The 72,089-nt window shown below is 35.5% G+C and overlaps 1 protein-coding gene across 4 annotated transcripts; it reads right to left on the bottom strand.

Moving 5' to 3' along the window:
• Nucleotides 1-13,794: 13,794 nt before the first annotated feature.
• On the bottom strand, nucleotides 13,795-37,923 carry LOC110668542 (zinc finger CCCH domain-containing protein 37). 4 transcript variants are annotated; one of them, XM_021829855.2, is made up of 12 exons: nucleotides 37,522-37,921; nucleotides 34,584-34,831; nucleotides 31,536-31,595; nucleotides 31,362-31,436; nucleotides 31,207-31,269; nucleotides 30,902-31,120; nucleotides 22,737-22,774; nucleotides 22,601-22,647; nucleotides 22,297-22,424; nucleotides 16,608-16,661; nucleotides 16,187-16,324; nucleotides 13,795-14,338 (listed from the first exon to the last, which is right to left on the bottom strand). In XM_021829855.2, exons 1-12 carry the CDS (start codon nucleotides 37,862-37,864, stop codon nucleotides 14,171-14,173), a joined length of 1,581 nt encoding a protein of 526 aa, XP_021685547.2. In that variant the 5' UTR covers nucleotides 37,865-37,921; the 3' UTR covers nucleotides 13,795-14,170. The 4 variants fall into 4 exon arrangements, with proteins under 4 accessions (XP_021685547.2, XP_021685552.2, XP_021685541.2 ...); XM_021829860.2 differs by having other exon boundaries at nucleotides 22,297-22,397; nucleotides 31,207-31,275; XM_021829849.2 differs by having other exon boundaries at nucleotides 13,850-14,338; nucleotides 31,207-31,275; nucleotides 37,522-37,923.
• Nucleotides 37,924-72,089: the final 34,166 nt, after the last annotated feature.

The raw sequence follows: 72,089 nt of genomic DNA on the forward strand, positions 1-72,089 counted from the left end.
GTGTGAAGCCTATCTGGCACATGTGGTTGACACTAGGCAGGATAAACTTAACTTGTCTGACATATCCACAGTAAGGGATTTCTCTGAGGTATTTCCTAAGGAATTGCCTAGTTTGCCACCAAAAAGGGAAGTTGAATTTGCAATTGAGATTATGCCAGGTACAGCTCCAATTTCAATTGCTCCGTATAGGATGGCACCTGCTGAATTGAAAGAGTTAAAAATCCAATTGTAAGAATTACTAGACAGGGGGTTCATATGCCCCAGTGTATCACTATGGGGAGCTCCGGTACTGTTTGTTAAGAAGAAAGATGGGACACTAAGGTTATGTGTTGACTACCGGTAGTTAAACAGAGTAACAGTGAAGAACAAGCATCTGTTACCTAGAATTGACGATCTGTTTGATCAGTTGAAGGGAGCCAGTGTATTTTCTAAGATTGATCTCAGATTAGAGTATCATCAGCTAAGGGTTAAGGATGCAGATGTGCTTAAAACTGCATTTAGAACCCGGTATGGGCATTATGAATTCCTGGTGATGCCATTTGGGTTAACAAACGCTCCAGCAGCATTCGCGGACCTTATGAACCGTATCTTCCATCCATACTTAGATCGGTTCGTAGTGGTCTTCATTGATGACATCCTGGTGTATTCCAAGGATAAAGCAAAACATGATGAACATTTGAGAATTGTTCTGCAGGCTCTGAAAGAGAAGAAACTGTACGCCAAATTATCCAAGTGTGAGTTTTGGTTGAATGAGATTACATTCCTTGGACATGTAGTATCAGCTGAAGGGATTAGAGTGGATCCCAAGAAGATTGAAGCAGTGATAGAATGGAAGCCTCCTAGAAATACAACTGAGATCAGAAGTTTCTTGGGGTTAGCTGGATATTATAGAAGATTTGTAAAGGGATTTTCCCTGATAGCTGCTCCAATGACCAAATTACTACACAAGAATATGAAATTTGACTGGAATGACAAGTGTCAAGCCAGTTTTGAGAGGCTGAAGGCTATGTTGATAGAGGCACCAATGTTAACACAGCCAATATCTGGAAAAGACTTTGTAGTCTATAATGATGCCTCACACAATGGGTTAGGGTGTGTACTCATGCAAGAAGGGAAAGTGGTCGCATATGCTTCCAGGCAGTTAAGGCCACATGAAAAGAATTACTCTACTCATGATTTAGAGTTAGCAGCAATTATCTTCGCATTGAAGATATGGAGGCATTAATTGTATGGAGAAAAATGCTACATATACACAGACCATAAGAGTCTGAAGTATTTGCCAATCCAGAAGGAACTTAATTTGAGACAGAGGTGATGGATTGAATTCCTGAAAGATTATGATTGTGTGATTAACTACCACCCTGAGAAGGAAAATGTAGTCGTTGATGCTTTAAGTAGAAAATCTATTGTAGCATTAAGATCTCGGAATGCCCAACTGTCCTTAACTCATGGTGGAGTTATTTTGGTTGAGTTGCAAGTGAAGCCGAATCTGTTACAACAGATACAGGATGGGCAGAAGATAGATGAGAAATTAATGGTTGTTATGGGCAATATCACTGAAGGGAAGGAAACTGAATATGAAGTTAAAGGAAATGGGTGCCTGTACTATAAAGAAAGAGTATGTGTACCAGATCATAAAGAGTTGAAAACCAGTATTCTAAGAGAAGCACAGAACAGTGTGTATGCTATGCACCCAGGAAGCACAAAAATGTACCATGACCTGAAACTCTGATACTGGTGGCCAAGTATGAAGAAGGACATAGTTGACTATATAACTAGATGCTTGACATGTCAGCAAGTCAAAGCAGAACATCAAGTTCCATCAGGTTTGTTACAGCCATAAACATACCTGAATGGAAATGGGACCGAGTCACTATGGACTTTGTCAATGGTCTACGTCTCACTCAGAAGAAGCATGTTGCAATATGGGTGATTGTGGATAGGTTGACCAAATTAGCATATTTTCTGCCAGTCAAAACTGACTACTCACTGAAAAAGCTAGCAGAATTGTACATCAGTGAGATAGTTAGACTACATGAAATTCCACTTTCCATTATATCTGATAGAGACCCAAGGTTTACATCTAGATTTTGGAAGAAATTACAAGAATCTTTGGGCACACAACTCCATTTTAGTATGGCTTTTCATCCTCAGACGGATGGACAATCAGAAAGAATAATCCAGGTAAATTTTGAAATTCATTAAGTTATTGCAAACAATAAATTTAACTGATAATGATAATAATAACCGAACATATGTGATAGGTCTTCGAGGACATGCTGAGGAGTTGTGTTATTGAGTTTGAAGGAAGCTGGGACAGATACCTTCCACTGGCAGAATTTACATATAATAATAGCTATCAAGCTAGCATACAGATGGCACCCTATGAAGCATTGTATGGGAGAAAATACAGAACACTTGTATGTTGGATTGAATTGGGTGAAGATAAGCTAGTGGAGCCAGACCTGATAAAACAGACAGAGGAAAAGGTGAAACTGATAAAGGCCAATTTGAAAGTTGCCTCAGACCGACAAAAATCTTATGCTGACTTGAGGAGAAAGGACATTGAGTATGAAGTTGGCAAGAAGGTATTTCTCAAAGTATCACCGTGGAAGAAAGTGTTGAGATTTGGGAAAAAAGGAAAATTAAGCCCTAGGTTCATTGGCCCATATGAAGTTATGAAACGTATGGGACCAGTAGCCTACAAATTAGCCTTACCACCTGAGCTGGACAAGATACATAATGTGTTCCATGTCTCGATACTCAGAAGATACAGATCAGATCCTTCACATGTCATCTCAGCAGAAGAAATTATGGTACAACCTGACCTGACATATGAAGAAGAACCAATTAAAATCTTGGCACGAGAGGTAAAAGAGCTCATAAATAAGACAATTCCACTAGTGAAAATCCTACGGAGACACCACAACACGGAAGAGGCAACATGGGAGAGCGAGGAGACAATGAGGCAACAGTTCCCTCAGCTCTTCACATCAGGTAAATTTCGAGGACGAAATTTTTATTTAGAGGGGAAGAGTTGTAACATCCCCACTGCACGTATTCTATACGTTCTGTTGCTCCAGTGGCTAAATATCAGTCCAGGCAAGTCAGGATGTCTAGAACTACACTTCGATGATAGTGAACAGATGTATAATGATGAAATAAATAAAAAGAAAATACAAGAAAAATCAAAGAAAAGTGAAAGAGAGAAAATGAAGCTAAGTTAAATGAGCCGACACCGCAACGATGGGTAACCGCACTGGGAAGGCCGTTGTCGACCCCAGGACCGTGGGGAACCCTCATAATTAAATTTAGGGACGTAAATAAAGGTTTATTGAAATATAATTGACACTAGAAATATCAAAGAAAAATTAATAAATTAGTACAAAGAAAAAATAAAAAATCGAGAAACAGACAAAAATCGGTGTTACTGAAAAATTAGGAATATAAACCGAAGTGGGGCATTTTGGTCATTTGACACCAAGAGTTTCCTTTTGACTTCAATTTCCATTAAAAATAAATGATATTGCACTTAGAAAATATCATGAAAAATTAAAATGAGATACATTATGTAAATAGTAAAAGAATTGAGCTAAATGTGCAAATAATGGAACTTAGTATAATTAACCATTAAACTATTGTTAAGTGCTCCACTAATTCAGAAACTTGGACACCTACATAAGCCTTGGGACAGCTGAATCATCATCTTCAACCTTGCTCCATAAACCAGCCGAAACTTTCACCATTGAAAGAACTCCATAGCCGGCCATGGAAGGACCTCCATGCACTCCCATTCCAAGCCTCCTTTCCACTTGGTTCCTTCATTAAAGCTTGCCTACTTACCTTGGGGAAGATATTGGCAACAAGAAAAACAAGATTTGGTGAAATTTTGATAAGCTCCAAAAGTGGTAAGTGTCTAAAACCTCTCCCTTGCTTCAGTAAACCTTGTGTTTAGGTTGAGGTGAGTATTTTGGTGAAGAGAAATGAAGAGAATAGTGAGATATGTAATTGTTCATTTTTGGCAGCCATGAATATTTGTTGTATTTGAGTTTTTCTTACCTCTAACGGATGGGAATTAAGGTTGATTAACTCAAATGGAAGATGTAGTAAGTTAAAATCTATGTATGTGCATGTAGTGCTTGAATTAAGGGTGTGAAATGGAACCTTGATGCTTTGGCAAACTGCCATGTTTGACAGCCCATAATATCATGAATTTGTGTGTGTGAATATGAAGTTTATGAGTGAAAAATGATAGCATTAAATTGTGGGCAGCATGTGTAATTGATATTGAGGTATGAGTATATGGAAGTGTATGTGTAATATTGATATTGAGATATGTTGAATTTTGGTGGAAGTGAAAGTTGAACTTGAATGGTGTATTGTGTGCATTAAGCACTTGAGTGTTCTACCCAAAATTGCTTGCTAGAATTGTGTTTAATATTGTAGAAGTGCTATGCATGAATAATGAAGTAATGAGGAGGAGAAGGAATGTCAATTTGGAAGTGTAAGTGTCTTGTGCAGGTTGTGTATTGATGGCAGTACCTAAATTAGGTCATAAGTGCCAAATTATGGACCCAATTGATATGAGGCTACTGGGGAGTGAAACTAGACACCAAATAGGCCAACTTTCATATAGAAATGTTGCCAAAATTCTACCTAGAAACTAACCTTAAAAATGACCAAATCCGGAATGGCAACCTTGCAACCCAGATTTTTGACCATATGAACAGTAGTCATTAGGATGACCATAACTCACTCAAAACAAGTCCAATTGACCTGAAATTTTTACCATGGATACGTAGACATAGAGCTACAATTCATATGAAGACACCAAAGACCAGAAATGACTAGAACCAAATCAAATAGCTTGCACAATTTCGGGTACCAAAACTGCCAGAACTAAAAGTGACCTAAAATTGATTAAATTTTGCACTAAAGGTGCAATCTGTCCAGCTTTAGTAAATTGACCATATCTTGGTCTATATAACTCAGAATGACCTGAAATTTTTCCTCGAGTGCAATAAGACATAGAGCTACAATTTTGCTTCATTGACCAGAAGCTAAAAACCAAGATAAATAGGACTTTAAGCTAGACCAATCTAGCACACCAAAAATTGAGAATTTGGCATTTACATACAATGATGCTTGAAGCAATTTGGAAATGAATGCCAACTTATAAAAATGGTAAATTGCACTATATTGGCAGCATATTGAATTACAATATGTGACATGTTGATGCTAGAAATAACTTATCCACAGTACCTAAAATGGTCAACATATGCATTGACTTATGAATTACATAATAGCTAATAAACTCAAAAAAAAAATTGATGAATTAAGCAATTAATTTATAATGTGCCCTAGTTTGACAAGTTGACTAGTTTGGATAGGTTAGCATGCCAATAGGATTCTGACAGCTGTTCTGTAAATGGCTTCATGCCATACTGTATTTTTACGACTTATTATGCCGCACTGTGACTTTAATAGCCTACGGCTATACGTATTGTGTTATTATACTTGGCTTATCGCCAGATTGACTATATGGCTTTTTAGCCACACTATTTGCATATCGGGAGACACTTTGTGACCGATGGTGTGACGGTCCAAGGTACTAGGTACCCGGCGAGATATCCGTTTATCGATGCCGTCAAGATATAGGCTACACGGGCAGTAATTCAAGTACTATTAAATTCAAATAGCTAAATCCAGTCTTCTGACATACAGCACTACCAAAATTAGCAAATATTGAAATGTTAGCAAATAAAGGTAGAATCAACAATTGTAAATAATATCGATATCATAAATTCATTTACTTTATTTTAGTGTATATTTCTTTATATTTGGCACCACTAAGCAAAATTGCTTAGTGCGTTACTTTTGTAACGCGTAGGTATTGGAGACACAGTTGGGGAGACTAGCAGACCTATGACCGGGTGAGACATCAGATCTGCACAGGAGTCCAGAGTCATCTGCACTGCGTTGCATACATGGTAGGACTTAAGATATCTTGTATTTTGTACTTTTGTTGTATTTTTGAAATTCAGCCCTGTATTTTGTAATGTTATGAAAGCTCTAAAGTTTGTAATATTTTGTACATATTAAATAACATGGAGATTTTCTGGATATATTTAAATTATTATGGGTTGTATTATGGAACTGTTTAATGACTGTAAAAGTTTATTGACTTTACTGAGAAATAGAGACTGTGAAATATTTGAGATTTTGATATTATTATATTAAACTGTTTTCAACAAGTTTGGATGGACAGTTTGTCTGAAATACAGACGGCACCTTGCCAAATTTTTATTACCATTTTTGAAACACTGATTTTATCAAAGTATGAAAATAGTATGAGCATGATATGAATATTACATAAAAGACTTCTTAAAATCAAATTGAGTTCAGGAAATGAAATAATCACAGTCTAAGTGTTCCGGCACGCCGTGTAGCACGCCTTGCTCGGCTATACTATAGACGGGTGAGGGGTGTTACACGCAAGCTTGAAGAACCTTATGGGAACAACAGTACACGGCCCGTGTAATCAGGCCCGTGTAGTTTGCACAGACCCGTGTAACTCTCTTTGCCAAAAAAAGACCACGCGATTCTCCTCCAGTAAGTTACACGGCCTTACTTTGCGGGACCCGTGTAGTGACACACGGGCCTTGTACTATTCTGCAGCCTATTTTCTGACTCGAATTCCCCTCCTGTTTTCTGATCGAACGAGACTCCTAAAGCCTTTCAGACTCAAATGACCTAACCCTAGAGCAACCAATATAAATAGAAAAGAAAACATCAGGAAGAGAGGTCGGTCACTATCATCGGGACTGCTGCTGAAGGTTGCTGTTGTAAGACTCTACATCAGTACCAAAAGAAGTTTTCCAGCTGAAGCTCCACAAGATCAAAGCTCCAAACTCTCTTTGGTTCCTTCGTTTCATCTCCTTAGACAGATTTTATTATTTTATTTCTTTTGCATAACTCTCTTTTTATTGTTTTTATTTTTTATCATGACATTTGCTGAACTCACCATGAGTGAGTAGCTTTCTTATTCTGGATTTGGGAGAGTAGCTCTTGTAATTATTTTTATGGATGAACACTGAGTTTTATTTATTGGATTTGAGATTCATTTCTTGATTTAATTTCTTACGATCTTAATGCACGCTACGCGTTGGTACCCACTTAGTTATGATTGTAGATGTTAATTGAAGGATTGAAAGGTGAAGATTAACATTAGAAAATCAAGATCTTGAACCTAGGAATTCTGATCTAGACATAGGCTGATACCTTTGTGAAACCTAAAAATTGGTCAAAGGTCTTAAAGGATTTTAATTAATTTGATCACCACGAAAGTAGGGTTCAAGTTAATTAGAATACACCCTAGATGCCTTGAGAGAAAATTTAGGAGAACTTAGGACTGATTTCCGTCAAGGAAAACGATCTTCAATTTAGTAAATAAATGAGATAACATCCCTAGTAAGATTCAAGTGTGAAATCTTAATTCTAGAATTGCTTCCAAAAAATCATTTCGTTTTAAGTTTACCATTTTAGTGTTTAAAGTTAACAAACTTCATTCTCTAAGTATTTGATGGCCTTGACAGTCAAGATTTCTATGTAGATTGGTACTTGCTAAACAAAATTCCTCATGGGAATGATACTCTACTTATCACTTTATTACTTGTTAGCGATACGTGCACTTGCGATGATTGCAAAATAGCAAAACAGAAGCTCTTATTTATATCTGTACTGCTACTTTAGGAAGTGTGAAGAGTGCCATCCGAGATTCCCTCTAACTAAATAACCTTCAAATTAATCCTTTCCAGCTATCTGATTCCGGAATCTTCCTTCTTCTTAAAATTCTTCCTGTAGTAGACTCTCAATGGTTTTGGACCTCGGCTCACATTTTCTGGATTAGCATTAAGGCCCATATCAACTGCCCACATTTGATTGACATCTTTATTATTAAATACTAAATTTTGGTAATATCCAGTCACCCTTAGTTTTGAATACCTTATCTTTCTCACTTCACCATAACTTAATTCCTTACACCTATTCTCAGTATCCACATATTTCATTTCCTCATAGTTAACCCAACTACCTTGTAACGATCAGGCTCCAACCACTAGAGGAATTGTTCGCTTTGGCCATAAGCCTTACGATTTTGTCCCATAGGTGGAATGGAGAACTTCCTAGGAGGTCACCCATCCTAGGATTTCTCTCAAGCTAGCACGCTTAACCCTGGAGTTCTTCCAACTCTCCAAGCCATTCCACCAAAATGCACCTCTAGTGATTAGTTCCCCCATTTTATATATCATTACTTTTTGAACCCAAGACCATCTCCGTGCTTTTCTGATGTGGGATTTGCCTAAGGGACCTTTCTCCCCCCCCCCCCCCTTTCGGGACTCAGCGTCCTCGCTGAGGTTTGCCCCACCATTGCCCAAGACGACACGCGAGCGACTTTGATACCAATTGTAATGATCGGGCTCCAACCACTAGAGGAATTGTCCACTTTAGCCATAAGCCTCACAGTTTTATCCCACAGGTGGAATGGAGAACTTCCCAGGAGGTCACTCATCCTAGGATTTCTCTCAAGTGAGCACGCTTAACCCTGGGGTTCTTTTAACTCTCTAGGCCATTCCACCAAAAGGCGCCTCTAGTGATTAGTTCCCCCATTTTATATATCATTACTTTTTGAACCCAAGACCATCTCCATGCTTTGTCGATGTGGGATTTTTTCTCCCTTAGGAAAATCCCACATCGGCAAAGCACGGAGAATGATATATAAAATGGAGGAACTAATCACTAGAGGCACCTTTTGGTGGAATGGCCTAAAGAGTTAGAAGAACTCTAGAGTTAAGCTTGCTCGCTTGAGAGAAATCCTAGGATAGGTGACCTCCTGGGAAGTTCTCCATTCCACCTATGAGACAAAACTATGAGGCTTATGGTCAAAGAGGACAATTCCTCTAGTAGTTAGAGCTCGATCATTACAATTGGTATTAGAGTCGCTCGCGTGTCCTCTTGGGAGATGGTGGGGCAAACCTCAGCGAGGACGCTGAGTCCCGAAAGGGGGGGAGAAAGGTCCCTTAGGCAAATCCCATATCGGCAAAGCACGGAGATGGTCTTACATTCAAAAAGTAATGATATATAAAATGGGGGAACTAATCACTAGAAGCGCTTTTTGGTGAAATGGCCTAGAGAGTTGAAAGAACTCCAGGGTTAAGTGTGCTCACTTGAGAGAAATCCTAGGATGAGTGACCTCCTGGGAAGTTCTCCATTCCACCTATGGGATAAAACCGTGAGGCTTATGGCCAAAGTGGACAATTCCACTAGTGGTTGGAGCTCGACTGTTACATACCTAGTATAAGAGTCCCTCCAAAATACATTATCAATGGCCCGTCAATAAATTTACTACCCATATGAACTTCAATAGCGATGTTATTGTAGTTATTAGTACAAAACAAATTCTTAGAACTCAAAGAAGTCAACCCAAATACATACAAATCACTAAATACAATGCATATTATCAATTAGTCCAAAAGCACAAATACAAACAAAATTATAATCCTTAATATTAATTAATCAATTGCCCATAAATAATATTAATAAAATAAACCCTAATACCAACATTACTTACTATAAACACTATTACAATCACTCATGCATGTAAAATGATGACCATTTCACAACATCAAATAAAATTAGCAATATAATAGTGAATTAACCCAATGTAACAGAGAATACCTCGTTTGCTTTTCCTTCAAATATTCTTTCCACGTCTTCCTCTTGCCTGTCATGATGAAACCTAAGGACTGATGATGATGGAAGACAATAATGCTTTGTCTTACTCCCTTGTCGCTACAGCTACAGATTCTTGAATTCGACGACCCAAGCTTTGTCTCGGAATGCTAAGATTGAGAACATGACTCTTTCTCTCTGGACCACTTTCTCTCGTTACCTTTAATATTGTGGAATGTTTTTTTTTTTTTTTGTTAAACAATGTTTTGGGTTAGGTTTGAACACTAATATGGGTAGGGTAAGCTTGGATTAGGGTTAAATTATTTAAGTAACCATGGTTTACTAGTGTGGATCCATTTATTTTGAAAAATATTAAAATAAGTTCATGTGTCATGACAGATGGCCTTGATCAAACTTGAATTAGAGGTTAGGCTACAATTATGACAACTAGTAAAGATTCAGCTATAAAACACACACACACACACAAAAAAAAATGGTTATAATCATGAAAAGCCTAATTTTTGGATTTTTTTATCCAATAGGCCTAAAGATTATTAAGCACAATAAAGATATATTACTTGAGTTGTTGATATCCTTTGCCTTCTTTGCCATATTGTTTCCCCAGTAATGGACACTTTATATCCTTTAGTACTATGGCCCCTTTCTTTGTAATTCCCACAAACCGCATATCCTCCAGCTTTACTCACCTTATATGGGTTCTTGGGTTCACTAGATGTCCTAATTCTTCTTTTTTTTTATTCTAACAATTGATTTTCTAAGTATATTATTGACTATTTCTGGGATTTAAGTTCTCTCGCACTCATGTTGGCTAGGAATTGGTTTAACTGTATGTTTACAAATAGCATCTTAGGTTTGTTTCAAAAAAAAAAAAATTAACATATTTTTGAGGCTGCTCTTTTTGGGTGCAGATGGCTACTATAGCATGTTTGCAATGAACCCTAACATATCCCATTGTTTGCATGTGCAAGTCTTCCCTCTCAAATCAGTAACATTTATGGTATCATAGTAATCAACCTCAAATCTCAGTTCACTAACTAGGGTACAAAAGCAATCTCTTGCTTACAATTTTCTCTTCTCCATTTCATCTTGAATGCTAGGGCATATATCTACCCTATATTTAAATATTCCACTGTATTTGACATAGAATCTCTTTATTAGCTTTCTTTTGATTCATTCAAGCATGCTTGGAATAGACATTTCTCCAGTAGGCTTTATGTATGTTTTAAAGGACTCAATTATATTATTATGTAGGGCATCTGATTTTCCATGGTATGAAAAGTGTGACAAGGTGCCAGTATTAGGGTTATGATTCATCAACCATTCATAAGCCTCCTTAACCTTGAATTTTGCCATTTGATACTCTCATGTCTTCTTTGTGCCTACCCCAGCTTTTCTCCACAACCATTTCTAATATGATGCTCCTTTGAATAATTGTCCAATTCTCATATAAGTGTTTCACACAATATTTATGTTCAACACTTGGGATCAACTATCAAAAGGCCGTTTGCAATCCCTTAACAATATATAACATATATATAAGTAAATTGAAATTGACAATTTAACACACATACATACAAGCATCTTGGTTTAAAATTGACTTACCTTTTGCTAATTTCACATGAACACTCAACCAGTCTCCATTGGCATGCCAAAGCCTTTTAACAACAAATTTAGAAACCAAATCCTTGTATTCAATATCAACACAAGCAATGGCATTAGAAACATGTTCTCATTGCCATCCCCACTCATTGAACATAGTAGTTGCCCTCCTAGATGTGTCTTCAAGTGACAACCATCCAATCCTATTGTTGGTTTAAGTTTAGAGAAATAACCCAATTTATGTGCAGCCAGTCTCACGTACATATAATGAAACATGGTAACCTTCTTTGGTATGCTCCTGGTAATATCACCTTCATCCCCTCCATCAAGTGTTTCTTTTGTTAAAAGGTTGTCAATTCCATCTCTAGTTTCATCGAACTTCGTGGATTAATAGCAGCTACACGGTCCCACAATCTTCTATATTGCTATTTTAAATCTCCCTTATTTTTTTTCTAGGCTTCCCATTTGGCTCTATAACATTTTTCTAATGAAACTTCAATTCCCAACCCTATTGGTATCTTCATTTGCATTGTAGCTGCATCCCAATTGGGATTGTCTTTGAAATCATCCAAATATTTGTCACTAATATACTTGGTACTGAACAATGAATTATGAAAATTCCTAGGGCATGGATGTTCTGGTTTGAAAGTTTAATCGTCTCTCAATAAAGAAGCATGCACTTGAAAGCCACATATGTCCTTACAAATAACACTCACCCTAGAATAAGTGTTTTTGTTAAGAATATATGCAAATCCCCTTCTAATGGCCCACTCCCTCAAAGCCTTTTTGAACAAGGAAACAGTTATTAACTTCATACCCTTGCACAATTAAGGGTCTTGCATTCCAATGGCATCATTAAAGTCTAAAAAGTGTTCATCTCACACTTCATCTGAACCTTGCATATTGTGCAATTCATCATCTACATGAGATTCATTAAATTCATGCATTTGATTGTCATCTGTCATTAGGTCCATCAGCTACACCAATTGCCCCAGCATTCTACTCATTAACCTTACTTGTTCTGTTATTTTCCCTCATCCTTCCAGCAGTCTGCCCACTGAAAATATTATTATTAGACCCTTCAAAATCTTCATACAACAAGCTAGGTTCACCTTCGTTATTTGTTGAATCATTAGTATCATTCTCATCCTGATTAACATAGTCACTATCATTTGAATCTTCATAAAATCACACCTATGTTCAGTGATAAAATCCTTCTTCAACTGCCTATGGAATTTTAGATACATCTATAAACTCTTTATCATGCTTATTATTTTCAATACCAACACTCCAATCATCATGCACACTCCCTTCAGCTAGTCATCCTCAATAGACAAACTAGATTGGACCTCAACCCTTACCTCAGAACCATCATCTCCCTTAACCTCTATTTGATATTCATCACCAAATAATTGTTCATTAACATAGAAGCATTATTGAGACACTTTAACCATTAAACATCTCTTCGTAGCTCCCACCCCCAATGCAAACTAGCTATCTTAAACCATATCCTACACCTTGATTTATGTTCTAAATCATTCCCATACCCTAACAACTAAAATTGAGAAAGATAATTAATGTCAACATTATCTTTATTCCTCATAATGCCATCATATACACCATTTGAGGTTCTTATCGCCATTGTCCGTTGTAATGGAGAGTCAAATTGACCTATTGATACATTTTCCTGCGAAATACACAATTACTCACTACATATATACATGTAACACATTTACAATGAAATTATCATAGAAGTAAACAAGATGCTCACTTGTGATAGAGCATGCTTAAAACGGAGGATGCATATTTACAACTAAAATGACTAAATGGAAATTTCACATGCGAAGAAACTGGCTAACCAAAATATGCTTTCCCAACACCATTAAGTGCATCCTTGCACTCAAATTTGAAATCTAACAATCAAATTATACAAATCCTAAACCCAATTAGTGATTCAGTACTTGACAACAAAATCTCTCATTCCCACTAGTAAATTTCAAGTACTACGTAATCAAGAGAGTGAACAATAAATCCCGTATTATAAAAAAATAATTAAAAAAAAAAAAAACCCTTTGAATTTGAAAGAAGAGAAAAAGGCGAAGGTAGTTTTTAAAATGCTGACTTCATTTTTCCGACTTTTTTTTCCAGCGTGTCGCCGTTAATCGTAAGATAGTGCTTTATCACGAAAAATCACAAGACTAAAATTGCGAAAGCACAGAACCACAAAATATGAGCTTCACGCTTTCCCTTTAAAAAGGTATCATTGTAAGGCAACGGAGTTGGCTTTACATCATTATCCAAACTTAATTGAACAGCAAGAATTAAAGTGAATGCCTCAAGAAAGCAGAATCTACCTCCCATTAAGTCCTGCTTTTCATTCATTGAAACCCACAGTTCCAGCAAACCAACCATTATTGTGGCTTCATGGCTTAGCTACAGCATTACTTGAAGTTTGAAAGTCGGTAAATACCCCTTAATTAACCGGAGGAAAACACAACCCTTATGGGAGGAATGCAAGATCATATTTAAGCAAAAAGTCTACAACCCAATACAGCAAATGTGGCCTGACATAAAAAGAAGCTAATTACAACAGACGATATTCAACCTGCTTAAAAGAAAATAAGGATACAAACTGCAGAGTTTCTCCAGTGTCCCGTTCAGTGCACATGAATTACATTCATTGCGCTGATTAGACATACCTGACCTGTATTCTGCTAAATCCCATAAGAAAATCAGTTTTTTTTTTTTTTTAATTAAACAAAGGCCAAAAATGACTCGGTACATTCCTTTCATCCATGCTTATGGCCTCACTGCTACTGCATTAGGGAGTTCCAGCTTCAGCCCCACTCACATCTACACCAGTAGAAGTGGATGTTCTGTGTGATGCTGCAATAGTCATGACTTCTCCAGGAGGTGGGTGGTCAAATTTGCACGTTGCACCATATTTGCACGTGCTGGTCTTCATGTAATATGGGCAGTGAACAGCACCCTGTCAAAAGGTATCGCCCGATCTTTATATAATATACTTTCAAAGCTATTGCATATGCACATATAAAAGGAGGCAAAAACCCTTGGGCTGATCAGGGAGAGGGGATGTAACAGGGTCAGATCTGGTCCTGCTTTTCAGGAGTCTTTCATGTCACAGAAACAAAGAGAATAATGACAACGACTGGTCAAATGTTGAATTGTTAAGACCACATAGATACAATCACCATGGCAGTGTGGCTGCACAGATATAGTAAAAATTAAAAAAGCATTTGCAAAATGTTTCTTATATTTTTAAAAAAATGAAGACACCTAATAAACTCATGCAAATTAGTTAAATGGTTCACATGCTAAAATTCTCCAAACAGGAAATTCTCCATGGTAGTGTGTTAAATAGAGACAGTACTGGCTAACAAATGAACAATTTTTCCACAGAAATTCATTTATTCAATCAATTTGAGTCATAAACACATGTAAATAGTTGAATGATTCACATGCTAAATTGATCCAAACAGTACATCCTCAATTTCATATTAGGCAAAGTTTGGAAGAGGGTTAAAAGTCCACCTTAAACTTTTAAATATGTATTATTTTACAATTATTATTGACTATTTATTTTTACTATTTTTATTTAACTTTCACCGCACTCCAACTTCTTACCAAACACACTTAATTGTTAACCTAATTCTTTACTCCCTTAACTAGTACACATTGAAGATAAAATGAAAGAGAATTGTTTAAGATGGTTTGGTCTGGTACAAAGCAGAGAATCAAATGTCCCGATATAGAAGTGTGGTCAGTTAGTAGGGAAATGAGTGAGGAGGAAAAAGAAGAGGCTTAAAATGACGTGGAGAGAAGTTGTACCATAAGATTTCCAAGTTTTGGCTATTGAAGCAGATCTAGTGTCTAACAGAGCTAAACGGCAATCTCAAGGCTTAGTTGTTGTTTTTGTCTTCACCATAGTTATTAAAGAAGCGCACCAGGCTCACCAGGCTTACCAAGCTCGAACCCTAGCGCCTTATCGCCTAGGTGTGTGCCTTTATTCTAGGCACAAGGTTCTAGAAAGGCATGCCTTCTTTATTTCCATCTTTAGCAAGCACTTTCAATGGCAAAAAAGACTACCACTTAAACTCAAACCAACAAATCAAATTCAAGATATATGCCAAAGAAAAAAAAAAAAAAAAAAAAAAAAGCATCACAATATTTAACTTTTATGGATTTTTTAAATTTTTTACTTTTGCGCCTCATCTCGCGCAGGAGCAATGCCTTGCACCTGTGCTTCAGGACTCCTTGGCACCTTAGTAATAAGTATGGCCTTTACTCCCTCAACTATTATTCCCTTAAATATTACTCAAACCTTTCACCTGTGCTTTGTTACTCTCATACCAAACGCATACTTACTAGCAAGGCAAAAAGAGATAGTACAGTAACAGGTTAGCCAATGAACAATTTTTCCACAAAGAACTGCATTTATTCAACTCATTTGGGTCAACTTGCTTTCCTAATAGCCTAGCTTAAATCGTTAACTCCCCACTCACTCTTCAACCTAAAATTGAAAAAAAAACCACAAACTACCAAAATGTAAGTTCTAACTTACAATTAGTAACTTACTGATGTTTATGCGATCTTAAAGTGCATAAATTCTAAACTCACTTGGCTATGATAAAAAATCAAATAAAAAAATAAAAAATAAAAAAAAACCTTAAACAAAAGGGTTTCGATTATTTACATTGCCAGCATCCTCCCACCGAAAGACAGAAAAAAATACATTATTTCTCACACAAATTGATTCCACCTCACTATGAAACAAGGTATGCATATGAATTTTTAAGGGCACAGCACTAATTCATACCTCTCTCCTAGGTAATCCTGCCAGAGTGAGCTTAACTGTTTGCTCTTGAGCTTGCTTTGCTGTTGATGCAGACCTATCAATTGGGTGATGGAACCTGCATCTTTCGCCAAACTTACACTCGCCAGTCTTCATATAGTACTAAAAAAAAAAAGTATAAGTGAAAAAAAAAAAACCATATCATTGAGGATGTCATGAATCAATGAAACAACTTATCCCAACAAACAATGAAATGAATCTGTAATTCTGTATTCAAACAAAGAGGGAAAATTTTTTTGAACTCTCTACAAGAAAGACAAAAACTGCCACCAAACATGAGTCAAAAGAGAGTTTTACACAAAATATTTTGCAAAATACTCATCAATGAAATTCCCAAGTTCCAATAATGAAAATAATATGTTAAAAGTAAAGTATGAAAGCACACATCACATTCTGTCTGTCCAGGTCGTTGAGGGTAGACAGTGGGTCCCACTCCTAGCTGCAATAAGCAAGCAAATGAAAATGCATAGGTACTAAAGCAAAACGATGAATTTTAGTTTGAGTTAGTGCCACAATGCCAAGCGAAAGCTCTTAAGTAACATGTTAGTTGTGTTACTAAAAGCTATAGCTCTAGAAAGTAATAAACAAATGAACACAAGCCATCAGGCAGAAAATTTGTGAAGCCAGACATAAAAATGCTGAGTAAACATGAACCAAATGTTAACAACAAGAATCTTATAAAGTAAAAACAGTTTCATTAACATTTCACAATGATGATAACAGTTTAGAATAACTCTTGTTGAATGAATATCATTAATTAACAAATTCATATATAAACTGAAAACTAGACTTAGTTTGAATGGAATACGTCCATTCATTTTGCAGAAAATATTTTCACGAAAAACACTTTTTGTATTTTTCTAGCTGTTGGAATTGATGAGATTCCAAGCTCCAACTCAAGGGGGAGTGCAATGAAAAGTCAATATTTATATTTAATATATTCCTATTTAGTGTATGATTTATGTTCCTAAATAGGTGGAATTTATATTTCTAATTAAAAATAGGAGATTTGTATACAAATATTTATTCTTCTATTTTATAGATTGGCAAAAGAAGAAAGCTGTAGCCTCTTGAGTTATTTTCCTTCTCTTCTCTTCCTCCTGCTTCTAATTCTTAAATCTTAACACTAGTATTTGCCACACGGGAAAGTTGATTGATGGAAATGTTTCCTGATAAAAGGACAAACTGTATTGTTTTCTTCAAATTGAATTCATGTTTTCAGACCAGGAAAGTGTTTCTTGGAATTCCACAAACATATTGAAGGGAAAAGAACATGTAGTACATGTGAACCATTAAAGGTCATACCTTCTAGTCTTCTAGCTTGATGTAGTCAAATCAAATTAGATTTAAGTATCATTTAATTTCATTCTTCAGTATGAAATTTAAGCTTTTTTTTTTTTAGATTTTCTATTAAAGAAACTTTGGGTTTTGTACTACTTAGGATTTTTTATTGTCATTAGAAAAATGCTTAAAACCAATCCTTTCATTAAAAAAAAATCCTTTAAGCATTTTTTTTTTAAGTTTAACCAATCCTTTTAATTTTACCAAATTTAGCCTTACAATGGTATTAAACTGATGAATCACACAATGAAACTATGAAAAAGACTAATTAAGTGCAAACTTAGCGACACTACTAAGGTATTGGAGAACCAGTTTGACTTTATGCCTGATAAATCAACAACAGAACCTATCTTTTTAGTAAGAAGAATAATGAAAATATATAAATAGAGGAAAAGGGATCTCCACATGGCATTGACCTAGAAAAGGCATATGATAGAGTATCAAGAAATGTTCTTTGGTGGATGCTAGAGTAGGAAGGAGTTAATATCAAGTATATAAATGTGATTAAACACATGTATAGGAGGCGGTCACAAGTGTAAGAACAATGGAAGGGGATATGTACGAGTTTCCATGACAGTGGGTTTACATCAAGGATCGACTTTGAATTCCTACATGTTTACCTTACTTATGAATGAGTTGAGCAATCATATTCAATATGATGTCCTATGGTGCATGTTATTTGCAAATGATATTATCTTAGCAAATGAAACTAGTAAAAGAGTTAATCAAAAGTTTCAAGTTATGAAGGACTCTTGAGAGCAAGGGTTTTAAGCTAAAGTAAAAATAAGTCGAGATATATGTGAGTTTAGCTCTCATAGAAGGAATGAAGATGAGGTTCGTTTGGATGGACTTTTAGTACCTAAAGGCATACAAACAAACAGAACCTTGGATGAGGATGTAACTCGTAGGATTAATACAAGGAGAATGAAATGGAGAAGTACAATGAATGTGATATGCGACCGTAAGATTCATAACAAAGTGAAAGGTAAGTTCTAAAGTCCTATAAGACTATGGTTAGACCAGATATGTTGTATAAGAGTGATTATTGAGTATATAAGATACAATATAACCACAAAATGAGTATAGCAGGTTAAGATGGATGTATGACAGTGTTATTAAAGGCACAGCAAGACGACAAGGCGAGGTGCCAGGCGAGGCAAGGCGACGCGACCCTCTACGCCTGGTCTAGCACTGCCTGGATTGGCATTGAGTAGGCGAGCGCCCCAGCGACACAGGCGAGAGGCTCTAAGGTGACGCCTCTGTGAAGAAATGGCAATTTTTTTTTTCTTTTCCTTTTTAATTGTTTCTAACCCTACATAAAATTGAAACCCTACTAGCCTACCTCACAAGAAACACTCACAGACCTCATGCAAAAGAGAAACACTCACAGCAGCTCCTTTCTCTCAACAATCGGGTCTCTCTCTCTCTCCTCCTCTAATCTATTCTTGTCTCAACACAGAAGTATCATTTTGCACATTTTTTTTCTTTTTACTTTTTTTTTTCTTCTTTTTCTCTCCTCCTCTCTTCTTGAATTATGTTGTATGAGTGTTGTATGAGTGTTGTTAATTTATATGGGTATTATTAATTTGTTGTTAATTTGTTAATTTCTTGTTACTTGTACCTTTTGTTCTTGTTAATTAATTGTTAATTTGTTGATTAATTTATATGGGCATTGTTAATTTGTTAATTTCTTATTACTTTTACTTTTTATTCTTATTAATTAGTTGTGTATTTGTTGTTTAATTTATATGTTGTTAATTTCTAGTTAGTTTTACTTTTTATTCTTGTTAATTAGTTGTGTATTGTTAATTGTTAGTTTGTTGTTAATTTCTTGTTACTTCTACTTTTTATTCTTGTTAATTTGCTGTTAATTTGGTGAGCATATGTAGGTTGTGAAATTTAGCTATAATTAAAAATCATGCTATAGTACTTTAATTATACTATAATTTTAAAACTATATTTTAAATAATTTAATTATACTATATTTTAAATAATTTAATTATACTATAATTTTAAATAATAATTACTAATATATCACATAATAGTAATAAATCAAATTAATTATTTACAACATTATGAAATATAATAGTTAAAATAAATTATCCAAATTTCAATGAATTTACTAAGCTAACAAGCTTGTAAATGAGATACTTCACGAGCTTATTCAATGAGCCTTCCCATAAGCATGTTCTATGATTTTACTCATGAGCCTATAAATGAGTCAGCTTGGGAAGCCAATTGAGTCAAGTATTAATGAGCTCAAACTTGGCTCATTTATTAAACAAGCCTGAAAATTAGGTTAAAGCACGGCTTAAGCGGCTCATAAGCAATTTGGCTCATTTACACCACTATAAACAACTACTCTCTCTCTCTCTTCTTTTTTTCTCTCACTTTTATTGTTGCTACCCTTTCTTCTCTTGCTATAGTACTTGGGATATTGTCAATAGGGGTGTACAACATTCTTGGTTCTCTCAAATAAAAAGAATCAAAATCAAAAAAGAACCATTACTATAGGACTAAACAGAATTTATTTTATTGTTTTCGTACAATTCTAGTTCTTTATTAATAACCAAATCAAAGAACCAAAACAATAATCAATTTTATATACATGTTCTTCAATGATTTTTTAGATAGTTATACAATTTCAATATAATTAATTATAAATATTTATATGCAACTATGCTTATAATGTATGCATGGACTATATACAACCTAATACTATCTTTTCTTAACAGCTTTGTCATAAATGCAATAAATTGCCTCATGATCCCTAAAATTATACCTAAAAAATCATTAAATTAAGGACTAGCTAGAAAGCATATTTAATAATATACATATTGTTAAGGACTACATATGTATATATGCAAATGATTTCGTTATAAGTAATTAATCTAATATAGGAATAAATTATATAAGGTGTTAGGTGTGTGCAGACTATAAAGATTTAAATAAAATAACTAATTTCTTTAAAATTAATAAATTATGTGCCATATATTTAATAAAATAAATAAAATAATTAAATGAAACCAAAAGACTTATTTTGTGAAATTTCAAATAACGCACACAGAGACATGTAGACGTGTGTGTGCACAATTGATTTCATTTAACTAATGAAGTTCCGTAGGAATAAATTGTATAATAAGGTGAAGGTGTTAGATATGCAAGGCTATAAAAAGTAAAAATTAAAAAATTATATGCACCATATATTTAATAAAATAAATTAAAGTTAATTAACTAAAATGAAATTGGAAATCTTTATTGAGAAATTTTAAATTATATATATATATGTAGGAATAAATTGAATAAGGTGAAGGTGTTAGGTGTTGTATAGACTACTATAAAGAGTTAAATACTATCAGTGATTCTTTTAAGATTAACAAATCAGATGTTTCATATATTATTTACTAAAATAAATTAATGGTATTAACTAAAATATAATTAGAAACTTTTTTTAGAAGTTTTAAATTAAACCTAAATGAGTATTTTGTAAAACAATGGTAGGAAACTAAAGACCTGCTCTTTAAATTCAACTATTGTCATTGACCACTGACCTCTTCAAAGTATTTTTAAATATCAATCAAAATAATTAATATATTTCTATCATATAGTAATTTTTTAAATTACATATTTTTATAGGAAAAAATAAAAAAGGCTCAATTAAAGAAAATACATAAGGAAAAAAGAAAAAAAATTGCAATTGATCATCCATAAAATAACAATTTATTTGTCATATATTTAATGAAACAAATTGAAGTCATTAGATAAATTATATAACAAACTAGAAAAAAAAAACACCAAAAAAAAAAAGGAAATTGGGCCAAGACGACATATTTTAAACTAAAATTACACATTTTCTTTCTGAAAAATTTTAAATTGAACGTAGAAAACAAACTTGGCAAAACAGGATGGTAGGGATTGAAAAAAAAAAAAAAAGGGGGGGGGCCTCCAAAAGGAAAAAGAAGAAAAAAAAATCGTGTATAGCCAGGAATCAAACGTGAGCTTCTTGTCCATGGCAGAGAAGCATTCTATGACAATAAACCATCAGTGCTTTCATGATTTCTACCCCTAAGAATCTATTATATAGCACAAGCGCTGGAAGAATTGCACATTGCTCCTGATCCTACAAAGACATGAAAAGAGCTAGGGGCTGGCTTCTCTATAAACCATTTTAAATTATCAAAGAAATGGAAAAATGGACAGAGGGCCAATTTATTAAAAGGAACCAAATCTTAAGAGACATATTGGTAATAATCTATTTTCCAAAATAAATGAACAAAAGTATTAATAATGGCAAAAATTAGAGACAAAATAGTAATTTACCCTTTTGTTAAGCGAATAGAAGCCAAAAAGCTGTCAAGCACACAACAGTTATTATTGCAAGGTAACCGTCATCGTTAACTTTACGCCAAACACCATCCCCTACCACGTTAGCCTCACTTGAGGCTACTTTTCTCGCTAAAATATGAGAATACATGCGAAAGAACACCCTTTTAACTGCAATCATAATTCATGAACTTTAAGCTAAATGCCCTCAACAATAGCCCCTGACCTCCCTCCCCATCCCCAACCACTTGTTATGGTTCTTATTCCTGTTGACTCATATATTCACCAGCACCCACACATGCATAGTGCACACTGTGTATTGCACACACATACATTCACACAAGAAATATGGTTCTTTCAAAGAAACAGAACCAATTGAAAAAGGTATATTCTTATGATGTCTTATTTACCGTTGAATGAGCCAATCTAGGGTCAAGAGTTTGAAAAATTGAGGCAGCTGGAACAACCCCAATGTTCAGATTAGCTGCAGGAGTGGCTACAATGGAATGCCCTATAGCAGCAGCAGGTGGATTGATTGCTGCAAAATATCAGCAATTATACTCGTCTAAAAGGTTGTAAAAATCAAACAATGGATAGAAGGGCAAGGAGGACATAAGCAATAAAATTTGAAGCACAAGTGTTGAAGGATGAGTTCTGAAGACAATAGAATTCAGAATGTCAAGTCTCAAACAAAAAGCATCAGAGTGCGCATACCATTCCTATGAGGATGATTATAACGACAAGTGGCACCATACTTGCAACTGTTGGAAAAATAAATAAATAAATAAACTCCTAGGTTATTTTTATTAGTTTATAAAAAAAAATTCTGCAAAAATAGTCAAATGCACACCTGCCAGTTTTCAAGTAGAATGGACAATCCACTTCACCCTGTAACAATTAAATGACCAGTTATCGAAGATATTAAGGTTGAGACATTGAATCTATTATAATAAATGAAAGAAAAGGAATAAGTCAACCAGTAATACAAAGCAGAAAAGTTCCACCCACCTATCAAACCCCTCCCCACCAAAAGAAAAATCTATTTAAAAAAAAGAAAAAAAATTACAAGGGGAGAATAACCAACCATACATCAAGCAACCAAAAGAATCTCCGGCTCTACAGACAAATAGAAATTAATGTGTAACATCAAATAAATCAAATTTCCAAAACAGATTAAAAAAAAAATTAAAAGAAACAATAAAGAAGCTAGTTTAGAAAGAACTGGGAGCTAAACAATCAGCCTGGTGAAGTAGATGGGAGGATCGTACAAAGGGTTAATAAACCATAAAATGCAAGCTTTGGCCAAAATATCAATCATAGTCTATTCTTTTCTCCATGTCTATTACATAGTACATACAACTGTACAAGGCAAAGCACCACAAGTGTTGATGTAAACAATCTTTTTATTCATAGGACAGGAAAAAGACTAACTGGCTAGTATTTTGAATTATTATAATATTTAACAACTGTTATGGAAAGTCAATCATTATATTATTTCTGTGTATATTCTGTATTTTGTATTCCTATTTAGGATTTCTTATTTAGGATTTCTTCCTAATTAGTATAACACAATTATAGGAATCAATTGTATATAAATACCCATGTACAGATTAATTGAAATATATGAGAATCATCTCTTTCTACATGGTACCAGAGCAGGTCATCTATCTAGGGTGATTATTTGTTCTCACCACCCAGCTCAGGAAAGACCTTGACTGCCGACCGGCCGTTTCGTCTCCGATCAACATTGCCAGTGTCGCCTCAATCCCCTCATTCCACCACTGTGTGCTGTTGCCTGATCCAGTACACCATTAAAGGACTTCTGAGGTTTGGCTCTCAGATCCTATTTCGGTATTTGCTTGATTTGTGATTTTGGATTATTTTGTTGCTGTCAGCATTTTGGATTAGCGTTTCGGTTAGTTTTCTTTGTCTCAACAAATGGCAGACAATAAGAATGTTATTTCTGATGTGATTCCGATGATGACTAAGATCACGGAACACAAACTTAATGGTTCGAATTATCTGGAGTGGAGTAAGACTGTTAGGGTCTATTTGCGTAGCATTGATAAGGATGATCACCTTACTAAAGATCCACCTACTGATGATACACAACAAACTTGGCTAAGGGAGGATGCTCGGTTATTTTTGCAGTTTCGGAACTCGATTCACAGTGAGGTAATTAGTTTAATTAATCACTGTGAATTTGTTAAGGAATTGATGGATTACTTAGATTTTCTGTATTCTGGTAAAGGGAATATCTCCCGTATTTATGATGTTTGTAAGGCATTCTACCGTGCTGAGAAAGAGAATAAGTCTCTCACGGCTTATTTTATGGATTTTAAACGGGTATATGAGGAACTTAATGTATTGTTGCCTTTTAGTTCTGATGTGAAAGTTCAAAGAGCCCAACGAGCAATCGGCTATTATGAGTTTTCTTGTGCCTTCCTTGAGTATGAGATCGCTAAATCTCGATTCTTTCGATTACGAGATTTCCTCTTTGCATGAAACATTCACACGGGTCCTTCTGCAGAGAGTACCCAATCTTCACAAACACAAGAGTGCTCTTATTAGCCGTAATCCAAATGGACAACAGGGTAATAGAAGAGGAAGTAGAGGAGGAGGAATTACAGGCAACAGAAATAATCAGCGTAATGGAGAGGCTAGTTCTAATCAGGACTCAAGAGGAGTCATTTGTTATTATTGTCATGAGCCTGGCCATACAAAATATAATTGTCCGCAACTTCAGAGGAAAAATCAGCAATCACAGATGGCAAATATAGTAGCAGAGGATTCTACAGTATCTTCCTCTGAGAAAACTGTTTTGGTATCCGCAGAGGATTTTGCACGCTTTCCCAAAGTCGTGCATCACTAAAGCCTACGGTTCCCTATCATCGCGATCACGAGTCGAGTAAATCCACTACATGCCTTGTGTCTTCCTCATCCAAATGGGTTATTGATTACGGTGCAGCATCACATGACAGATAATTCTAGTCTTCTATCTACTTTTCACTAATCCCACTTCCTCATTACTTTAGTGATGGTTCTACTTCTTGTGTCATGGGTTCGAATCGCGAATCCGACTTCACAATTTCTTTGTCATCTGCTTTGTGTCTACCAAATTTCTCTTTAATCTACTTTACATTAGTAAACTTACTCGTACCTTAAATTGTTCTATTTCCTTTTTTTTTTTATCAGTGTTTGTTTCAGGATCTTACGACGAAGCAGATTATTGGTAGAGGACGTGAGTCAGGTGGTCTCTACATTCTGGAAAATCATGTACCGCGATCGCTTGTTTGCTCCAGTACCTTAACACCTCTTGAAGCTCATTGTAGATTGGGTCATCCTTCTTTGTCTACCGTGAAGAAGTTGTGTCCTCAGTTTCAGTCTTTATCAGTACTAGAATGTGAGTCGTGTCGGTTGCAAAACATCATCGTTTGCCTTCGTGTCTAGAGTCAATAAACAGCTTCATCCCCTTTTGAGTTAGTTCATTCGATGTTTGGGGTCCTTGTTCATTACTTCTAAAACTGAATTTCGTTATTTTGTTACTTTTGTTGATGATTACTCTCGTGTTACCTGGTTATATTTAATGAAGAATCGTTCTGAGTTGTTTTCTATCTTTTGTGCCTTTTGTAATGAAATCAAAACTCAATTTAATATTTCTGTGCGCATATTAAGAAGTGACAATGCTAAAGAATATTTTTCAGCACAATTTCAGTCTTATATGACACAAAATGGCATTCTTCATCAGTCTTCCTGTGTGGATACCCCATCCCAAAATGGCGTGGCCGAAAGACAAAATCGGCATCTTCTTGAGTTAACTCGTGCTCTTCTTTTCAGATGAAAGTTCCTAAACACTTTTGGGCAGATGCGCTTTCTACGGCATGTTTTTGATCAATTGTATGCCTTCTTCTCCCTTAATGGGGATATTCCTTATCCGCTTTGTTCCCTACAAAATCTTTGTTTCCGTTGAACCCCGTATTTTTGTTGTACTTGTTTTGTACGTGATGTTCGTCACAGGTTACTAAATTGGATCCAAAGTCTCTCAAATGTGTCTTCCTTGGGTACTCCTGCATCCAAAAAGGGTACCATTGTTTCTCTCCTACTCTTAATCGTTATCTTGTTTCGCAGATGTCACATTTTTGAGTCCACTCCATTTTTTCTCAATCATCTGTATGAGAGTCGGGGAGGAAGATGATATCTTAATATATCTTGTCCAACCAATGTCTAGTCCTCTCACACCTATTTCTTCCGTCTCTAGACCTACTCGGCCTCCCGTTGTTCATGTTTATTCCAGAGAGATTGAGATTCTGACTCAGATCCTCCACCAGCTACTTCGTTGGGAGATCCTGCACCTCACCGATCATGATTCCGATCTAGACTTACCCATTGCTCTTCGTAAAGGTAAACGTTCATGTACTTACCCTATCTCTTCTTTTGTTTCTTATAATCAATTGTCTTCTTGTTCTCGGTGTTTTGTTACTTCTTTAGACTCTATTCCCATCCCTAATCTGTTGGTGAGGCCTTTGTCTCATCTGGCTAGTGTCTCGCTATGAAAGAGGAAATGGAGGCTTTAGATACTAATGGTACATGGGAATCGTTGCCTTGCCCACCGGTAAGAAAGCTATTGGTTGCAAATGGGTATTTATGAAAGGTAAATCTGATGGTTACGTGGCTAGATTAAAAGCACGCCTTGTAGCAAAAGGATATGCTCGGACATATGGGGTTGATTACTCGACACTTTTTCTCCGTAGCTAAACTTACTGCTCGCTTGTTTATCTCTTTAGCAGCTACATATGATTGGCCCCTGCACCAATTGGATATCAAGAATGCCTTCCTTCATGGTGATCTTCAGGAGAAGGTGTATATGGAGCAACCACCTGGGTTTGTTGCTCAGGGGGAGTTGAGTAAAGTTTGTAGGCTTCGAAAGTCTCTTTATGGCTTGAAACAAAGTCCTAGGGCCTGGTTTGGGAGATTCAGTGAAGCAGTACAGGAATTTGGTATGCAAAAGAGTAAGTGTGATCACTCAGTATTTTATAAGCAACTGAGGTCGGGTCTAATTCTCCCGGTAGTCTATGTGGATGACATTATCATCACCGGGAGTGACTCTGCAGTATTTCATCTCTTAAAACCTTCCTCCAAACCAGTTCGGACCAAAGACTTGGGATTATTAAAGTATATTGTGGGTATTGAAGTTCTGAGAAGTACGACGGGTATTTTCTTGTCTCAAAGAAAATATGTCATTGATCTATTGACAGACAGAAAATTAGGTGCTAAGCCTTGTAGTGCACCAATGACTCCAAATTTACAAATCAAGTAGGGGATAGTGAGTTGTTTGAAGATCCAGAGAGATACAGGAGATTGGTAGGAAAATTGAACTACCTTACTGTCACTCGTCTTGACATTGCTTATGCCGTTAGTGTGGTAAGTCAGTTTATGTCTTCCCCAACTGTTGCTCATTGGGAAGCCTTGGGACAAATCTTGTGCTATCTGAAGGGAGCTCCAGGAAGAGGTTTGTTATATGGTAATCATGGGCATTTAAATGTTGAATGTTTTTCAGATGCCGACTGGGCTGGATCTAAGGTTGATAGGAGGTCAACTACTGGATATTGCGCTTTTGTTAGAGAAAATTTGGTGTCTTGGAAAAGCAAGAAGCAGAGTGTAGTTTCTGGATCTATTGCTGAATCCGAATACAGAGCCATGGCACAATCAATATGTGAGGTAATGTGGATATTTCAATTATTAGATGAGACAGGTTTTAAGACCCCCCTGCCTGCGAAATTGTGGTGTGATAATCAAGCTGCTCTCCATATTGCTTCTAATCCGGTATTTCATGAGCGGACCAAACATATTGAGATTGATTGTCACTTTGTTCGTGAAAAGATTCAACAATGTATCATCTCAACAGACATATCAAAACCGAGAGCAGTTAGGAGATATTTTCACAAAAGCTCTGAATGGAGCTAGGATTGACTACATTTGTAACAAGTTGGGCATGATTAACATCTATGCTCCAACTTGAGGGGGAGTGTTATGGAAAGTCAATCATTATATTATTTCTGTGTATATTCTGTATTCCTATTTAGGATTTCTTCCTAATTAGTATAACACAATTATAGGAATCAATTGTATATAAATACCCATGTACAGATTAATTGAAATATATGAGAATCATCTCTTTCTACAACAACCATTAAATTTCATAAAATAACAGCAAGATTTGAAAAAAAGAATGTTCAAAAAGAATAAAAACTTACTTTCACACTCCCACAACAGATACTTGGACCAAGCTTCTTCTTTTTTTTTTCATTAGCCCTACTTTTTGATATTGCATCCTTCTGTTAATCCAGATATTTAATGGATTTATTGCCTTTTGTTATTGTTGCCCTTCTTATTTCAAGAGTGTTTTGAAAATGCGCAAGTACAAGCTACTTAAATGTCCACATAATAATAATAATAACAATAATAATAATAATAATAAGTGGAAAAACATGCGTGGATTGTTAGCCTTTTAGATCTACTAAGATTTTAAATTAGCCAGTTGAATCCACAATTCTTTTAACATTTTTCATTAAATTTCAGGATTACTTTTAATGAATCACATTATTTTAAAAGATGACTAGAATACTTGCAAGCTTAGTCGACTAGTTAATTTTTTATATAATTTTAACTACATTTTTTATTATATATATGCAGATGTTCACAAATCTAGAAAAAAAAAAATTTCAATGGTCAATATACAAAAAATTATGCATATTAAAAATAAAGCTTTCGAATTAATTATCAAGCATAGTTATTAAAGGCTCAAGGTGCACTAAGGCGTCAAGGGCGCAAGGCGCAAAGCAAAAGCGCACGCCTAAGCGAGATGAGGAGCAAAAAATAAATAAATAAATAAATATGAATATTCCATCAAACTTCAAATAACATAAAACTAAAAATAATAATAACAAATAAGCATTCAAGTACTAAATTATTAAAACTTAGTATTTTAATCTTTCATAACTAAAGTTAAGAAATTATAAAGTAGCTATATCTTCTTCATCTTTTTCTACACCTTCATTCTCTTAATATTCATCTTCAAAATCAATATTTTCATCATTTCCCTCACCTTTAAGAACTAAAGGAGTATTAACTTTTTTTTTTTAAAAAAAGATAATGAGTGGTAGTGTTAAAAATGAAAATATGATAGGTTTGTAATCCTGAGTATGTTAATTTGATGAGATTTTGGTGACTAATTATCACCAACGATACTAATTTTGAAAACTTCTAGATCAATAAATTTCGAGTTGGTGATAGTGCTTTTTGTCAATGGAAGTAGTCACCGAATGTAGAAATAAAAAAGGCGCGCCTTTCTAGCCTTGCGCCTGAACAAAGCGCACGCCTAAGCGCATAAGGCGAGGGCCTGGTGAATGTTGCCCGCCTTTCTTCTGTAGAGGCCCTAGGACTGGAGCCTGGTGAGCCTGGAGTCTGAGGCGCCTTTAATAACTATGTTATCAAGTATCAAGACTTCCAAATTTAAAAACTTAGTATGATGAAATTGAGCCCATCTTATCAACATGTTCACGTAAAAGGAAGAGAAGGAAAAGAAGGGTCAATTAATCCCTCATTGTTTATGGTGGATCCGTCACTGCATGCAAAAGATAAATTACAAAATTCACCATTTACCCTAAATACATATGATAAAATACCAAATCGAGCTCAAACTTGGGCTCATTCAAGTTGCGAGTTCTAATTAGAAATTAATTAAATTTTTATTTAAATTTATAATGATAATCAAGTTGAGTTGAGTCAAGCTAGAGTATCTTGAATATCTAATAAAGCCAAGCTCAAGTATGGAAAAATAAAGTTCAGTCAAGTTGTGTTTAAAGCCTTGAGTTTTTTAGTTGAGTCAAGCACGAGCTTAGAACTTATTAACACAAATTAGCTCAATTACACCCTGTTGGAGTCCCAGATCAGAAAATAACAGGAAATTGAAATGAGTATGTAGTAAAGGGGAGCCAAGCCAAATTAGCTTAGGCTATTTTGGTGGAGGCAACTTCGAGCTTAAACAACTATATCATGCAAATAGTCACCCAATGCCAATACAAGAACCAATACCGATAGTCATTCGCATGCTCCAAATCAAAGCAATAGTCATTCGCATGCTCCAAATCAAAGCAAATTTCACATGGTATCAGTGCAAGCAACCATTCGGGAGCCAAAAAAGAAAGTATGGTGGGCAGTGCTGCAGCAAGGTAGGCCCAGGTGAATCATGGACTAGTAAAAATTATAAAAAAACAAAAGAAAAAAAAAAAAGAACTAGACTTGTAGAGCCAAGCAACAAAAAGAAGAGATGAAACTCTAGATGGACCACCACATGCATTACAAGTGACAACTGAAGCTAAAAACTTAAATCCAGTCCAATTGTACTTGAAGGAGGAGTATTGGAGTCCCACATCGAAAAATAACAAGAAATTGAAAGTGAATATATAGCAAGGGAGAGCCAAGTCAAATTAGCTTAAGCTATTTTGATGAAGGCAACCCCCAGCTCAAACAACTTAACCATGCCGACAGTTTTCAGCACTCTATAGTTAGAGAAAATTTCACACACCTACTAAAGGAGTTGTTTTGACATGAATTTTTGTTAAGGCTACAACAAAACAGTATCAAAGGATGGAGAAAACAGCATTCCAACTCAGAACAAATACAATTTAAAACAAAGCAAAAAAATGGTTGTTAACAGGTTGGAACTTCTTTTATATATTACTTTTTGGTAGAACAATTACATTTCCATACTTATCCTACTTCAACTTCTTTTTTTCATTTTTTTATTTTTATAATTGCTTTATTTATTGCTATTTGTTTTAAGGTTACTTCTACTCATAATGCCCTATGATTGTACCACTTTCTTTAACTTTTTCTAATAGTTACTTGAGGAACATAGAAGCTCCTTGAATTGATTTCAAAAATTAAATAAAGCACAAGGAACACCTCAATGATTCATCAATCATTTGATCAGCATTAACTAAAAATACATACCGGTCTAATTGGAAGTCCTTTGGAATTATGAAATAAGGCTGGGGTGAGTGAAATGGAAGCATTAGCCACATTGACATGTCCAGCTATTTCATCAATGTTAACTGCTGATTCAGTCTGCCATGTGTTACCATTCTCTTGTCCTAATAGTATCTGGATATCTTTTGGATGATGGAATTTGCATGTTGCTCCAAACTTGCATTTCCCAGTCTTCATATAGAACTGTTTAAATACCATAATATGCAACATGACCAAATTACTAATGAGACTTGATTAATGGCTTCAGAAACAAAGGAGATGCATCTTACTGCACATGTGGGTTCAGAAGGCCTCTCTGGTAACACAGAAACATCTGTGTTTTCCAAACCATCCTGAAACTACAATAAAGCATGCTACTTTAAAACTAACGGGAAAGAACCCATGGAACAGTTTTCATGAAAAGTTTTATGATGATAATACATACCGTAGCCAACTTATCATTTGGATGATTAAATTTGCATTTCGAACCATACTTGCACCTTTGAGTTTTTAGAAAGTACTACAAGTTGATTGAGCAACAGTAAATCAGTAAACACTTTGCATTAAAATGAGTTTAATGAAACGAGCATAGAGAGCAATATTTTGAAACACTACTTACAGGGCAATCAGGCTGTCCTAGTCTCTCAGGAAGGGATTCAATTGTGGCAACAAGAGGGACCTTTTAGAAAAAATACAATAAATAAATAAATAAATAAAAGAATGATATAGATCATAACAAGGCAACAGTCATGGGTGCTCAAAAGTTGCATCCCCTGCACTATGGGCAACATTTATGAACTAAAGCAATAATCATTCAGCTGATTTTATCAATTTCGTTAATCAGTTTATCAGTTAATAGCACAGCCACAGTGGACAACTAAGAGAGGAGGAGGAGGAGGAGGAAGGGAGGGGGGGGGGGGGTGGTGGGTGTTGCGGGGCAGGGGGCAGGGGTGGGTGCATGGCGGGAGGGGGAGAGAGAGGGGGGAAACAAACTAAATAAAGAGTTAAGCAAAAGTCAAAACAGAGAGGATGGGAGAGAGAGTGAGAGAGAGAGAGTGAGAGAGAGAGAGAGAGAGTGAGAGAGAGAGAGAGAGAGAGACAAAAGGAATTTTTAGAAAGTTATTTATAAGTGAAAAAAAGAAAAGCAATTCAAGGTTATTTTTCAAACCAAAGGATATACAAAACCATGAAGAAAATTTTTAAGGCAATAGATGGCATGACCAAAACTTTAACCTTGGTGCCCTAGCATTTAAACTGTCATCAGAGTAACTGAATCAATCAATGACTCAAGCTCCTATAAAATATATTTGTTCAGCCAACCAACCACTTAATGCATTATAAAATCAATCCAATAAAGATTAGGAGGAACCATGATCCAGAGTTTCAGACACAGAAATCCTATTGTCATTTTGGAAACTGAAATATTTCAAACATAAACACATTCAAGGAAATCAAATATAGGGTTCTATTGTTGGAACAATCCAACACTTGTGAATCTACATGGTACCTAACAATTTGTACAAAAAATTCTTGGCTCGAGTAAATGACTAAATATTTGATAAGGTACAAGTTATGCAACAGATTAATTTGGATCAGGGGCCTTGAAGGACTGCAAACAAATTTATAAACTACTAACGGTGACTTACAAGAAAAGATTGTTTAGAAGTTGGGTACCCAGCAAACACCATTTGCCTGGGATTAAGGAATAGGTATCTTCAGCATTCTTGGTTTTGATCGACATGTTCATAAACAGACAAACCCCAAAATAAATCTCTTTATCAAGATCATTGCCATTTGGCACGTAATGCCGAATGTAAGTAATCTATTGCTCAGTTGCCTAATAAGAAATTTATGGGAGTTTTAAGTTGCCAATTTTGTGCTTATATCAGCTAATATGTGTAGCACCTGACACGTTAGACATATCGAGAAGATTTTTGTAATGTCTTGTCCAGAAGCATGAACTATGAGTAGGATGTTCCCAACATCTCCACAAGGTAAATAACAAAATGATTTTACTTGCACAAATTATAGGTAGGATATTCCCAATATCTCCGCAAAGTACTAATGAACTGCACAAACTGACTGTTTATGTTTCAAAACTTACAAACTAATGGTACCAGTTATAAAAATAAATAATAACAATTGTACCCTTGGACGTAGCACAATTAGAGCAAAGACAGGATTCAATCGATGAGAATAAATATGCCTGAAATATATAATCAAAAATGCTACCTGCCTTACTCTTTATATTGTTCAGGAAAACGATATTGCCAATGCTTTTAATAGAAAATATTGCCAACACACAATTTCGAAAGGATTAATCACCTGAAATGGCTTGAACATTTACTCAATTTGCAATTACATCCCATACTTCCCAAATAGGCAAATTCGCCCTATACTTTAATCATTGAGAATAATCATGGCAAAGCCGCTCAAAAATACTTATAAAGGAGGAGGAGGAGGAGGAGATTGGGGGGGGGGGGGAGGGTTGGGTGTTGGTGGGGTTGGGTGTGTGAAGAAATTAAGCACCATTATTGATATATTTGGTGGTTTACATATAAATAATAATTAAATCAATTTTCAAGGCCTGGTCACAATTGCTAGGGTTGGGTGTTGGTGGGGTTGGGTGTGTGAAGAAATTAAGCACCATTATTGATATATTTGGTGGTTTACATATAAATAATAATTAAATCAATTTTCAAGGCCTGGTCACAATTGCTACTCATAACTAAAGTACAATTCTAATATGGTCATTTCTATAGTAAAAGCTATAATTTCAAATTGAGTAGTTCAGGAACAACACAAGTTTAACAATTAAGTTGACACAAGCATAAGACTTTTGACAAGGCCATAAAGTATTGGACAGAGGAGGTTCAAAAAAGCAGGCCTGGAGAGAGGATTTATTTGGTGATGTATCATATAATACTGACATGTTATTTAGCTATTATTATTTGTTTTCAAGTTTATAGAATCAATAGTGGAATACTTGTGAAAATAGAAATATGTAATATTTCTAGCATTTTTCATAATTCTACAACAATACTATATTATAGAAATGTCAAATTGAGATAGATTGCTTCACACACTCACACAAACCTTTCATTTTCAATAACAGAAGTTACTATAAATCCTAGCAGAAATAGCCAAGGCTTAGATAGAGGATAGATTAATTTACAACAATTGTCAGCTACATATTTTTACTATACCCTTTAATTAACAGAAAAACAAAATATAATTACCTAGTCCCAACTAAAATATTTAAATACAAATTTCACAGGGAAAATATATTATGCAGACAAAAATAATAATAATATCATATGTTTCGCAATGACTAGGGAAATTTTCAAAAGGTACACATAAAGCATGCTCCAGTAGGATAATGTCAGAAACATGTCTATACAAAAACTTATAGCACATAAAATATCAAACATGTGCATGAAAAGTATGAAACTGTTATTAAGATGCAAATTTTTTCAAAACATGGGACAAACTAAAAGCATTTTTGAAGCAGTAATCACATGAGTTAGAGGCATCTATCACCTTCAAAGCAATTTAAATGTTTAATCATTAAGCTATAAGTTAATAGTATTCATCTATAGAATTTTTATATAAGCATATCTTATAAGATATAATGATCATATACATAAAGATAACAATAAATGGTCACCTCTTTCCAATTTGGGATTCCACCCTCAGGAACCCAAATAGGATGGTCAAACTTGCAGCTATCTCCAAATTTACAGGTACGTGTGAGCATATAGTGGGCACAGTCCTTCTCTCCTGGTCTCTGTGGATATATAGGCAAATTGCTTGCGCTCTCGAATCTAGAACGCTTTGCTAAAGAGTTGGTAGAATACCAAGCTTCACTTTGCCCAATTGAGTTATGGGCACCGAAAATAGTCGGATGATAGAGCACTATATACATAGTAATGAAGTATATACAGAAAAAGGAAACATATGGTTACTATATAACTATGCTTAAAAAGGTAATTTTCGACTACAAACATACATTAACAAAATAATAAATAGAGTATATCATATACACCTCTATATTAAAATAAATATGGATGAAATAATTGTAAAGCCTCTAAGTTTAAATATTTTTCTACACATAAAAACATATATATATTTAGATGAACTCCAACATCAATTTGACATATAGGTAACATCAATATGGAGATAAATTCACTTATTTTAAAGAGAGAAGCATCTTATAATGTTTAGGAATAATAAATGAAGTTAAAAAAAAAAATTGTAGTATTTAATATGACCAAATTGCAATATATTACTATTAGCTAAGGTAAAACTATGGCAAGTAATGCATTCACAACAGGCAAGCACATGAGACAGCAGATTTTAGACATATTAGGGTTCACACTTATATAGTGTATGCCCAACTGTCTCTTGTGCAAAGCAGTCAATCAGGGTAGAAGTATCAGCTTATGATAACTAAAATTACTAGATAAAAGAAGGGGGAAAACTTCTCAACTCGTCCAGCCCAGTAAGTTAGAACAGAAAAGTAAAATAAACGATGAATAGTATGGGAGGAGTCAGTCCACCTCCAATGGCAGACATTAAAGATCTAATCCATGAAAATTGGATTACTGGTTCTTAATTGATTTCAGAGAAAAGGGCACAAAAGCAAATTATTATTTTTCTTTCAGAAAAATACAAGATGGCCTTATATACTCTTAGAACTCTCAGATCAGAACTTAAACTAATAAGTCCAGAACTTAAAGCTAAACACAGACTAATACCTAAATAACACATTTAATGACTCAAATTGAAAAACTAGCAGATATCTCTTGAACCACCATATTCTAGAGACTGCTTACAGATTACATTTAGTAACTCAACTGATACACTTATATCACAAAACAAAACCACACACCGATATATCACAGCCATGATTCTTCATTGACATCGTTGTCCTAGAAATAAAATAGTTATCCATATTTCAAAGTCCTTGAATCTGGCCTTCCCTAACATTAAGAGCTTATATAATTCTCCCCAAGGTTGTAGAAACTCTGTTGAATTATTATGCACTGTATTAGCAAAATCTCCACATTCACGAATGCCATCAGCATTGAAAGAAAAAAGCATCATGTTAGCTTCTTTGTTTGATGAAGGATCAATAATCTTGATAGTTCAATACTTCAAAAATGCCACTAAATTTTAGTTGGAATAACCAAAACACAGTAGTTACATCTATTTGCATTGGAACTTCAAAAGAGTTCTTTGTCTCATTCTTAACATTCTTGAGCAAGTTGATGGCATAAACTTGAACATTACCACCTCACCACCTTTTTATCATTCTCAAGCATTCAACAAAGTGTTGGTAATCCTTAGCAACAGATCTCCAACTTCATTCTCTCTTTTTGCATTTTTTTTTTCACTTTCATTCGAAATATTGAGTCTCGCAATCTTTTGATGCTCTTTGCAACCCTTCAAAAGCATCAACAATCAATGTATGTTTCCCTTAATGTTCTTCAGACAATAAATAATCTCCTTCTAGTTTTGTTGTTTCAAAAAATAGGCAGGGCAGTTTGAGATGGTGACACAACCCTTTTTATTTCCAAACCAGTGGCTCACTGAAAGAGGCTGTTACAGAAATCAGGACACTAAATATTCTCCTTTGGTCAGTCAGCCTTCCTCAAGGGTCTCAAAAACTGCAAGTTACCATTGGTTATGACGACGACAGCTCTTTAAAACTAACAACCTTTCTCTTACACCAAAATTGATGTAATCCAGTAATTTAGGACAAAACTACGATAAAGGTTGAAAAAGTTTGGAAGGAGTTCAAATCCTTCAAGTTCAACAGCCCTCATAAGATCTAATCCTTAAAACTTTGCTAATTGGTTCTGGAATGATTTTGAGAGAAATAGACATAAAACTGAATTAACCATTCCATCTCTCAAAACCATATAAGAAGCCTCCTACAGACTCCAAAAATAGTAGCAGAACCTAGACTGATAATGCAAGAATAGATAACATTGACTGATTAATGCATGCCATGTTTAGTGATTCAGATTGAAAAAAGAGGAAAAAAAAAATCTCTCGACTTGCATATAACATCCACTCTTCAACATAGACTACAAAAGTGAATAATAAGATATGTGAATAAGCTTACACTAGCATTGCAAAACAAAACCTCAAGCCTATAAATACGAAAATAATTAGGCATGCATCCAAGTCCTCCTAACCCATAAATGAAAAAATAAAAATTATCCAAATTCCAACCCCTTAAATGTGGACTTTCTTGGTGTATTATCAGTCCAGCTAGATCATTGTTATTTATTGGTAGTGTTTCCAAAACACTCAAAAGAATTATGATTGGTAGCTGTGCACTAATAATAATACCTTAATGTGTTAAAATTAGTTTATTACTAATCCATTTAGACTATTAGCAGAATGCAAGGTGTATTTAAGAAAAGCATTGTTTATGTGAATTGAAGGATTAACATTTTGACAAATTGAAGTTTTAGCAATCGCAGAACACCCAAAATCTGAGTTACGTTTGCTATTTGGAAGATGAGAGAGCTAAATCCAACTATGCAAGCAACCAAACAGAAAGTCACAAAGGTAATAAAGGAGAAGAAGGCAACCTTCAGTAGAGCGCTTGATGCCCGCGATGAGGGGTTCAACGGCGGCAGAAACATCGACACCGGGCGGTGGAGTCCACGGCGCCAAATGCGAAGAGGCGGAGGCAGCTGCCGAAGTAATGCCTCTGTCGGCCGAGTACCTGAGGGCTTCGCTCTGGGTCAGATACATAGAGGTCACCGAGTACTTAGAAGGATCCGAATCTGAAAATGCTCCGAGGTACCGGCCCATGACCGTTTCAGGAAGGTATGAGTCGGTAACGGAACGGGGAGTGTAGCCGGCGGCAGCAGCTGATGATGGTGGGGCCGCTCCGTAGCTCGAACTATAGCCGTAGAGTTTATTTGCCATATCGAAACCCTATGAGAATCAGAATTTATTTGATCTTTGTTTAACTGTTAATATACGAGTTTTCTATTAAAAAAAAAAAACTGTTAATATACGAAGTGCATATCATGTGTAAATTACAATTTTGACCCTAAATTTGATAAAAATTATAATTAAATTCATCTATTTTAAATTTGAAACAAATTAGTCCTTTTTTTTTAATCAAAAACACACAAAATAATGACAGCACACATTCCTCAAATAAATTATAGTAATTTTATCGATGCATGCTAAGCAATGACAGCACACATTCTTTAACAAATTATAATAATTTTATCAATGCATTCTAAGCAATATATTCTATACACACATTTTACAAGTAATAATATGATATTTCAAAAAATCAACTTCTACATACTAAGACACTCAGAATATAATATATAGCACAACACCATATAAAAGCACAATTTTAGCCCTTTTTGATAGATAACACACACAAGACAAAGATAGCACACACTCCATAACAAAAACATGATAATTTTGTTAAAGCATAATAAGATATTTATTTTATACACATACTTTCTATAAGCAATATGGGATTGTGGGCGGCTAGTTATTCTCCATGTTAGTTTAGCCCTATCTTCCCACAATATTACTATAAAATTTAGATAAATGCCTCGAAATGTGAAGGACTAACTAGAGTCATCACCCGAGTGATGATCAGGACAAATTTTTCAAAAAGGACATGGATGACGTCTCTACCCCTCGCAGAAGACCACTACCCTTCTCTTTTCATGAGCCCAATAGCCTAGTTTTAAGATAATGGGTATGGAAAAGGGAAGATATTAGGCACTCTCTCCGCATGAACTTATCATATAACAAGAGTCAGCCCCCTATTTGTATTTCTTGTAGATTGTCTCATTGTTTCCTTCTTAATATCCTTATTCATACAATGCAAATATAAGATTAAATATGCATATATTGTACATTTAAATATTTAATACCATGCGCATATGTTTAAGCCTAAGTCATGTTTGGTTTCTGTGTTAGAAATTATTACCTTATTTACCATGTTGCCCTATTAACATGTTTCTATATTCTTTTCATGCTTTAGATTAAGAACAATTAAGAATGTAAATAACCCTAAGCATGCATCTCATGTTTTTATTATGCATAATTTATTTTAATTCATTATCTTTTCCTAAGTTAATTTACTAAGTAATTTACACTCCATTTGGTGATTAAAAGCAAGTAAATAAATCATACAAAGAATGAGGGGAGGAGAAAAGACAACAAACCATTTAAAATAATCCTAAAACTAAAGAAATGAGAAAGGAAAAAAGAGTTACAAAGTCCAAATACTAAAAATAAAGTCATATTGTATTACATGACCCATTGGCCCATTTTCCCATGCAAGGGTCTTAATGTCTCCCTTGTGCTTAGGCCCATCTTTGGTGCTTCAAGGTTGCCTTATTGGTCTTGGATCCACTTTTCTTGCTTAGGTGATTATTTACCTTGTTTTGAGAGATCTTATCTTCCATGTTTGGGTTTTTCACATTATTTATCCACTTACCGTATTAGAGGACATACCATATTAGAGAACTGATTATATTTACAAAATTTACCAAAACTGGACTTACCAAAATCAAGATATTCAATTAATTAAGGAAAGAAATCAAAGCAAATACAGAAAGTTAAGAAAAAGCACATCTAACCTTAATGTCATACAAATCACTAAAGGTAGCAACCTCCTTCATTGATCCAAACCATATCTTCAAAGGTCCAAAAACACCAAACAAATAAGCAAAATAAGTTAGTATGGACTAAACATGAAAAGAAATTGAATTGACAAACTAAAAATCAAATCTTTACCTTTTTAATGGCAACAACAATAACAAATACATATATAAAATATGAAACATGTATAAAAATGGATGAAATTTTATTGTAATGACCCGAGCTAGGAGCCATTATTGGCGCTAGGGATCGGATTAGTTTAAGGCTGCCGGAACCCGTAGCAAGCCTTAAGCCTGTGAACATATCTTTAACATCTGTACTATCAACACTTAAACATATAACAAGCCATTACATTTTAGTCTTTTTATCCATACATAAACATCTTTAATATAAAAGTGGTCATAATTTGAACCTTAACATGTATAAGCTCTAAAGTATAATGGTTCAACATATATATCCCCAAAAGAGTTAATATAATCATAAACATAATCATCATACTTAAAATATTACGTAACTCCAATTTTCTATAATTACCAATACATTACTATCCATTCACATTTTACATGTCTGTCTACCCATACATTATACATAAAGAAAAGTGCTAAAACTATCTCTGATGACCTCTTTTCAAAGAACTTTTCTAATCCTGCAAACCTGCATCTGGGGGTTGGGGAAAAGAGGTAAGCTTAAATAGGCTTAATGAATAAACTAACAAACATTAATTATATAGTTCATTTCATGCGTATGCAATGCATCATCTAAATGAGTTTTCATATTATAAATATTTCACGTAGGATGGACTTGTCACTAGTGACTCCCCGAATCCAATGTGACTGGCTCATACAGAAGCTCTTTAAGACTTTTGCTTAAAACATGACATGTGTCGTGCACCCAAAGCATCGTAGAGATCTCCCCTAACAAGGCATCATAAAGATCTCTCCATGGGACTTTTATGGATTCATAACATATATAACATAACATAGTCATGAACATGGGGGGAGTTAGTGGGTCATCCATCAGTGCACCAATAATAATTATGCAATTATGTTACATATTCGTGTTGTAAATATATACATCCTAAATAAATATGACATGATGCATGAGGATGATCATAAATTAAATTTAATAGTTTACATTTATTAAGGTTTAGAGTTACTCACCTCTTATAGCCTATCAGCCACCTAACTCAAACAGTAGCTATCCTCGAATCCTTAACTTCCTGAGTCTCTCAAGCCCGATCTTATAAAGTCAAACCCTAGAGAGTTATACAAGGCTCTAAAACTCTATACACATAATAAATATCTTATTCTAGGCCTTTAAGAACCATCAAAATTAGGTTTTGGAAGCTTAAAATTAAAGGAGAAATAAAGTAGGCAAAACCAAGTTCAGCTGTCAGAGTATTGGGCTTTGGCTGCTGAACCTTGAAATATCGGGTGTCCATTTTGAGCAGTAACCATTGCGGCTGCCGAAGTCTGGGACTTCGATTGTCAAACATGGAAAATTTCTAGATTTTCCGAGAAACTGCATGTTTCGACTGCTGAGCCTTTGGTTTTTGGCTACTGAAGCTAAATCTAGAAATTTTCAAAAATTTCAAGTCGAAAACCTACAGATTCAAACTCCCCAAAAGCCACACACTCATTTCAAAGTTCCAAAACATAAACCAAACACATATACACATCTCTAGGACCTAAAACAACTTGAAATCATATTTAATTCCCACATACATTAACCAAAAACTCAAATCCTAGGTTTTTCTGAAACCCAACATAACATAAACATAGATTTTTCTCAACCCATTAAAGGAAACTAGGCATTTAAGGTTCATAACACTTAAACATAACTAATCTAACAACAAAACATGCAATTTCAACATAAATCACAAATTCCTAACACTAACATGCATAAACTTCTCAAAACTCTTCTTAAAAGGCAACTTTATATGAAATTAAGGTTATAGAAACCTAATTCCTTATCAACTTTCTTACATTTATCTATTAGATCAAAAAGAAAAGAATGTTACCTCTTTTTTTGGAGCTTGGAGGTAAGAAAATCAAAACTCCAAAGCTTGAATTTACTCTCCCACACTTCTAAATAGAAGAATCCACCTCAAAATCTTTAAAAATCTAAGAAAATCTCTTCAAAGAGCACCTTGTATGCTCTAGCAGTTGAGAGAGAGAAAAGAAGAGAAAACCTAAGTGTTTTGGGCATAATCATAGGCTTTGGTCCCTTTTATACCCTTGATAGTCAAGGTATTTTCAACTGTCAAAGACCATGCTTTTCACTGTTAGAGTCCGTTTTGTTCAAATGGGCATTTGAACTATAAAAAAGACTTCGGCTGTCGAAAGTCCATCCTTCGATTGCCGAAATTCCTTTTGCCCAAAATAAACACTTGAAAACTTTGAGGGATGAAAATTTTTAAAACATTTTCATTTTTAAAAGCATTTTTAACATCTCAAACACATGCACATATATAAGCATATATTCATACACTTCTACCCCTATTCCTTTATCTATGAAACTTTTGAATTTGCCAGAATATTCCATATATGACAGAAATTTTGACATCAGGAAATGGTAGGTGCTACATTCTCCCCTCCTTAAGAACATTCATCCTCGAATGTTAGAACAAAACACATCAAAACAAAACATAACATACATAGCATACCTAGAAAAGGTGGGGATATTGTTGTATCATAGAGTCACAAGTTTCCCACATGCACTCTTCCATGTTATGGTAATTCCACAACACCTTGATTGTGGATATCTCCTTATTCCTCAACTTCCTTATTTAAGTATCCATAATTTAAATAGGTTGTTTAACATAAGAAAGATCTTCCAAAATTTCCTTTTTTGGTTCACTTATAACCTTATTTAAATATGACACGAACTTCCTCAACATAGAAACATGGAACACCGGATGGATTTTCTCCATTTCTGGTGGCAAAGCTAACTTATAAGATACATTCCTGACTCTTTGCAGCACTTTATATGGTCCAATATATCTCAAAGATAGTTTGCCTCTCTTTTCAAACTAAATGACACCCTTCATTAGAGATATCTTTAGAAGCACCTTGTCCCCTTTTTGGAAAATCACTTCTCTCCTACGGAGATCTACATAGCTCTTTTGTCTATTGACTACTTTCTTCAACATTGCCTTGATTAAAGGCATGGCTTGATTGGTGATTTCCACCAACTTCGTTCTTAAAAAGGCTATTTCACCTACTTTTTCCCAACACACAAGAGAACTATATTTCCTCCCATATAGAGCTTTATATGGTGCTATTCAAATGCTAGAGTGATAATTGTTATTGTATGCAAATACAACTAGGGGAAGGTATTCTTTCCACATCCTCTAAAGTCAAGTGCACACATTCTCAGCATATCCTCCAAAGTCTATATGGTCCTTTTTTTATTGTCTATTTGTCTGAGAATGAAAAATTGTGCTAAAGTTTAACCTGGTGCCTAACTTGTTTTGAAGATAGTGCGAAAACCTTGATGTGAACTGTTGTCTTTTATTGAAGACTATTATCACTGAAGCTCTATACAACCTTATTATCTTTGCCACATAGGCCTGAGCCAACTTAACCATAGAATAGTTAGGTCTAACAGGAATAAAGTGAGTAGTCTTGGTCAACCTATCCACTATAACCCATATTGAGTCATGCTTGTTGGAAGCTAGTAGTAACCTCACAACAAAGTCCATGGCCACATTTTTCCATTTTCACTCTGGAATGGGTAGTGGGTTGAGCATTCTTAATGGCTTCTAATGCTTCAGCTTCACTCTCTAACAGACCTCACAAGTAGACACAAAATTGTGTAATCTCTTTCTTCATAAAAAGCCACCAATACACATTCTTTAAATCTTAATACATTTTGGTGGCTCTAGGGTGCATACTATACCTAGCATTATGAGCTTCTCTTATAATGTCTCCCTTGAGTTGGATGTCATTTGGTACACACAACCTATTGCCATACCTTAACACTTCTTTTCCATTGAAATGGAACTCACTGATCTTACATTTCTATACTACTTTCGCTATCTTTTACAACTCAAGGTCATCATGTTGTTTCTCTGTTATTTGCCTTAGGTACACTAATGTCACCTTCATTTGAGCTATCTTGGTACTTTTAGCTGATAACACTAGTTGTAACCCTTCTCTAATCAGCTACTGCAATTCCTTTAAGATAGGTTGCTTTTCTACAGATATATGAGCTAAATTATCAAATGATTTCCGGCTGAGGGCATCTACAACAATATTTGCATTTCCCAGCTAGTAGTGGATTGTACAATCATAATCACAAAGCAATTCTACCCATCTTCTTTATCTGAGATTTAGCTCTTTCTGTTTAAAGATGTACTAGAGACTTTTGTTGTAATAACCCTTGATCTGACAACATGACAGCTAAACTGAGAGCGTTACCTGTAATTCACACAATCTGTAATAAGGACTATATTTAAAGTGCATATGAACAATCCACATTTACTAAGTTAAAATTTTTCTCACAAGTGGTTTAAGCAAAATACAATATTTATAACCATGTCATTTACTTCGATACATCTTTTCATCATTAATTACTTATACAACTTATACAAAAGTTAATTACAAGAGTAAAGTAAAGCCAACCCTAATTTAACCCCTGACAATCATTGCTCCTCTTGTGTAGACTTTAATGATCTACTCTCTATGGATCCTCGATTTCAGTACCTGTATGAGGTAAAAACCCACCATGCTAAGCATATAGCTTTGTAACACCCCTTACCCGATCTACAGTATAGCCGAGTAAGGAATGCTACATTCTGTGTCGGAGCACCTTATCTTATCTTACTTTATTCCTTGATTAACCTTTAATGCCAATTTATATTAAAATTCAATTGTCATATTTTATTCATTATTACTTTCTTTATATCTAAATATTTAAATGGAGAAACCGACGGAGTTTCCCCTGTTTTATTAACATTTGTCGTATTACACTAATCACCTGTTTAAAAATTTTATCAATATTATCATATTTCTAACTCATAATCCAATCAATATTTTCTAATTTAAATCATACAATCATTTCCATTCACATTAATCTCATACTCAATCCATGCATAAAATTTTCAAAATTTATTAATTTACATAATGTACAAACTTATTATATAAATGCATAATTTACAATACAAAATTTATTAATATTTACAATGTACAAAGATAACTACTATGGCCTAGCAGACCCTATCAAAGTGCACTGTGGAGTGAGGTGACATGCTGGACACTGGCTGCAGATCCGTACTCCCAAAAAAATCTCAGTCTGAAGTCCATTGGGCTTTATCTTCAGTATCTATGCGTGGAAAACTCTAACGCGCTAAGCATTTCTGCTGGTGCAATAATACAATGGAAATATAATATACAAATAAATGTAGTAATGTCATGGTTGTAGAAATTATAAGAAAAATGCATATTTAATGAATTTTGGATTAGTTAAAGGCTAATTAAGATTTATGATATTAATCTTTCTAGTATCTTATTGGTTGTTCCTATAATAATTTTAGACATTATTTTTCATTTTACTGATTTTTAGGAATATTTATTCTATTGGAATCTTTCTTTTCCTTTATCTTAATATTTAATTTCCTTACTTCATTTTAATACATAATTAATCTCATTAATACTTTTCAATGCTCAAGTAACTTATTATTTGCTGGTTTTTCAATCCCGCAAGCGCACGGATCACTGACAAGTAATAAAATAGTGAGTGAATTATTGTTCCCACGAGGAATTGAGTTAGCAAGTACGAAACTACAGAACAAATCTGACTGTTTAGGCTACCGAATATAAATAAAGAGTGAATTAAATCTATTTTGGATGCTGAAAATAAATTTTGAATTAAACTATTTATAAAAGCAATTTCAGAATTAAGATTTCACACTGTAACCCTACTATGGATTTTAATCTTATCTATTCATCAGATTGAGAATCGTTGCTTTGATGGAAATTAATCCTAAGATATCCTAGGTCCTCTCTCAAGGCACCTAAGGTATGTTTCAACCAGAATCAAATCCTACTTTCGTTGGCGATTAATCCTAATAAAAACCCTTTAAGATCTATGATTAATTATGGAATTCCACGAACGATTTCAGCCTATCTCTAGGTCAGATTTTCTAAGTTCAATATTCTGATTTTCTAACGCTAACATTCACCTTTCAGTCCTTCAATTAGTATATTAGATCATGTCTAGGTGGGTACCAACACATAGCATGCATTAAGAACACAGAATATTAAATCAAAGAACAAAACTCAAATCCAATAAATAAAACTCAATATTGATCCATAATAACGATTACAAGCGTTATTCTCCTAATTCCAAAATAAAGGAATCACTTACTCATGGTGAGTTTAACAAATATAATGAAAATAAAATAAAAGAACATAAAAAGTCCGCTTAAAAAAATAAAACAAAGGAACCGAAAAAGATTTTCTGTAGCTTTGAACTTATGAAACTTCAGCTGAGGATTTCCCTTTTTGTGCTGATGCTCTTGTTCTTCAAGACTGCTGTGAAGAATGTGTATGAAAAATATCAAAAGCTCTCTGTTTTTCGATTCCTCTTTTGTGTTTTTTATTGCTCCTATTTATATTGAATGATCTAGGGTTAGATTTTTAGAGTCCCCAAGCCATCAGGAGTCTCTTTTCTCTTTAAAAAATGGAGCTAGAACCCTAATAAGGAAACTGGCTATTGGCTGATACACGGCTCGTGTGTCACTACACGGCCCAAGGCCGTGTAACTTACTGAAGTTTGAATGGTTGCATATTGTATTAGCACAGGAGATTGCACGGGGCATTGCTAGTTACACAGGTCTGATTACACAGCTCATGTTCTTTTGTTCTTCAGAGAATTCTTTAAGCTTGACTCGGTAGAGAAATACACGGGTCTCCATAGTTTACATGGGTCATGGTATACAGCCCGTGTACTTTGTTTTCTTCTTTAGCTCTTTGGATTTCTCCTGGCAGTAGGTTACACGGGTCTGTGGCTTTGCTTACATGACCCGTGTAAAGTGTATCAGTAACACCTCTCTGTCCTTTGGCCTTTCCAAGCTTTCTTCTTTGCTCTTATGCCTTGGAACTTCTTTAAAACACCTGGAAACATACAGAAAATATAGAATTTAGAGCTTGGCAATGGAATTTACAAAAGTTAATGAAATCAATGATTATGCATGAGATTACTTATCTAAATGCTATGAAATAATATACAAATATACTTAAAATATCTATATAATATAAGTGCATCCAATACCCCTAAACTCAAACTTTTTCTTGTCCTCAAGCAAATTAAAAACCTTTTTAGAACACTTTTTAGGGGAAAAACTCATAAACATAACCATAAACCCAATATGCATATAATTGAACTCCTTCAACTTTTATACCAACTACCCTCTTTCAAGGCATAAAGATTTCAATAGCTACCTGCTTAAACCCTCACCCCCTTTCATGGTTTTTCAACTAATTGCTCCTCTATGCAAGGCTATTAATAAGTCACAAATAACCTTTTTATCAGGATAGACTTAAGAAATACTTACTCCCCCAAATGTGCCTCTTTTTGAAGATTATTGGTGAATTTGAATTAGTTTCAACTCCATAGGCACATCTCAATTCCCTATCTCCACTACTGTGGCACATACTTTCAAAAGATCAAAAGGTCTTTAGAAGGGTTGTAATGGGCTCAAGGGATGATAATTTGGTTACCAATGAAGGGTTTTAAGGAATGCAAATTTGAGGTTAGCTTTCATGCACAAGGTCTTAAGTATACCAAGTTTATTCTGTTGATTTTTGCATGGGAAAGAAGGGTTTATAGTGCCAAGCATATTGTCATGATGTTTATTTTTGGGACTCCCTTTTTTTTTATGTTCCTTTTGTCCTCTCTCCCAAACTAATTGCTTTTGTTGGGTTGGAAAGACAAGTTTTTCCTTGATTTTAATTGCACACTTGTACTCTTCTTGGTATTATCATCTTCTCCTCATGTTTTCTTTTACATTTGATATACTTATCCTTTATACATTAGACTTCCTCAAAAGGGTGAGGTGAGTGTTTAGGCTAGAGGTTTGGTAAATATGTGCGGGTAAATAAGGAAAATTACACAGGTGGAAATATAGGCTCAAGTTGGCTGCAAGGGGTATATTGTAACTAAGGGTGGCTTAAGGCTTAATGGGGTTAAATAAAAGAATGCTTTAATCATATCTTTTTCAAACATATGCTAGGATTTCGCCTCGATAGGTCCAAAAGATATGTTTTAGAGCTGGTGAGGCATTTTTAGGTTTGTTTATATTTTAAAAATTTTCTCCTGATTTTGCAAGTTCAATATGACAAATTAATAGCTATGAAGGGGTTTAACTAGTCTAGCTCCACTAAGGTGGCTAAGTTTTTTCACAGACAACAAATTAAAGCCTTTTTGCCTATCCAGATACATTCATTCCTCAATCCCATGGAGTCCAATTATTAGCTTATTAATATTTGTGGTTACAATTCTAAGTTTAAAAACATTTCAAGAGTTCAAAATTTGCAAAATTTTCTAGATTTTTGATACACAAGTATAATACAGATATAATTAAGCAATGCAATGAATGTAGTCCATGAAATGCATCTATACCCCCAAACTCAAATTTGACATTATCCTTAATGGAAACAAAATATGCAAAATTAAGGTAAAGCACACAAAATTATGAGAAAGCATATTCTGTATTAAGAATTGAAAAGTTGGCAAAAAAAAACAAGTAATAGAGACCTATAAGCATAGTTTAGGACTAAGGCATATAAATTTTACATGAAAGAACCTATCCTAAAGTCTTAACTCTAGAAAGTTTCTGATGGTGATGATGGTCCCTCTTCGTCGTGTCTTTCCATTATGATATCATGTGACACCCCTTACCTGTCTACAGTATAGCTGAGCAAGATATGCCACACAGTGTGTTGAAACACCATATTTTATCTCATTTATTATTATCCATTCTTGATTTATTTATTTATAATTATTAAGTGAAATTTATGAAATTGATCTCATTTAGATCATTTATTGAAATTATAAATAAATTTGAGGTTTCAGAAATTTTATAGAAAATCCGATAGAGTACCGGCTAAAAATGGAGAAAACAATTCTTGGGAACCTGTGAAAAATACTTCCAATAGTCATTCAATTCCACAACTCTCAACTTTCTCATCAATTCTCAAAAATTCTTCCAGTTGTCATTCATTCATTTTACATCTCAAAACATAAATAAATACTCAATTTTCATTTATAATTACAAATTTACAAATACCGACATTCATACAAAATTATATTACATGGGTTTCACATATACATGATAAAATAAAAGTTTAATTACAAAATACAAACAATATAAAATACCAAAATGGGACCTAATATCCTACCAATGCACTGTAGCCTATGAGGTGACGCAGATACTATGCAGATATGTGAATAGGCCTCACCAAGTCTATGGTCTGCTAGGCTCTCTGTTAGTCTCTTCAGAATCTACGCGTGGCAAAAAGCAATGCGCTAAGCAATATTGCTTAGTGGTGTCAATAATAAAATAAAAAAAGCTTAAAAAAAACATGCAGTGTATATATTAATTTCTTATACAGATAAATTTTTTTATAATTATTTGTAACATTATTTATTTGATCAATAATTAATTAAAATTTTTCAATATTTATTTTTGGTTGCCCAAGTAACCTATACCAGTTGACTGAATTGGATAATGGGTAAACTAGCACTGGGTACCAAGTACTTCGAGCCGTTATACCATCAGTCATAAAGTGTCTCCCGGTGTGCAATAGAACAGCTAATAAGCTGTAATAAACATTGGGCACAAGGCCAAGTATCACACTGATATCAGAATGGCTAAAAGCCATAAAATCACAGAATGGCATAATGTCATGTGCAGTACTGCTAATTGAACCCTATTGGCATGCCAACCTATTCAAACCAATCTTACTAGGTGTACTCACATTACAAAGTTATTTCTTGAATATTTGTACTTAACATGTAAGGTTACTATTTATTTGGTCATTTAAGTCAAAATATTGACTTTCTCATATATAATGGTTACATGAGTTTTAATCACATAGATTTACCACATTTTGGTTCCCAAAAGTATTGGCATTAGTTGCCTATCATTGCTTCTAACCAATGGAGAATAAATCAGAAATTTCAGTTTTGGGTACTAGAGTTCATTGTTTCATTAGGCTATTCTACAGTGAGAATTTGGCCAAATATTCTTCATCAAAGTTGTTCCTTATTATATCTAGTTACATTTCACTTTTTGAATCACTCCATTTGGAGTTTTCTAGCTCAAGTTATGGCTATTTCACTATAACTGGTCGGATTGCCTTTACCCAGAATTTCTGGGCAATTTTGGTTCTGCCAGATTTGGTAGTTCAATTTTAGCTAGCAATTTCATTTGGTTAAGTCCAGAATTTGAGTTTGTGTTCTACATGAAAGTTGTTCTAATTTGCCTAAGCTTTCCATTGATATAAATTTCAAGCTAATTGGACCTTTCTACACTGAGTTATGATCAAATGAATGAACACTGTTCATTTAGTCATTTTGCACAGGCAGAATTGGTGCTACCGGGATTTGGTCAATTTTTAGGGCATCCTAAGTTTATTTTCTGGATAGAGTTCCTTCATCAAAATTGTGCCATTATGTAACATCCTCATTTTAGCTAGTCCGTACAGTCTACTGTTCCGGTGACCAGTGTCGGTCCGGACAGCTAGAACGTTCGGAAAAAAATTTAAACTAAAGTAAGGAACCAAAAAAAAATTAACTCAAATATTAATAAGAAAAAAATTTAGGAAAAATTATAAAATAATTTTAGGGACTCCAGAGAAGGGTCATTGAGGTTCATATGGCATTAGAATGCTAAGAAAATAATTAGAAAAAATTTTCAATTGGTACAAACAATTTTGACCCATTTAAGCCAAACGGAGGGCATTTTGGTCATTTCGTCTTCAGAAATGATTTTTGGGCCAACTTGTCCAGTGAAATAAATAATTTATATAACATAAAATATGATTAAATGTTATTAAAAATTTAATTAAAATTAATTGGACAAGAAAAGGATGGAAAAATGAAAGAAATTGAAATTATGACATCATAAGGATGTCATTAAAAGTCTCCAACCCAATCAAGTGTTGACACATGTCACCAAGGTATATAAAAGAGGTAAATGGGCTGGAAAAAGAAAGAAAAAAAATTAGAACTCCCTTCTTCTCTTCTTCTCCTTAACGTAAAACCTCTCCCACCATAGCCCTCCATAGCCAAGCTTTACCCAAGCTTGATTTCTTGGGTTTTCATCCATTAAAACTTAAATTTCTCAACATAAAAACTTGCTCCTACACCTTGGTGATCCTTTTGGGAGCAAAAAGAAAAGGAAAGGAAGAACTTTAGCAAATTGGAAAGCTCACTCCTTTAAGGTTAGTGACCTAACCATGAATTTTTCTTTAAATTCATGTTAAGAACTTTGAATATGTGTAAATTGCAAAGAAAAAAAATTGTTGAATACCATTTGGATGGAAACCCTAGATTTTTGGTAGCCATGGTTAGGGTTTGATTGTATTGAGTTTAATGAAATTAAAAGACTATCATGGCTGCCCACAACATGTATTTACCAAGTGGATTGATGAAATGAAGTGAAAATGCATGTGGGGTAATGTTTGAGATGTTAGGGTTAGAGTTTGGGGTGGAAAAATGGGACCTTGATCATGTAATGATGAAAGTGAGTTTTAATTGTCAATTAGTGATCATTTGGTTATGTGTGAACAAGAAATGAGGTGGTTTTATTAGTGGGAATTGCAGTTGGTGTGGCTGCCCATGGTGACCTGTAGAATTGGACATGAGTCCAGCAGGTTTGGGCAGCCATAACTTAAATTGTAGAGGTTCAATTGGTACAAGGTCAATTGGACATGAAACTAAACACATAATGGCACAACTTTGGTGAAGAAACCATACCCATAAAACCAAACCAAGTGGACCAAAAGCTTACCTTAATCCGGGTGACCTGCAGTCTGATTCTGCAGAATGACCAAATGAACATTGTTCATTTGGCCATAACTCAATGTAGAATGGTCCAATTGACCTGAAATTTTACCAGAAATAAGCTGAGATATAGACCAACAACTTTTATGAAGAAACCTACCCCAAATTATAACCAGAACCTATCCAACAAGTGAGTTGTAGTCACTTTTCACTGCACTGTAGATATGGTTAGCCCAGAAAAATTTCAATCCGGCTAGTTGTGATTTTTGGACCATAACTTGAGCTACAAAACTCCAAATGGAGTGATTCAAAAAAGGAAATTCAACTAGACAAAATAAGGAACAACTTTCATGTTGATTATTTTGCCAAATTCCCACTGCAAAAATGACTAATGGAACAGTAAATATAAGGTATAAAAACTAAAAATTCTGCTCAATTAACTTTAAACTTAGAAATGGTATTGGCAACCAATACCAACAAATTTTGAATGTAAAATGTGGTATGTTGGGAGTGTTAAAACCAATGTACCTATTGTTTATGCACAAGTCAACATTTTGGTTGACTAATGAAGTGAATAGTAACACAAAAACTTGAAATTCAAAAATTGTAAAACTTAAAAATGTATTATGCCCTAATATACCTAGCAAGATTGGTTTGGATAGCTTGGCATGCCAATAGGGTTCTGTTAGCAGTACTGCATATGGCTTCATGCCATTCTATGTTTCATGGCTTTCCCATGCCATTCTGTGACATAATAGCCTTTGGTTAAGTTATTTGAGTTGATATACTTGGGTTTTAACCCTGATAATTATTACAGCTTATTAGCTGTTCTGTTGCACACCGGGAGACATAGTGTGACCGATGGTGTGATGGTCTGAGGTACTTAGTACCCAGTGCCAGTTTACCCGTTTATCCAGTCCAGTCAACTAGTATGGGTTACTCGGGCAATGATAATAGACCTTATCAAATTTTAAGTAAATAATACTATAAAAAATACCAGAAATTAAGTCTACCCAAAAATGAAATCATACATTCTGCATAATTATTTTATTTTATTTTATTTTATTTTATATTGTCACCACTAAGCAGAATTGCTTAACGCGTCGCTTTTGCCACGCGCAGGTACTGGAGACCTAGCTGGGGAGCCCAGCAGACATCAGACGGGGTGAGCCTTCAGAGCTGCATCCGGGGTCCAGAGTCACCTCACATCTGCACTGCATATGGTAGGACATTAGGACTATAGGTGGCCCTTTTGTATTTTTGCATTTTGTATTAGTTTGGATTGTAACTATAAACTCCTATAATTATGTATTAATGTAAATATATGAAATTTCATATTATTGAGATTTTCTTCATAATGTATGTTGATAAAAGAAATGTTGAGAATTATTTGTGAATATGCTTCAAGTGATGAAGTGAACAGAAAAGTTTTGAAAATAGTATTGTGGTTTTGAGATTGACTTGAATGTGTATAATGGAGTTTGGATTTGGAAATTATTTTGGAAGTGTTTTTAAACAGGTTCAGAAGAACTGTTTTTTCAATTTACAGCCGGCACTCTACCGGATTTTCTATAAAATTGCGGATAAATTCAGATTTATCAAAATTGAAAAATAAATGAATTATAAAGGGATAAATTGTAATAGAAACATAAATTGGTGCTCCGGCACACTGAGTGACATAACTTGCTCAGCTACACTGTAGATGGGTAAGGGGTGTTTCACATTATGTGTCTAATTGTATGTCCAATTGGCCTTGCACCAATTGAACCTACACAACTTAAGTTATAGCTGCCCAAACTTGCTGGACTCACATCCAGACTTGCAGGTCACCCAAGGCAGCACACCCAACCTCAAATCCAAAGCTATAATTCACTTTAATTTCTCATTATACTCAACCAAATAGTCAATAATTGACCATTTTAACTTTTATTCACCAACACATGAGAAAAATCCAAATTTTGTGCCCTAAACCCTAACTCCAACAACTATAATTCTTCATACACACACAATCTGTAACACCCCTGATTTTTTTATATATTATTATTGGGCTTCGTATAGGTATCCTCAATTCGCGGAAATTCGACAGTTGTCCGGATCTGTGAATTTCCGGCCAGACAGACCAGCTACCGGAAAAGTCTTCGAATTGGATCGAGGTTTTGGCTACCCCACCATTGTCAGGCATCCCGAGCGCGTTCCCGAAGTCGGAATCGGCAAAGGTAAACCCGAACCTTGCATTTTCATAATTTTCTAGTGCTTAAATAGGATTAAAAATCCATAAAATATTCGTGATAGCTTAGAAAATTATGATTCTTTTTGCAATAGCTTAGTAATATTGCTAAGGACCGCGGGGCAAAGTTTTAGAATTTTTAGAGCTTATTTGGGCAGTTTTTGCGAAAATGATCAATTATAAGGACTAAATTGCAATTTTACATACTGTGATGAATGACTGATTTGATGGGCCCAGGAGGGGCTGTGTGATGTGAAAATGTTGTTGATGTTGCATTTCACTCTACAGGGTGCATTAGTTTTAGATAGTTATAGGAATTATGGTTAAAATTGATATTTTACTCTCTGAGTCGAACGCTCACTCCTGTTCAATATTTTTTCAGGCTACAGGAGGATTTTATTTTGGTTAACCTGCTTTCTCCTTCGCAGATTGATTATTGATATTTGTGTAATTTTATTTACTCCTAGAATTTCCGCATGTGTTAGAAGTATTTATTTGATTATGGTCTGTAATATTATTATCATGTTGGACCTGTAAACGTATAATGATATGCATGTTTGATGGATTGGATAAGGGAGCTGAGCTTCCATTTATTTTTATGAGGATATGAGTATGTGGAGGGTGAGCTGAGCTCCCCAATTGAGTATTTATTATGTTTACAGGTCGGGTGAGTCGAAAACTCCCCGTTGGAAAGTCCATTTTATGGCCGGACTTTGTCTGTTTGTTTTCTTGATATTGGGCCCAAATGGGCCTTAGAGTTGGGTAAATGAATAGTTAAGGCTTACTACGGGCCTCGGGGGCTTTAGGCTGGCCCAGGTCCTAGTGCCGGTCCGGCCCATAGGTTGGGTCGTGACAAATGTGGTATCAGAGCTTAGGCTCCAGATTCTTAGGGAATGTTTGTCTAAAATATCGGGAAGAGTCTACTAGGAGTCACATGCGGAGTATAGGATTCTGTTTCGTCTTTTCCTGTAATTCTTTGTTTCTAGATTCTACGTTATACCTCGGGAAATATAAGATTACCTCAGTTAGTGTCTTGATTTTCGTGGAGTACATAGAAACATGAAATAGATTTAGCAAACTTATTGAGGTCTATGTTGGAAACACGTACTCCAATAAATACTATATTTTCGTCAGTATGGGTTTAAATGGTGTGCCCATTTCGTGCAAGGCACGAGTACATAAAAGTGAGTCTTGAAAGTACAGTTGCCCTAGATAAGGATGAGGATACCATTCTTTGGCATCATCGGTGGATGACCCGCAGAATAAGTTTATGATAATAGAAGATTCAAGAGAGATAAGAGATTAAGAGACCTAGTCTGCCAGGACGTATCGTAGTAACTATACAATATTCTCGATGTGCATTGCGTAAGTGCAGATTCTGATGCAGACATGAGATTATTGTGTAGAGCTGCGTACTTCCCTGTAGTGCTTATGATGAGGATGTTGCAGGCAGTCTCTGTTTTGGTACAGTAATGCCAGAACAGAGTTCTATATCTGCAAAGGAGTTGGGAACTCTTGGTTAGGGATCTAGAGCTAGAATATCGAAGGTCACAGTTGGGTGGTAACTAGAGTCAGTGACCCAGTTACCCTAGCATGAGCTAGAGTTACAGTAAGAGTTGCAAAGTAAAGGTGACACCTATAGAGTGAGACCATCTAGTCTTCGGTATGGAATTTTGGATGGTTTTTGCAGTATGACAAACATTTTGCTTAGAGCTTAGTGAGAATAGTATACCTTGTGTGTATCAGTATGGAATAAAGTACAACCCTACTACCTAGAGAAGGTCGAAACTATGAATATATGATTTACAGAGCTATGATATGATAAGAGAGACATTAGTTTGACATGGTTTTGGGCAAGGTGGTAAATGTAGTACCTTTGTTGCAGCAAGTTAGGGTATAGTCCTATCTTTTCAGAAGGGATCGAAAGTTATTACTAATAATGGTGACCCACAAAATAGTGCCCCAGATGGGACTGTAGAGTGTGGTAGAGAGTAGTTGGCTCGGGTATCCTGGAGAGGATACAAGTTCCATTATAGGAATCATATATAATCAGATCACGATGGATGTAAATCCTTTGAATTGGATGACGGGTTTGGGTGCCCGAAATCTTAAGTTTTGGAATTGAGTAAACATGGAAAATAATAATAATAATAATAATAATAATAATAATAATAATAATAATAAATAAAATTACTGCAGAATCAGTTCTCGAGGTAGTAAGAATATTATGTAAGCTAAAGGATAAGAATAGAAATCATACGATAAAGGTATGACTGCAATTTCCTGAGTTCCTTTCTGACTTCATATTGTTCAAACAGTAGTATAATCTAATTATAATAGTGTTAAGAGTAATAAATTAGCGAAGATAAATCACAGAAGGCCAGTAGATAGAGAAAGTGTAGAATGAAAATTGGGATAATTGATTACAGATGCAATATAATCTAAGTGCCAGTGGGAGTACTAGCTAGAGTGGTCAAAGGACCAAATCTGAGTAGCACAGACATATGATAACACGATAGAGACTCTGAAAGATATAGTTAGCAAGTACAGCTGTTATGTTAGGAAGAAGAATGGAACCAGGGATAGAATAGTCAAGTTCTATTTTGGGTAAGACAAAGGAAATAAATGAAAGGACAACCTAAAGAGCGCATAATAAAAGGAACAAAGTTAAGATATAGGATAGGCTAAGTGTTATTCTTGGCAAGGAGAATGACAAGGATGGAAAATCCAAAATGAGACCACATTAGTGAGAAAAGTGATGGAGGTATGGAATACAATAATAATGAGTAAATGTTAGGAGGTGTGCGATGGTATTGCGAACTACCTAAATAGGTAGAGAAAGAGAAGTTAGTAAACAGTAAGTTGAATAAAAGTCAGTCTAAGGGATCAAATAGGTATGATGAGAGGAAAAGAATGATAGATAATGACACATAGGTTTTAGGTTAGACTTTTGAGATAGTGAGAAGGTAGTTAGAGGTTCGTTATGAATGTCAGGCAAACATTTTTAGTGTGATCAACAGAATCACTTTGCAGTGAAGCAATAACGACAGAGCAACAGTAGGGGTAGAATAAAAAGTGACAAGTATGGATGGTAATAAATCACTAGAAAGTTTAAGGATCAAATTAATGACCATAGATAAGGGTGGAATTGTGTTGGAAGAATCTATTAGCGAGAGAAATCTTTCAGGATTCAACAAGGGTTAAGGGCACAATATAAACGATGATAGATGATGAAATTTGAAGAGAAAGACTAAGAAACATAGGTTAAACGTTATTATATGGACAATCGGGCGTGGTTGAATATAAAGGATATTTTTCTTTCTTTTCAAGTTTAGCTCGTGTTTTTGATTCCAGAGCGTTATATAAGGAGCAGAGACTGAGGCAAGGAGACCTAGTTATTTGAGATTTTGATAGGCACCAATTCATATACAATTTCCTGATATGAGAATGACAGTAAGTGCATACCTAGTGTTAAGTATGAAAGGACGATCAGAGTAATGACAGGAGTTAAATTGAGTTAGCTACTAAGGCTTGCGACTGTTTTAAACTATGAGCTAGATGAAGTACTATTTATGTATGAGTTTCAATAGATGAAATTGTTGCTGATGGGTAATTTGAGGTTGAAGTTTAGAAAGCTATGGGCAGTATATATGATTATATTAAGGAGAATGAACACGTGAAGTATCTTGTTTGGAATTAAGGCATGACACATATTTCCTACAGCCGTGTTAGTTCAGATGGAACTTATAGTTTATGGGGCTCATATTCATCCAGGATAAGCAATTTCCTACTAAGGCTGGTAGGGAATGTAATGTTCTGATAGTTACGTTGGAAAAAAGGGGATACAAGAAAAATTTTCTATGGGTAATTATAAGTGTTACATAAGGTGAAGAATGTGCTGGTAGGAGTAAATCATAGGGTTAGAATTCTCTCAGTAATGAAACTAGTAATCAAGATAAGACTAAGAAATAAAAAGAAAGTTAAAGTTGATGATGGGATAGACATCTTTGAAGGAAAAGGTGTAAGGATGAGATAGGACTAAAATTAAGGAATAAGTACAGCAGGTTGAAAAGATACCAACAATACCAAAAATAGGAAAAGGGAAGTTGATAAAATCCAAAGGACAGGAAGAGAGCTCGATAGAGTCAGTTATAATGATGAGGATAAGGAGTGTCTAACCACTGCCCCTGTGTTAACACTACCTATGAGCGGTGAAGGATACACCGTGTACTGTGACGCCTTCAGAGTTGGCCTAGGGTGTGTTTTGATGCGGAATGGAAAAGTAGTGGCTTATGCTTCAAGGCAGCTGAAGAGGCATGAGCAGAACTATCCCACCCATGATTTGGAAATGGCGGCTGTAGTCTTTGCACTAAAAATCTGGAGACACTACCTATATGGTGAAGTGTGCGAGATATACACCGACTATAAGAGTTTGAAGTACATCTTCCAACAGAGGGATTTAAACTTGAGACAGAGGAGATGGATGGAGCTTCTGGAAGACTATGATTGCACCATCCAGTACCACCCTGGGAAGGCCAATGTAGTAGCAGATGCTTTAAGCAGAAAATCTTCTGGCAGTTTGGCGCACATTTCAGCAGAGAAGAGACCGTTGATTCAGGAAGTACATGAGTTGATGGATCAAGGTTTAATCCTAGATCTTTCAGATGAGGGGGTCTTGTTGGCTCATTTTTCAGTGAGGCCAGACTTGCGAGATAGAGTTAGAGTTTCCCAACACAGAGACCAACAATTAATGAAGATCATAGAAAGAGTACAGCAGGGTGAAGGTGGTGAGTTTGGATTTGCCAATGATGGCGCCCTAGTGCAAGGTTCTAGGATATGTGTGCCCAATGTGGACAACCTCAGGAATGAAATCATGCGAGAGACACACTATACACTGTACAGTGTCCACCCAGGTTCCACCAAGATGTACCATGATGTGAGAGATAGCTATTGGTGGAATGGCATGAAGAGAGGCATAGCAGACTTTGTGTCCAAGTGCTTGACTTGTCAGAAGGTGAAGTTTGAACACCAGAGACCGTCAGGGAAGTTGCAAGAGCTCCCTATCCCAGAATGGAAGTGGGAAATGATTTCTATGGATTTTGTGACTGGGTTACCTCGTACCACGCGAGGATATGATTCGATATGGGTAATTGTAGACCGCCTAACCAAATCAGCTCACTTCTTGCCTGTGAAGACTACATATTCTGTAGCACAGTACGCTTGGCTCTACATTCGAGAAATAGTTAGATTGCATGGAGTTCTGGCTTCCATAATATCTGACAGAGGGCCCCAGTTCACTTCTCGGTTTTGGAGAAAGTTGCAGGAGGCACTTGGCACCTGATTGAACTTCATGCGGCTTTCCACCCTCGCATGCAGACAAATTGAAGGACAATCCAAACACTGGAAGACATGCTTCGCATGAGTGTTTTGGATTTTGGAGGTCAATGGGATGAGCAACTAGCTTTGGTGGAGTTTGCCTACAACAACAGTCATCACTCCAGTAAAGGGATGCCACCCTATGAGGCACTATATGGAAGAAAGTATTGGTCTCCTCTGTGTTGGACAGAAATGGGGGAAGCGAAGGTGCATGATGTAGACCTAGTGCAGTACACTTCAGAGATAGTTCCTTTAATAAGGGAACGATTGAAAACAGCTTTCAGTAGGCAGAAGAGTTATGCAGACCCCAGACGAAGGGATGTGGAGTTTGCAGTAGGCGACTATGTATTCTTGAAGGTTTCTCCAATGAAGGGAGTCATGAGATTTGGAAAGAAGGGCAAGTTGGCACCTCGGTATATTGGACCTTTTGAGGTTACTGATAGAGTTGGAGCAGTTGCCTACCGGTTGGAGCTACCACCCAACCTTTCTCACGTTCATCCCGTGTTTCACATCTCCATGCTCAGGAAATACATTCTCGATCCTTCTCATGTACTACAGTCGGATGTAATAGAATTAAAGGAGAACTTGACATTTGAGGAGCAACCTCAGCCATAGTGGACTACCAAGTGAGACACTAAGATCAAAACAGATCCCTATAGTTAAGGTTTTGTGGAGGAGCGATCGGTGGAAGAGTGCACTGGAGTCGAGCGGACATGCGTAGCAAGTACCCTTTATCTGCTCAATGTGTAATCATGTACTTTATTCGCTTGTGTAAAATTCGAGGACGAATTTTCTGTAAGGGGAAGAATGTAACACCCGATTTTTATATATTATTATTGGGCTTCAGATAGGTATCCTCAATTCGCGGAATTCGGCGTTGTCGGATGCGTGAATTTCGGCGATAGACCACTCAAAAAAGTCTTCGAATTGGATCGAGGTTTTGGCTACCCCACCATTGTCAGGCATCCCGAGCACGTTCCATAAGTCGGAATCGGCAAAGGTAAACCCGAACCTTGCATTTTCATAATTTTCTAGTGCTTAAATAGGATTAAAAATCCATAAAATATTCGTGGTAGCTTAGAAAATTATGATTCTTTTTGCAATAGCTTAGTAATATTGCTAAGGACCGCGGGGCAAAGTTTTAGAATTTTTAGAGCTTATTTGGGCAGTTTTTGCGAAAATGATCAATTATAAGGACTAAATTACAATTTTACATACTGTGATGAATGACTGATTTGATGGGCCCAGGAGGGGCTGTGTGATGTGAAAATGTTGTTGATGTTGCATTTCACTCTACAGGGTGCATTAGTTTTAGATAGTTATAGGAATTATGGTTAAAATTGATATTTTACTCTCTGAGTCGAACGCTCACTCCTGTTCAATATTTTTTCAGGCTACAGGAGGATTTTATTTTGGTTAACCTGCTTTCTCCTTCGCAGATTGATTATTGATATTTGTGTAATTTTATTTACTCCTAGAATTTCCGCATGTGTTAGAAGTATTTATTTGATTATGGTCTGTAATATTATTATCATGTTGGACCTGTAAACGTATAATGATATGCATGTTTGATGGATTGGATGAGGGAGCTGAGCTTCCATTTATTTTTATGAGGATATGAGTATGTGGAGGGTGAGCTAAGCTCCCCAATTGAGTATTTATTATGTTTACAGGTCGGGTGAGTCGAAAACTCCCCGTTGGAAAGTCCATTTTATGGCCGGACTTTGTCCATTTTTTTCTTGATATTGGGCCCAAATGGGCCTTAGAGTTGGGTAAATGAATAGTTAAGGCTTACTACGGGCCTCGGGGGCTTTAGGCTGGCCCAGGTCCTAGTGCCGGTCCGGCCCATAGGTTGGGTCGTGACACAATCAATGCATTAATCCATCAAATTCATGTTCAATTGATTCCATTTACAACTATAATTCAATTTTATCCTTGATACTATAAGGTACCATAAGGCTGCCGAAATTAGAGGGGTACACAAGTTATGATTTTCTTTTCAATTTCTTGTAATTCCTAATCTAAATCAAGTCCTTAAACATGTATTGAAAGAAAGGAAGAGAGATTGGTCACTAACCTTGTGAGTAGAATTTTTCTACTCCAAATTTCTTCACTTTCTTGGCTTTTCTTGGTAGCCAAACACTTGCTCAAGATGTAATATCAAGTTTTTATGAAGGAAGGTAGAAGTTTTATGGTGTATTTGCAAGGAAAATCTAGTGAGAAGAATAAGCATCCATGGAGGGAAAGAGAGAGATGGGTTTGGCTGGAAATGGGAAAGAGAAGAAGCATATTGTTTTCTTTAATTTTTCTGCCCATTTTTGCTTTTAATTAAGTTTGTAAATAGGTGTCACAATATGATTGGGTGGGGGCATTTTAATGACATCATGTGATGTTATAATTCTCAATTTCCTTCATTTTCTTTCCTTTTCTTTTATACTCTTTTTCAATTAAATTTTTAGCAATATTTATTCATATTTTATAACATAATAATTATTTACTTAACTGGACAAGTTGGCCAAAAATCATATATGAATATGAAATGACCAAAATGCCCTCCATTTAGCTTACCGAGCCAAAATCATTTGTACCGATCTAAAAATTTTTCTAAATATTTTCTTGGCATTCTAATGTCATAGAAACCTCAATGACTCTTCTCTGGAGTCTTAAAAATTATTTCATGAATTTTCTCCTGGGTTTAGGGCTTCTAGCTGCAAGGACCGCAACTTCCCACTGGGTTACCCATCGCTAGGGCACCGGCTCATTTAACTTATTTGTATTTTATTTCTAAAATTTTTCGTAGATTTTTCTTACTATTATTTGAGTTTTGACTCCTCACTCTAGTATAAATATTTTTCCAGACGTTCTAGCTGTCCAGACCGACATCGGTCACCGAAAAAGTAGAATATACGGAATTGCTACAGTGAGGGTGTTACAACTCTTCCCCTCTAATTTAAATTTCGTCCTCGAAATTTACCTGACTTAAGTAATAGTGGAGCTGCTACTTCCTTGCTTCTTCACTTCCTTGTATTGCCTCATCAATGTCTGGGTTCAGCTTCTCTCTAGCCTTCATGGCATATACCCATGGTGCTACCCTGACTTCAGGCCTTTCGACTGTCTCAGAAACAACCTTCTGTGAAATATCAGCAATCTCAGCTCTATTAGGTCTTTTACCCTTTTGAATTGTAGGGGTAGGTCTATCAACTTGTACTGAAGCTATTGATCCACTCTTCTGAGGGTAATCTCTTATGAAATGATCCGTAGCCCCACACTTGAAACACTCTCCAGTTAACAGTCGACACTCCCCTCTGTGTCTCTTACCATAGTGCATACATTCTGACACTAGGGCTGATCCCCTCGTTACTGTGCCCGGGGAGCTAGCTATAGATATCCCAATCTGGCCTCTCTGGCCCTGTGTCTGATCTTGTGAAGCAGAACCCTTATGCTTCTTTCTATCAGTCGGTATACTTGATTGCCCTGGTCCAAATCCCCTCTTACGCTGCCTATCTTTCCTATTTTGTTCACTTACTCTGACCCTTTCCACTTTTAGTGTGGCTTCAACTAATTTTGTGAAGTCCGTAATCCCTAAGGCAGTGATCATTATTTTGATGTTGTCATTTAGCCCCTCTTCAAACCTTTTGTACCTCTCTGCTTCTGTGGGGACTATCTCTCTTCCGTAGCGGCTTAGTCTGACAAACTCCTTCTCATACTCCACTACTGATAGCTGCCTCTGCCTCAGACTAATAAACTCTCTTCTTCTGTCTTCTAGGTACACACTTCCCACATACTTCTTCTTAAACTCAGCGAGGAAAAAATCCCAAGTTATCAACTCTGGCCGGACCTCACTAGATATAGTGTCCCACCACTGATAGGCATCATCTTGGATCAGGGACACAGTACCCTTTAAGTTCTGCTTTGGGGTGCAATGCAGTTGTTTCAATACCCTTATGGTGTGGTCTAGCCAATTCTTAGCCGCCATCGAGCCATCTTCTTTCTTACTCCTGAAGTCCACAGCCCCAAATTTTCTGAGCTTTTCTAAATTTGACTTTTGCTGTGGAGGAGGTGGCGGTGTCATAACTCTGACTATTTGTTTGAAAAACTCAGCCATTTGCTGAAACATGGCCTGTGGAGGCTGTACAGGCAATTCTAGTACTGGTTGAGCAGGTTCTCCCCTACCTCTAATCTTAGCTGCAGGTAGAGCATGACTCTCCACTTCCTTATTTATTGCTCTCTATGACATGGGGTCCATATCCTAAGGAAAATAAGAAAAACAAACGGATCTGCATTAGTGTCACCTTGACTCTTACAAATGCAATGCATGATATGGACTCTATCTAGACCTAGAAACGCACTAAACCATGCTCTGATACCACTAAATGTGACACCCCTTACCCATCTATAGTGCAGTCGAGCAAGATATGCCACACAGTGTGCTGAAACACCATATTTTATCTCATTTATTATTATCCATTCTTGATTTATTTATTTATAATTATTAAGTGAAATTTATGAAATTGATCTCATTTTGATCATTTATTGAAATTATAAATAAATTTGAGGTTCCGAAAATTTTATAAAAAATCCGGCAGAGTATCGGCTAAAAATGGGGAAAACAGTTCTTCGGAACTTGTGAAAAACACTTCCAATAGTCATTCAATTTCACAACTCCCAATTTTCTCATCAATTCTCAAAAATTCTTCTAGTTTTCATTCATTCATTTTACATCTCAAAACATAAATAAATACTCAATTGTCATTTATAATTATAAATTTACAAATACTGACATTCATATAAAATTATATTACACGAGTTTCATATATACATGATAAAATAAAAGTTTAATTACAAAATACAAACAGTATAAAATATCAAAATGGGACCTAGTATCCTACCAATGCACTATAGCCTATGAGGTGACGTGGACACTATGCAGATATGTGAATAGGTCTCACCCAGTTTGTGGTCTGCTGGGCTCTCTGTCAGTCTCTCCAAAACCTATGCGTGGCAAAAAGCAACGCGCTAAACAATATTGCTTAGTGGTGCCAATAATAAAATAAAAAGAGTTAAAAAAAAAACATGCAGTGTATATGTTAATTTCTTATACAGACAAATTTTTTTTATAATTATTTGTAATATTATTTATTTGGTCAATAATTGATTAAAATTTTTCAATATTTATTTTTGGTTTCCTAAGTGACTTATACCAGTTAACTGGACTGGATAATGGGTAAACTAGCACTGGGTACCAAGTACCTCGAGCCGTCACACTATTGGTCACAAAGTGTCTCCCTTTGTGCAACAGAATAGCTAATAAGCTGTAATAAACTTTGAGCACAAGGCCAAGTATCACATTGATATCAAAATGGCTAAAAGTCATAAAATCACATAATGGCATAATGCCATGTGCAGTACTGCTAACTGAACCTTATTGGCATGCCAACCTATCCAAACCAATCTTAATAGGTGTACTAGGGCACATTACAAAGTTATTTCTTGAATATTTGTACTTAACATGTAAGGTTATTATTCATTTAGTCATTTAAGTCAAAATATCGAATTTCTCAAATATAATGGTTACATGAGTTTTAATCATATAGATTTACCACATTTTGGTTCCCAAAACTGTTGGCAATAGTTGCCAATCATTGCTTCTAACCAATGGAGAATAAATTAAAAATTTCAGTTTTGGGTGCTAGAGTTCACTATTCCATTAGACCATTTTACAGTGAGAATTTGGCCAAATGTTCTACATCAAAGTTGTTCCCTATTGTATCTAGTTACATTTCACTTTTTGAATCACCCCATTTTGAGTTTTCTAGCTCAAGTTATGGCTATTTCACCATAACTAGTCGGATTGCCTTTACTCAGAATTTCTAGGCAATTTTGGTTCTGCCAGATTTGGTAGTTCAACTTTAGCTAGCAATTTCATTTGGTTAAGTCCAGAATTTGAGTTTATGTTCTACATAAAAGTTGTTCTAATTTGCCTAAGCTTTCCATTGATATGAATTTCAGGTCAATTGGACCTTTCTACACTGAGTTATGACCAAATGAATGAATATTAATCATTTGGTCATTTTCCACAAACAGAATTGGTGCTACCCGGATTTGGTCAATTTTTAGGGCATCCTAAGTTTATTTTTTGGACAGAGTTCCTTCATCAAAGTTGTGCCATTATGTGTCTAATTACATGTACAATTGGCCTTGCACCAATTGAACCTACACGACTCAAGTTATAGCTGCCCAAACATGCTAGACTCACATCCAGACCTGTAGGTCACCCAAGGCAGCACACCCAACCTCAAATCCAAAGCTACAATTCACTTTAATTTCTTATTATACTCAGCCAAATAGTCACTAATTGACCTTTGAACTTCCATTCATCAACACATGAGAAAAATCCAAATTTTATTCCCCAAAGCCTAACTCCAACAACTATAATTCTTCATACACACACAATCAATGCATTAATCCATCACATTCATGTTCAATTGCTTCCATTTACAACTATAATTCAATTTTATCCTTGATACTCTAAGGTACCATAAGGCTGCCGAAATTAGAGGGGTATATAACTTATGATTTTCTTTTCAATTTCTTGCAATTCCTAATCTAAATCAAGTCCTTAAACATGTATTGAAAGAAAGGAAGAGAGATTGGTCACTAACCTTGTAAGCAGAATTTTTCCACTCCAAATTCCTTCACTTTCTTGGCTTTTCTTGGCAGCCAAACACTTGCCCAAGATGTAATATCAAGTTTTTATGAAGGAAGGTAGAAGTTTTATGGTGTATTTACAAGGAAAATCTAGTGAGAAAAATAAACATCCATGGAGGGAAAGAGAGAGATGGGTTCAGCTGGAAATGGGAAAGAGAAGAAGCAGATTGTTTTCTTCAATTTTTCTGCCCATTTTATACTTTTAATTAAGTTTATAGATAGGTGTCACAATATGATTGGGTGGGGGTATTTTAATGACATCATGTGATGTCATAATTCCAAATTTCCTTTATTTTCTATCCTTTTCTTTTCTACTCATTTTCAATTAAATTTTTAGCAATATTTATTCACATTTTATGTCATAATAATTATTTACTTAACTGGACAAGTCGGTGAAAAATAATCTCTGAAGACGAAATCACCAAAATGCCCTTCGTTTGGCTTGTCGAGTCAAAATCGTGTGTACCGATCTAAAAATTTTTCTAAATATTTTCTTGGAATTCTAATGCCATAGAAACCTTAATGACTCTTCTTTGGAGTCCCAAAAATTATTTCATGAATTTTCTTCTGGGTTTAGGGCTTCTAGATATGAGGACCGCAACTTTCCACTAGGTTACCCATCGCTAGTGCATCAGCTCATTTAACCTATTTGTATTTTATTTATAAAATTTTTCTTAGATTTTTCTTACTATTATTTGAGTTACTTTTGACTCCTCACTCTTATCTAAATATTTTTCCAGACGTTCTACCTGTCTAGACTAACATCGGTCATCGGAATAGTAGAATGTATGAAATTACTACAGTGAGGGTGTTACATATCAAGTTTGTTGTGGGCTTCCTGGAGGTTTTCCTAGAATGCTTGCATCCTGTTGTTTATGGTGGTCTCCATAAGCTGAAGGTATCCTAGGACGGGGTCAGTCGATGGTGGCGTGTAGGGCAGCACTCGAGCGGGGGACTCGTGGTGGAGTGGCTCTTAGGCTTTCTCTCGCGCTTATGAAGGTTCACCCGGGTCTGCTTGTGCTTCTTCCCACCTTGGGATGACGTTCCCCTTGGCATCGATGAGGAAGCAAGTGTTCCCAAACTTCTTACATATCCCCATGGATATACGATGGTTTGATTAATTCTAGCGATGCCAGGGATGGAGTGCAGCCTGTGATGCCCCGGGACAAATCCAAAGTGGAGTGCTATGGCAGTGATGAGCCCACCGAGCACTATGTGGCCTTTCGTTTGGTGAAATATGCAGCGAAGGTGGTTGCACAGGAAGAAACCCGTGCTACAACGTTGCTCGGTGACCATACACCAAAGAAAGAAGAGCTCATTAGCGTTTACCATACCTAAGCTATCACCTCGGCCCATGATGGTGTGGGCGGCTGGGCGGTGCATGTACCTCAAAGTAGGGCTGGTGATGCCGGAGGATTTGGACTTGCTGGAGTTATAAACGTCGGTGTTCCGTGCTATGGAATGCTATAAATCCACGCTGTTGTAGATCATCCTATTTTGCAGGATCTCTTGGAATTCGACACTGTTAAAACTGAACATTACATTAAACTCATCCATGTTTAGCACTCGGTCGACACCAAGTAGTCGAAATTCGATCCTCCCCCTGTCTTCTTGATCTGTGGGCCATAAGGTGGCCTTGAAACTACCAAGGAAATCCAAAGTAGTGTCATGGTAGGTGGGAAATTGGAGTTGGCCGAATCTAGTCCACCCAATGCTATCGAGCAGCCCATTAATTTCCTCACATAAGCCAAGTTGTTCCAACAACTCGAAATCCATGTACTTGGTGGAGATAATCCTCCTGTTATTAAGCCGTGCACATAAGTCTCGATGAGTGGAATCGCGAAATGTCCAGGCAATGGAGAATTCGGGTTGTGTTGGCTGTAGAGGTTGTGGTTGAGGTGTGGGTTGTGGTTGGGGTGCGGGTTATGGTTGGGGTTGAGGTGGTGGAGATAGGGCTGGCCTTGTTCTTGGGCGCTGGGGCAATGGCTGAGGAGGTGAAGGTGAGGAGTCTCCTCCTTGCCTTGAGGAAGAACCCATTCTTCTTACTGGTCTTTTAACAGGTGCCATTGGTGATTTTAAGAGGAGCAAAGGCTAGGGTTTTGTGAGGGGAGAGGAGATTTGAGAGGGTTTTAAGGAGGAAAAGTCTTGGAGAGGAAGAGTTTTTGAGTGGGAGGGACTTCAAGGGATGTTAGGATCATTTAAAGGGTTATTGTGACCCTTCGTTTTGCACCCCAGGTATCGCAACTACGACATGATACACGGGACGTGTATCATGTCACAGGTCGCGGTCCTCGGACTCGTGTAACCTTCTGTCTGGAATTTCCCTTTTCTGCCAAGTTACACGGCCCTTGTAAATTCCTTTGGGGACTCGTGTAACTTCCTGTCTGAAAGTGGCTTTGCTAGCTAAGTTACACGGCCCGTGTAAATGTGATTTGGGACCCGTGTAACTTTCTGCCTCCCTTAAACTTAAAATTTCTCTCTCCATTATCGAAGCACGCCCCGTGTAACGTTACACTGGGTCAACCCGTGTAAGTTTCTGGAGCTTATGCAGCTGTGGTTCCAAGGTTCCAGATGTCACACCTTACCCCTCTGTAAGGCATAACATGATCCCGTAGAATACTTAATGAACTACCGAACTTCACCTACCGATAACTCATTAAGCACCTTACAAGGGATTTTAAAACATTTTTCTTACTTTTGTTAAGTGGTGAGCATTTTCTAATAAGTATTAAAACATTTAACTTAAATTGAAAGCTAGTTGAAATTTTTGGCCCATTTTATTTTTTCGCAAATTTTATAAAAATTTTGCCAAAGTTCCGTTTGTATTTTGAGAAAATAGTTCTTCAAATCCCTGTAAAAAGCACTTCCAATAATTTTCTCAACAACTTCTTCAAATTCATACTTAATCTCAACCAATTTCTCAACACATTTATCAACTTTCAAATTTCAGATCCACTATCCAATGATCATCAAAATACTAGCAATCCATTTCATTCAAATTAAATAAAATAGTTCCATTCATATTTTATTAAGGACAAAACAATTTATATATATCATTACAAAAGTTACATTAAGAGAAATTCAACTAAAATTTATTACAACTTTATAAAAATTTTATACAAGCTGCTCAAGACTCATTTTTACATTTCCATATATTTATGTGCAATACATACATTGAAATACATATTTACAGACAGGGTATAAATTATACCCAATAACTTCAAGCTGATAGATCCTCAATCCTCAGCAACTTAGTCTGCTGCTCCTTTAGTCTCTAAATCTGTGATAGTAATAAAAGCTATCACTGAGTACTAGGACTCAGTGGTGCACAACATACTAAAAGAATCTTTATACAGAATTTAAATCACATTTATTCAAAAATTGAACTGAGAATGCGAGTTAAACACAAAACATGAATTATGAGATTTTATTCCAAATAATTTCATTTCGAAGTATTAAACACATTTCATAAAACCCACAGTTAGATCATGCCATTCGAAACAAATATAATCTCAATAGCTAGAGGCTAAAGAGAATCACATCACAAGGCTAGCTAGCTCAAATATATGGATATCCATTCAAATCCTCTTCTACTGGCACACCTCAACACTTCTCCAGAGAAGGAATCAAAATTCGAAACTAATTACCCCCACTAGTCATGCTAGTGAGGTGTTCAAATATATGATCATGACACTGTGGTTTCAAGACTTATCTTAATAATTTGCTAAACATTGCTATTTCAAATATACACAATAACTTTCACAATTTAAATCAAAACATCATAAATAATATCACAAATAAACTTTCAACAATTCAAAGAAAAAGTAAAATACATATTTCATTCACTTTATCAATGAATTTTAAAGCATAGTGATGTTGTTCACAAACCTCAAGCCAGTCGCCTCTTGGCCTTGACTCGGTTCCTCGAGTTCTTTTCCTGTATTCTTTTCAACTGAAACACACAATTTTACAGTGTTTCAGTACCATAACTTAGCATAAATCCAAAAATAAATTTAAATTCACTTTTACCTAGCTCTAACGTGCTAAACTCGACGTTCTTGAAATTTTGTGTTTCGGAGTTACTATTCACTATACTATTCAAGTCAAATTATTGACTTTCTAAGGCTTAATAGGTATGGGAATTCCAACTTCACCCACATATCACATTTTGGTCACTAAATTTGTTGGTTTTGGTTGTTTATTCAAATTCTAAGTCTTTTAGGCAAATTTGATAAATTTTCGATTTTGGTGTCTAAGGTTGCACTATTCCGTTGGTCACATTACTATTGAAATTTGACAAAACTTCCTTCACAGAAAATGTTCCCTATTGTTTTAAGTTTATTTTCCTTTTTGAATCACTCCAATTGGAGTTTTGTAGCCCAAGTTATAGCCATTTGAACCATGGCTGCCGGATTGGACTCAACCCAGATTTCTGGGCAAATTTTGGTTCTGGCAGTTTTAGGTTACCAACTTTGGGTGGCTAAATGACTTAGTTAATGGCATAATTTGGGTTTGTGTTCTTCATAAAAGTTTTAGGTCTATATCTCATCTAACCACTGGTAAAATTTTAGGTCATTTAGACCTGCCTAGCTCAAGTTATGGCCAAATGAACAAACACTATTCATTTGGTTAGTTTGTAAAGGGCAGACTTAGATTTTTCAAGTTTGGTCATTTTGTTTACTAGGTTTTTGTCACTTTTTGTAACACCCCAAAGTTCGGTAGTGCGTTCTACTGCTCCGGTGACCAGTGTTGTCCGGACAGCTAGGATGCCTAGAACTACACTTTGACATGAGGGAGGAGACATAAAATAATGAAATACAAGAAAAGAAAATACAAGAAAAACAAAGAAAAAATAATAGCAAAGAAATGTGACCAAGTTAAACGAGTCGGGAAACCTAACGATGGGTGACCGCACCGGGAAGTCACGGCGTGGACCGTTGACTAGCCCTGGACTGCGGGGAACCCTGGAAAACATTTTTAGGACATAAATAGACCATTGTTGAAGAATAAATCTCATTAGAAAGAACAAAGAAAAATTAAATAATTAGTACAAAGAAAAGTGAGAAATCGAAAAACAGACAAAATACGATTATTCAGAAAATCGGGAACGTAACGAACAGGGCATTATGGTCATTTGACATCCTGAAGTTTCTTTTGACCTAAATGTCCATTAAAAATAATTAATATTACACTTGGAAAATAAAATGAAAAATTAGTTTAGTGGTACCTAATACAAATAACTAAAATCAAGGGCTTAATGTGGGATTAAGTGAAAGTTTACCTTAAAATATGATTTAAATTGTTTAGTGGTCCACTAAGAACATTAAAATGGTTAAATATATTCATTAGTGGGCAGATTCTTCCCACTCAAAAGGGTCATCTTCTTCATTCCATAACCCATGCCGAATTGAAGAGGAAAAGAAATCCTCCATAGCCATTTTTCATGCAAGCTTTCTTATCTCCCCATTTTCAACTCCAATCCCTTAAGTAGCTTTATGAAAAATGGTGTACACATCACAAGGAAGATATTGATACCAATTTTGAGAAGTTTGGTGAAGGTTTAGCAAGTTACAATTAAAGGTAAGTTTGCATTTTTGAGAATTCCTTTGTTAAATTTTGTATGCATGTTATGGGTGTTAGTTTTGTGAAGGAAATTTTAGAGTTTAACTTGTTATTGAAATAGCCATTTTGGACAGCCATGGGGTCATGCATTTGATGAATTATTATGCATATAATTGATGAGGAATAATGTTGATCATGGTGGTTTAATATCCTAATGAATTATTTCAAATATTTATGGTGATTTATGCACTTGGATGGGAATTGGTAAATTGTAGGGCACTTTGATGTTGAAGGACAAATTTCGACAGCCTTGGGGACACTTGAATAAATGTGTATATTCATGGGAGTGTTGGCAGAATTGTGGCATTAAGGAATGAAGGATATGTGTATGAAATTATTGTGTAAAGTGTATGTGAGAATTAGTGGTGTTTAGGTGTGTATGTAATGGTATTGAGATATTGTAAATGTGAATTATATTTGGTGTGTTGAGGGTAATGGTAATCTGCCCAAAATAATGTTAATGTAAAGTAGATTATACTGTGGTTAATGTACCAAAACAGATTGGTAGGGAAGTGAACCAAATTGCAAGGTATATGTGTGTTTGAAGTGGGGTGTGAAATGCATATT

This window comes from Hevea brasiliensis, chromosome 4 (assembly GCF_030052815.1).
Source record: "Hevea brasiliensis isolate MT/VB/25A 57/8 chromosome 4, ASM3005281v1, whole genome shotgun sequence".
In the NCBI taxonomy this organism is placed as follows: domain Eukaryota; kingdom Viridiplantae; phylum Streptophyta; class Magnoliopsida; order Malpighiales; family Euphorbiaceae; genus Hevea; species Hevea brasiliensis.

Coding starts and splice junctions, on each gene's coding strand:
- LOC110668542 (XM_021829849.2), bottom strand. CDS start 37,864: ATGGCAAATAAACTCTACGGCTATAGTTCGAGCTACGGAGCGGCCCCA. Junction 16,662..22,296: donor CTAGATTGGCTCATTCAACG/GTAAATAAGACA, acceptor TGCTTATTGCAG/CTAGGAGTGGGACCCACTGT. Junction 14,339..16,186: donor CAGGATTACCTAGGAGAGAG/GTATGAATTAGT, acceptor ACCTTTTGACAG/GGTGCTGTTCACTGCCCATA.